Source organism: Vulpes lagopus, chromosome 2 (assembly GCF_018345385.1).
Source record: "Vulpes lagopus strain Blue_001 chromosome 2, ASM1834538v1, whole genome shotgun sequence".
Taxonomy (NCBI): domain Eukaryota; kingdom Metazoa; phylum Chordata; class Mammalia; order Carnivora; family Canidae; genus Vulpes; species Vulpes lagopus.
This window is the reverse complement of record NC_054825.1, coordinates 27424638-27494897: the sequence shown is the minus strand read 5'-3', so window position 1 is coordinate 27494897 and position 70260 is coordinate 27424638. Positions and strand designations below refer to the sequence as shown.

General features: G+C 51.2%; 1 protein-coding gene and 2 long non-coding RNA genes across 5 annotated transcripts; 1 reads left to right on the top strand and 2 right to left on the bottom strand.

The window, feature by feature from the left end:
• Window positions 1–27028: 27028 nt before the first annotated feature.
• LOC121485828 lies at window positions 27029–55770 on the bottom strand. Of its 2 annotated transcripts, XR_005986373.1 has the most exons (4): window positions 55599–55770; window positions 32209–32429; window positions 30012–30185; window positions 27029–27207 (listed from the first exon to the last, which is right to left on the bottom strand). It is a non-coding gene; the product is annotated as an uncharacterized LOC121485828 (long non-coding RNA). The 2 variants fall into 2 exon arrangements; XR_005986374.1 differs by lacking the exon at window positions 30012–30185.
• LBX1 (ladybird homeobox 1) lies at window positions 51618–54268 on the bottom strand. The gene is made up of 2 exons (XM_041746651.1): window positions 53902–54268; window positions 51618–53200 (listed from the first exon to the last, which is right to left on the bottom strand). Exons 1-2 carry the CDS (start codon window positions 54224–54226, stop codon window positions 52677–52679), a joined length of 849 nt encoding a protein of 282 aa, XP_041602585.1. The 5' UTR covers window positions 54227–54268; the 3' UTR covers window positions 51618–52676.
• On the top strand, window positions 54338–69072 carry LOC121485827. Of its 2 annotated transcripts, none has more exons than XR_005986371.1 (4): window positions 54338–55254; window positions 60589–60651; window positions 62660–62754; window positions 63462–69072. It is a non-coding gene; the product is annotated as an uncharacterized LOC121485827 (long non-coding RNA). The 2 variants fall into 2 exon arrangements; XR_005986372.1 differs by lacking the exon at window positions 63462–69072 and adding an exon at window positions 63017–63071.
• Window positions 69073–70260: the final 1188 nt, after the last annotated feature.

The window sequence follows — 70260 nt, the reverse complement described above, 5'->3', positions numbered from 1 at the left end:
CATTCCCAGACCCCATTTCCTGGGAAAGTTGAGTGAAGCCCTCCTCACCAGGAAGGAGGTTTCCTTCCTCAGTGCTTAGAAGGGGGGCTACTGTGCATTAAGTGCTCTGCCTGCCTCTCCTCCAATCAAGGAGCAGACAAGTGAGTGCCCACTTTCACAGACGCCCAACTGTCCATGGGGCAGGCAGATGGATGGGGAAAGAGCTGGTACTGACCCTGCTGGGCTGGGTGGAGACCTGAGGGAGGGAACTCTCAGTGAAGACTCACCTAGCCCTAGAGCCCTCCCTGTCCTCCAGGTGCCAGGCAGGGGTGAGGTCGTTGCAGAGCAGGCCTCACCTCTCCCCCCACACCCCTGTGCACGTGTGCACAAGCACAGGGTATCACTCTGTCACTCTCAGGCTGGGTCTCAGGCTGAGACCCTGGGTCCACACAGTCAACAGTAGTGTTGCGTGTCTAGACATTTACTCCCACGAGAGGTCTTGGTTACAAACCGGCTGCTGTCCCAGATCTCACCCTCATATTTGCCTTCAGTCCAGGCAAACACAGGATGGCAAGCATTCACCCACCTGTTCCCAGGTGGCCACATGGCCACCTGCTGATGGCACACAAACTGCTGGCAGATGCCACAGGTTCATAGGAAAATGTTTAAGGGGTACTGGTGAGTTCTTTCCCAGTTCACCTGCCATCAAGGGAAAGGCAGCTCCAGCATGCTGGCACATTCTGTTCAGAAGCCCAGGCCTGCGACTTCACAGACACCCAGGTATATACTCTTGAACATATCCATGGATTTTGACTTCTTTCCCTTTTGTATCTCAGGCTAGAAACTGGGCTCTTTCTGGTCAGCACCAGAGCGGCATGGTTACTGAATTGGGGTGGATTTTGTTGAAGGGTGGACAGGAGGAGCGGGGTGAAGACAGTATATGAACCCCTCAGAAGTCCTAAGTCAATTCTGCATTTTTAACTACTGTCCTAGGGTGGAGTGAGGTGCTGTCCTTCCGTGGCCGCAGGGCCTTGGCCATCCAAGGCTCCTACAACCGCTTTACGGGGCTGGTGACACCAGTCAGTCTAGACCCAGTGGGAGAAGCTCCTCGGGTAGGGAAGCCGGAGAGGCGGTCGTGTGTGGGACATGCGATGTGTCTCCATAGGCGTTGAAGCAGTGGATCTTTGGAAAGCCTGGGGGCCTTTGGTTGCACAGAGTAGAACTCCCACGTCAGAACCCCCCCCCCCCCAATTCCTGAGCAGTTCTGCTCTGGGATGGGTTCCACTGTCCCTTCCACGCAGCAGTCTCGCTTCCTCACTTGTTACGGGGCGTCACTCCCAGTTCACAGGAGCCCAGGGAGCGGCCACTTGCAGGGAGCGGCCCCGCGGTGAGCCAGGGACAGCCCAGGGCGTGGGGAAGCCCTGCTTCTGGCGGCCACGACCTCTCGCTAAGGCCAGACGGAACGCTCTGTAGGGAAGGGGAGGAAACGCTTCAGAAGCATCCGACTGGCGGGGCCCCGGGCTCAAAGGACACTGGGCAGGGGGATGCCGGATTGGAATCTACCCGAAATGCGAAAAGGACGCGAGAAACGGACTCTCATTTTGCAGCCTGGCGGGCCATCTGGGAGGAAAACGCAGCGTGCGCCCAAGTGCGCGGCGGCGACGGATCCGCAACAGCCGCCACCCTGCTCCGGCCGGGTCTCCGCTGCCCGCGGGCCTCACTGCCCGGGCGCCACGGCGGCGGGAAGCCCGCAAGCCCGGCTGGGAGGGAATCCCGCCACCTCGGGGGCGTCCCGGGAGGCGGCGGCCTGGGCCTCGGCAGGGAAGGGCTTGCTTTTATTCCTGCGCGCCAGGGCCCCGAATCCCGGCCGCACGGCCCTGGCCCTCTCGACTCCAGCCCTGGGTTCTACTGTGGTTCATCCCTAGCTGGGACCGAAGACCTGGCCTGGGCAGGAAAGTGCGCGGCTCCCTCGCTTTTTCTGCAGGCTCCCGACCCCCAACCCCAACCCCCCTCCAGTATTGATGGGAAAAGGGCACTGGGCTCCGCCCCCCACCCAGGGACCGCCCAGGCCGCAGATCTCCCGAGAGTCTGGGGCAGAGACTCCCGCGCTGCACCAGCCCTGACCCGGCACCGCGCCTCCGCTCCCGGGATCCTGACCCGCCCGGCGGCAAAGGTAAGCGCTCAGAAACCCACGGGAGGAGTACGGGCCTTTGAGTCAGGATTCTTCCAGTGGCCAGGAGGACGAGGGCGCGGGGCTCCAGGGCTCCAACTTGCAAGGAGAAAGGCACACTTTCCCCGTGGCTCTCCCACGCAGATAAGCACCACCAGAGTTTCCTTGTCTCCAGTTCTACCTGTGTCCTGCTCCTCTCAGGGCAAGGCTGAGACAGAAGTTCAGATGCTGGGATCCCTGGGTGGCTCAGTGGTTTAGCACCTGCCTTTGGCCCCGGGTGTGATCTTGGAGTCCCGGGATCAAGTCCCACATCAGGCTCTCTGCATGGAGCCTGCTTCTCCCTCTGCCTGTGTTTCTGCCACCACCCCCCTCCTGTCTCTCATAAATAAATGAAATTTCTTAAAAAAAAAAAAAAAAGAAGTTCAGGTACTGAACTTTTTTAGATGAGGAGAAAGCCCACCTGCACCTGTGTGGCTGGGAAGCTGCTGTGCGATGAGATTCCTTACAATGAGTGCAGCTGCCTCCTCTTCACATTTCCCTGGAAGGGCAGGAATCCTGGGAGGATAGCGAGGGGAGGAAGAACCAATGCAGCCCTGACTGCTCCTCTCCAGAGAGCTGGATCTTCCCTACATCTCTGCCTTTATGGCCCTTGGATGTAGGAGTACCAGGTAGGAATGCTGAGTCCTTTGGATCTCTGGGCTGCGGGCCTGGCAACTGTCAATAGCCACATCAGTTGTCCTGATATTTGAGTCTTCTTAGTGACTAGAGTCCGCAAAAGAAACCTGTAGTGAACATCATCCCTCTCCAACCAGTATAGGGTAGAAGCCCATCTCACCTACATATGGTTCAGGGAATACTTTGCAATCCTAGCCTGCAGAGAATACTCCCCTTCCTTGAACCCTGGATTTTCTCCATGCCCCTCAATGTGTAAATCTGGGTTCAGCTAACTCAAGAGAAAAGTTAACTTATTACAGGGATACTAGGATAGACAGGAAGACCAAAGAATTAAGGAAAATCCATTTTAGGAAACACCACGAAGTCAAATGGCAGGAAAGCCTGATTAGGGCATTGCTGCTGGCACCCCATCACTAGACTCTTGGCATGGGCACCACTGTGTATAATTTCTCAAGTCTCCTTCCATTATTACTACCTTTACTTCCTCAAGATTAAAAGTTTCCTGTGGGATCACTTGATTGGCTAAATCTAAGACACTTGTCTAGGCACCAGCTGTCAGAGATAGGGAGAGAGTAAACATGGTCTCTAGGTTTCTTTTTTTTTTTTAAGATTTTATTTATTTATTCATCACACACACACACACAGAGGCACAGACACAGGCAGAAGCAGGCTCCATGCAGGGAGCCTGACATGGGGGTGTCTCCAGGACAACACACTGTGCTGAAGGTGGGGCTAAACCTCTGAGCCACCTGGGCTGCCCTGTCCCTAGGTTTCTTTTTTTTAATTTTTTTTCTTTTATTTATTTATTTATGATAGTCACAGAGAGAGAAAGAGAGAGGGGCAGAGACATAGGCAGAGGGAGAAGCAGGCTCCATGCACCGGGAGCCCGATGTGGGATTCGATCCCGGTCTCCAGGATCGCGCCCTGGGCCAAAGGCAGGCGCCAAACCGCTGCACCACCCAGGGATCCCTGTCCCTAGGTTTCTATATGAAAAGCAAAAACTCCTCCACGAATACTTGTCTCATTTGGGGAATATCTCCCAAATCAGGAACAGTGTTCAGATGCTAGGTTTAAAAAGTCAAAATGATAATGTCACTACAGTCCACCCCTTTGGCAGCTCCACATCACATGTGCCTTTCTTTCTGAATTTACAGTCCTTTCCCTCAAAAAATGCTTACATCCAACCTATGCTGCTATCACTCATACAGACTGTACTCAACTTGCCGCCACAGAGATAATACAAACCTCATAGCTCTAGGTTCAGGATCTTTGTTCTCTTCCCCTTGTAGTTCCCTTGGAATCCTGTCTCAGTATTCTGCAGCCTGTGGACTAGACCAGATTATAAGGTTAATCATCATCATACATAACAATACAATAGCAAGAGAATAAAAACTGAAAAAATGCAAATGTTAAAATATACAAGCATCTACCATGACAAAGTTGAGGAGGTGAAAGCCACTATCTTTCTTTCTGCAATGTGAGATTCTATTTTGTATTTATGACATCCTTCCTCCCTTTTCCATGCTATGTTTCTTTTGCCTTCAGCCAGCAACTGAGCAGGTTTGTGTTCTCTACTCAGGGAAGAATCAAACCTTTGCTCCTGAGGATCTGAACTCTCGATGGTCCTGCCTATGAAGGCTGTGATGGCCTTCCATCAGCTTTTACCCCTGGACATAATAGCACTAGGAAGCACCCCAAGGGAGCCCCCTTGGTTCCATGAATACTTCCTGTTGCCTATTGTGTAGAGTGAAAATCCTACTTGACCTTGATATTCAGAATTAATCACATTGGCCAATCCTGCTATCCCCCTTTAACCTGTGCATCCACCGGCAAGAGCAACCAGAAATGACCAGGCAGCAATTTCTGCTTCTAATTCAGTAAAAAAATATTGCTGTTTCTCTGGTTGCAACTTCCCTCCGGGACTCTCTAATCTTAATCCAGCAGAAACAAGAGCCACAGGAAGTGAGGGGGTCACTCGGTACTTGTAAGAAATGCCACTCCTCTTTCTGGACCCATAAGATTGTGCGTGGAAGAAATAGCATCCTGATATATTTTTTAAAAAAATTATTTATTTATTCATGAGAGACACACACACAGAGAGAGACAGAGACATAGGCAGGCAGAGGGAGAAGCAGGCTCCCTGTGGGGAGCCTGATGTGGGACTCAGTCTCAGGTCCTCGGAATCATGCCCTGAGCTGAAGGTAGATGCTCAACCACTGAGCCACCCAGGTGCCCCACATCCTGATATTAGTCACTAGTTCAAAGCATATACCTCCTCCTTGAAGTACTGTACCCCACCACCACAAAATTCTTAAGTTCTTCTAACAAAGAGTCCAAAAAAATAATGGCTCAAACAAGATAAAAGTGTATTTTTATATTACGAGTAAGGAAGAAAGATAGTTCTGCTCTGTGAACACATCTAGAGACCCAAGCTAATGAGGCACCTCAACAGGTACCTTCCAAAGTTGTCAGTCCTGGCCAGCAGGAAGGAAAGGGCGTAACGACTCCAAGCCAAGCTCTTTAAGAAGATGACTTTCAAGCTGTACCTGTCAATTCCACCCACATTCCATGGGGGAGAACTAGCTACAAGGGAGGCTGGGACAGGTTGTCCCTGGGTGGACAACCATATGCTCAGGAGAAAGGGAGAATGGGCTTGAGGGGACAAGCTGTAGTCTTTACTATACCATTCCATGGATCTATAAAGTCAGCTGCTTCTGGATAATGTGATATATAAGTAAGGTCAGTGAATCTCATGGACATTAGCCTGTTTTTTTTTTTTAACTGCAAAATGAATTCTTGTTAAGAAGCAATGCTGTGTGGGCAATCAGATAGTTAGAAGGCATAAAGTCCATGGATGATAATATTAGCACAAGCTTGATGCTTGGTGAAGGCATAGCCAAACTTTCCACTAGATACCTGTGGTATCTCCCTGGGGCTATAGAACAGTTTGGGGGACTTGGAGTTGATTGCCGCTGCCGGCAAATTGGGCATTTTGCAGTGATGGTAACCAGGTTAGCTTTGATGAGATGTTGAGCTCATACAGAACTTTCATCTCAGTCTCGGGGCCATGTGTTCCAAAGCAGACCCTGGGATTCCCTATGAAAGGAGACTGAGATCCAGAGTGCAAGGCATTTTGTCCATCTGATGATTTAGGAACCATTTCTGTAGTGGGAGGCACTTAGTGACCATTTCCATAAAACACAAGTATTTTCACACTCTGTATCCATCCCTAATGAACCTTTTTTATGCTTTTTCTTCCTTTTCCTTGTCCCAAATTTTTTTAAAGATTTTATTTATTTATTCATGAGACACACACACAGAGAGAGAGAGAGAGAGAGAGGCAGAGACACAGGCAGAGGGAGAAGCAGGCTCCATGCAGGGAGCCCAACATGGGACTCGATCCTGGGACTCCAGGGTCAGGCCCTGGACCGAAGGTGGTGCTAAACTGCTGAGCCACCTGGGCTGCCCATCCTTGCCCCAAATTTTTTATCTTATTCCTTTCACGTCCTTGCCACCTGTCAAAACCATTTGCTACTGCCCATACACTCAGTACAAATCCTTACATCGGGCCACCTTTCCCTACAGACTGAATGAACTGCAAAATATACTATTTAGCATTCTACCCACAGGGAAAGCTTCTCGTTTTTCAGAGCCGCCTCTGATTGGGACTGTACAGCCTATTGGCCATTTTTGGCCAGGGTTGCACTATAAACTAGACTTGACATTTTTCTTTCTCTGTCATCTGGTGTTAGGGTATTCCCCATGGGCTCATAGATGTGGAGTGAAGGGTAGCACATCACAGTACTTGTGAGGGTGGGGCAAGTTGGTTGCCTATAGTAAAAAGTGTAAGGAGGCCCTCATTGCCAGGGTCATGCAAATTCTGGGTTAGCACCTAAGTGAGTACCTCCATAAATATATACCTTAGGCCTCTTGTCTACCTCACTCTGGTCCAGGCCTTGGTGAGTGGCCTGCACAGGATGCTTACTTATGCCTTCAGGACCTACTTGGACCTGATCCCACAGATTCCATTTCTACTTGATGGACTAACTCTAAAGGACACAGCCTGCACATGGCTAGGTACAACAGATAGCAGTCAGCTCAGTACATCTTGGTGTCTCATGTACACCCAGGCTAGTAACTATGTTGTTGTTGTTTTTTAAAAAAAATTTTTAGTCTCCATGCTCAACATGAAACTTGAACTCATGACCCTGAGAAGATCAGCAGTCACATACTCTACTGACCGGGCCAGCCAGGCACTCTGTAGCTATTTTCTTTTGAGAGAAAAAAAGGCCCTTGGTTCTTTACTGGGCCATGAGAGGTGCCTCCACTGTAACATGCCATAGGCTCCATATAGCAACCTGATGTGCCATAGAAAATACAAACTTTTGGGACGCCTCAGTGGCTCAGCGGTTGAGCGTCAGCCTTTGGCTCAAGGCATGATCCCAGGGTCCCAGGATTGAGTCCTTCATTGGGCTTCCTGCATGGAGCCTGCTTCTCCCTCTGCCTGTGTCTCTACCATTCTCTCTCTCTCTCTCTGTCTCTCATAAATAAATAAATAAATAAATAAATAAATAAATAAATAAATAAATAAATAAGTTTTAAAAAAAGAAAATACAAACTTTCTCCAAGCCTCATCCATGTTCTACTATCTCATGATAATTAAATGGAGATGTGGTAGGAATCATCACCCTTCACTTTTAACATATTTTATGGTGTAATTTTTGTGATTCCTCCAGGACATAGCTTTTTATTTAAAATATTTATTTTTTTAAGATTTTATTTATTTATTCATGAGAGACACAGAGAGAGAGAGGCAGAAACACAGGCAGAGGGAGAAGCAGGCTCCATGCAGAGAGCTTGATGTGGGACTCGATCCCGGGTCTCCAGGATCAGGCCCAGGGCTGAAGGCAGTGCTAAACCGCTAAGCTTCCGGGCTGCCCAAATATTTATTTATTTATTTGAGAGACAGAGAGAGTGTGGGCAAAGGGGCAGAGGGAGGGGGAGAGAGAGAATCTCAAGCAGACTCCCTACTGAGCACGGAGCCTGACATGGGGCTCAATCTCACCACCCTGAGATCATGACCTGAGCCAAAATCAAGGGTCAGACACTCAACGAATTAAGTCACCAGCGCCCAATGTAGCTTTGGATCTACTATTTTGGTAGGAAGTAGAATTTCAGGGGCAGGGTGCCTGGATGGCTCAGCGGTTGAACATCTGCCTTTGGCTCAGGTCCTGATCCCGGAATCCGGGATTCAGTCCCCTATCGGGCTCTTAGGAGGATCTTTCTTCTCCCTCTGCCTATGTCTCTGTCTCTCTCTCTCTCTGTTTCTCATGAATAAATAAATAAAACCTTAAAAAAAAAGAATTCTAGAGCCTCCTATTTTGCCTTCCCAACTACTGGATTCCCAAAGTGTATTTTTTGCTAGTTTCTGAGGATAGAAAGGAAGATAGCCATGGAATGGGTTTGCAATCCTACCCAGCCCATTGTAAGGCAGGTTGAGTCCAAAAAATTATCTCATGACCTCCATAAGCCTGTACTCTGACTGAAGGGTCACAGGGGCATTTGTGTTAGCTGAAAGCCAGTGATGAATAACCTCTCAGAAGGGTGGATTTTTCTTTCTTTAGGGCTTAATTTCCTTGGGAATAGTCGAGGATTCCTTGAAGGAAGGTCAATAGGAGAATTCAATATAGTTCTGTGGTCAAGAGCATAGATCTGGAGCTGGCCTGGGTTTGAAATCTTTCTTTTTTTTTATTTTTATCTTTTTTTTTTTAATTTTTATTTATTTATGATAGTCACAGAGGGAGAGAGAGAGAGAGGCAGAGACACAGGCAGAGTGCGAAGCAGGCTCCATGCACCGGGAGCCTGATGTGGGACTCGATCCCGGGTCTCCAGGATCGCGCCCTGGGCCAAAGGCAGGCGCCAAACCGCTGCGCCACCCAGGGATCCCCGGTTTGAAATCTTTCTGTCTTCATTTCTTAAACTCTAGAACGTGGTAGTGCCTAAGTAGGTAGTATTGGGTAGTTTCCCCCTTCTACAGAAAAGTTTGCCCTTTTTATGGACAGTTCTGAGTTTTGACAAATGCACCCATTTGTGTAAGCACTGTAGAAACCCACAGATTATAACAATATAGTATAGTGAATGCCACTGTTGGTGAAGCCAGAAGGCGTTCCCAAACTGGCCTGGGAGGGGCAACCTGGGAAGACTACCTACAGGAGGTTATCTTTCAGCTAGGTGCTGAAGGGTGAGGAGGAGGTCTCACAACCAAGATATAGAACATTTTCATCATCCTCCCTCCCTTGCCTCCCTACCAAATTCCCTCATACCCCTTTGTAGGCAATTTCTTCCCCTATCCCCAGCTCCTGATAACATCTGATCTGCCTTCTGTTCCTATTATTTGCCTTTTCCAGAATGTCATGTAAATGGAATCATATTGTATGTAGCTTTTGAGTCTAGCTTTTTTCACTTAACATGATGCAATTAAGGTTCGTCCATGCCGTTACATGTATCAGCAATTCATTGCTTTTCATTGCTGAGTAATATTCCATTGTGTGGATGTATCATAGTTTGTGTATTCACTCATCAGTTAAGGGACATTAGTATTACTTCCAGCTTTTGGCAATTATGAATAAAGTCAATATAAACATTCATGTTTAGGGTTTTGTATGAACATAATTTTTCTCTTTCTTGGTTAAATACTTAGAAGGGGGGATTGCTGGGTCATTTAGTAGGTATGTATGTATAGCTTTATAAGAAACTGCCATGCAGGGATCCCTGGGTGGCGCAGCGGTTTGGCGCCTGCGTTTGGCCCAGGGCGCGATCCTGGGGACCTGGGATCGAATCCCACATCAGGCTCCCGGTGCACGGAGCCTGCTTCTCCCTCTGCCTGTGTCTCTGCCTGTTTCTCTCTCTCTGTATGACTATCATAAATAAATAAAAATTAAAAAAAAAAAAGAAACTGCCATGCTGTTTTCCAAAATGTCTGTGCCATTTTGCAATTCCATGAGCAATGTATGAGATTTCTAGTTACTCCATATCCTGAGCTATACTTCAGTTTTTAAATTTTTAATCATTTTAAAGTAATGATATCTTATTGTGATTTTAATTTTTTTACCCTAATGATTAATGATGTTAATCATCCTTCCATGTGTCTATTTGGTAAAGGATGTCTTCAAATCATTTGCTAATTTAAAACATTAGATTGCTTACTTTATTTTTATTGAGTTTTGAGAGCTCTTTATGTATTCTGGATAGAAATCTTTGATCAGATATCTGTTTTACAAATATTTTCCTCCAATCTGTAGGTGGTCTTTTAATTCTTTTAGAAGTTTTTTTTTTTTTTTAAGATTTTATTTATTTGATAGAGAGCAAGCAAGCAGGGGCAATAACAGGCAGAGGGAGAAGGAGAAGCAGGCTTCCTGCTGAGCAAGGAGCCTGACGCAGGCCTTGATCCCAGGACCCTGGGATTGGCAGACGCTTAACCAACTGAGCCACGCAGGCGCCCCTGAGTTTATTGAAGAGCAGAAGTTTATTATTTTATTTTATTTTATTTTATTTTTTAAAAGATTTTATTTATTTATTCATGAGAGGCACAGAGAGAGAGAGAGAGAGGCAGAGACATAGGCAGATGGAGAAGCAGGCTCCACGCAGGGAGCCCGACATGAGACTCGATCCCGGGTCTCCAGGATCACGCCCTGGGCTGAAGGTGCCCTAAACTGTTGGGCCACCAGGGCTGCCGGAAGAGCAGAAGTTTAAAATTTTTAGGAAGTCTAGCAATTTTTTCTTTTATAGATAATGCTTTTGGAGTTATAACTAAGAAATCTTTGGCTAACCCAATGTCATAAAGATTTTCTTCTGTTTCTTCTAAAAGTTTTATAGTTTAAAATTTTACATTTAGATCTATAATCCATTTTGAGTTCATTTTTGTACCTGCTGCAATGTATTCATCAACTTTTTGGTATATGGATTATAGGAGAGTTTCGAGGATTAAATGAACTAATACGTGTAAAGCACTTGGAACAGTGCTTGGTTCATAATTACATTCAATAAATGGTAGCTATAATTGTGAAAGAACATTATTGTGCTGTTATTACAGAATTCCTCATTACAAATGCTTAATTTCCCTTTTACTTAAGGGGCTTTGGGTCTGTGAAATGACTCAGGTCTGGGAATTGAAAGAGATGCCTACATTCTCTATCATTGGGGGCTTACTATCTATCATCATTACTTAGTTATTCACTTACTCTTTAAGTAACAGAGACCTAAAATAACAGGATTAAATAAGATAGAAGTTTATTTCTCTCTCATGTGACAACCCAAATGTACACTGTCCAGAGGCTGTGGTAGGATGTCTGTATTTCAGAAGGCCATCCCAGAACCTAGGCTCCTAAAAGCTTGTTTTCTCACCATCACTAAAATATTGCCCTGGTCTACATTCCAAAATGTCTCATAACCACTTCTTATTTTTAAAATAAGATTTTATTTATTTCTTTATTTGAGAGAGAGAGAGTGAGAGAACATAAGCAGGGAGGACAGCCGGCAGAGGGAGAAGAAGAAGCAGGCCCCCCACTGAGCAGGGAGCCTGATGCAGGGCTCAATCCCAGGAGCCTAGAATCATGACCTGAGCTGAAGGCAGATGCTTAACCAACTGAACCACCAAGGTGCCCCTCATAACCACTTCCTTTTTTTTTTTAATAGTTTTTTGTTTAAAGATTTTATTTATTTATTCATGAGAGACACAGAGAGAGAGAGAGCCAGAAACACAGGCAGAGGGAGAAGCAGGCTCCATGCAGGGAGCCCGATGCGGGACTTGATCCCGGAACTCCAGGATTACACCCTGAGCCGAAGGCAGACGCTCAACTGCTGAGCCACCCAGGCATCCCTCATAACCACTTCTATATTCTGAGCAGCAAGATGGAGAAAGATGAAGAAGAAGGATGCAACCTGGGGGTGCTTGGATAGCTCAGAGGGCTGATATATAAATTTGAATAGCTTTTCACCTGTCCCTACATCTTTGAGACATCTCCGGTAGGAGCATTAATTGGCCTAGCTTGGGTCATGTGCCCTGGGCAGGCTGAGAGTGGGGTGGAGAGAGAAAGCTCTGGCCCCTTTGCTTCTCTGGGGGCAGATGAGATTATGCCTTCCTCCAAGTTACACACAAAGGGTTCCTCCCAAATTGGAGTGTGTCTAGATGTGGAGTAGCCAAGCACACATATACACACAGTTGTTCACTGTAGTTGGGGACTTTCTGGCTCTCCTCCATATGGCCAAAAACCCCTCTCCAACTGCAGCCTGCCCTTGCATTTAACCTATGTTGCTGACAAACCCCAGCGCTGGAGCCACATCTCCACCGAATGCTTTCTCTTTCACCAGGCCACAGAGCACTGCTGGAGAAACTCACACAGCCAGAGGATAAGTAAATCCATGGGGTCCAGCTTTTGTTGAGTCTCCATAGGGCTTAGAAATCCTTTTATATTAGATATCATGCTATTGACCTCTGAAAAGTAAGATTCTTTTCATATGTGGCTCAAATGAACAATAATTTTTTTGAACAATAATTTTTTTTTTGAACAATAATTTTTTTAACAGCATCTAATATCCATTCCACATTCAAACTGTTCCCCAAATCTCATGAAGGTGATCTTTCTGTAAGGAAAATACAGTTATATCACTTCCTCCATCAAATTATTTTAACATATCAGTATTGTAAAATAATGCAAATGCAAACAGTGCAAAGTGGTATGGGGTAAAAAGGAAGAGTGTCTCTCTTCCTCCTTTCCTTTCTCTTCTCTCCTTTCCAGTCCAACTCCTCAAGTATTGATTTTTTGTCTTCTTTCAGTAAGTTTCCAGACATTGACATGCAAGCAGGTGCATATATAGGTATATCCTCAATACAGAATCCAAAAGGATCACACCATAAACACGCTCATGTGACTTGCTTTATTTATTTGATAACCTATCTTGGACATCTTTCCATATCAGTAAAAAATAGAAAATTTTCAGTGATTCCTGTCTCCCTGTCTCCTTGGAGTGCCAGCTATACCAAATAGTGTGTAGTTCCCTGAGTGCGCCACAGTCTCATGCCGTTGTGACCATGTGCATGTCATTTCCGGTGTCTGGAATATCTTCTCTTTTGTTGGACCCAGTAAACTTTTTTTTTTTATTATTCTATTTATTTATTCATGAGAGAGAGGCAGAGACACAGGCAGAGGCAGAAGGGAGAAGCAGGCTCCATGCAGGAAGCCCGATGTGGGACTCGATCCAGGACTCCAGGATCACACCCTGGGCCGAAGGCAGGCGCTAAACCACTGAGCCACCTAGGGATCCCCTCGGACCCAGTAAACTCTTACCTTCTGCAAAGCCTCACTGCCTTTGGGAAAGAATTAGGCTTTCTTCCCAGGTTCCCAAATGTCCTTGGTATTCTTCTCTAATCACATTCATCATGAGGTTTTGAGTGCTTATTTACCTGTCTTTTTCTCTTATGAGACCATAAGCTCCAGAAGTCATCCTCTGAGTTATAACCAACTCTGTCCCAGTGCCTGTCTCAGAGTAGAGTCAGAGTGGTGCTTAATAATAGTTGTTAGTGGGCTCCTTCTCCCATCCCATCCACAGAGATCAAGAACATCTTCTGGTAAAAGGAATGCAGGGTCACTGCCCTCCCCACATAGTTCAGTCAGCAGGACACTAGGAGACAAGACCTGGAGAGGACTGAAGATTGAGATTCACCAAGGCTCATTGGCATTCAGGGGAATCCTCTAAATTATAATAAGCCAAGATTCCTCTGTTTTGGGGCTCTCATAATTAAGGCCTATTGTGTGAAGGCAGAAACTTTGCTAAGAATAGTTGGGGACTTGCGTAACAATGACCCCAAGCCCACCAGCCTGATCTTGGCATTTCAGGGACAGAGTGAGAATTATTGAACATTGGTTGTATGCAGAGAACAAGGCCATGTTTCACTAAAACAAATAAGACATCTTGGGATGCCTGGGTGGCTCAGCAGTTGAGCATCTGCCTTTGACTCAGGGTGTGATCCTGAAGTCCCTGGATCGAGTCCCACGTCAGGCTCCCAGCATGGAGCCTGCTTCTCCCTCTGCCTGTATCTCTGCCTCTCTGTGTCTCTCATGAATAAATAAAATCTTAAAAAAAAAACACAAATAAGACATCTTTACAGTGGGTGGGATAGGGAAGATCCTTCTTCCCTGCGACAATTAGGCTGGGACTAAGGTAGAGGAGGATTGTGGGTATGGGCTAGCTGGGTTGAGTCCATGGAATTTCTGGGAGAGAGGATGGAGTTCTGCCTTCAATGGAAGGTGTAGTAGGTACTACAAATTGGCCCAGTATACATTCATCCAACCCTCTGCTAGTATGTTTTCCTCTCACAAGGTTATGGTCAAGGTATCATATGGGGCTGCAATTTCATTCGAAGGCTTGACTAGGGAAGGTCTGCTTCCAAGTTCATTTACATGGTTGTTGACAGAATTTAGTTCCTTAAGGGTTTTTGGACTGAGGACTTAAGCCCTCAGTTTCTCACTGGCTATTTACTGGTAGCTTCCCTCAATTCCTTGCCATGTGAGTCTCTCCACGGGGCCGCTCACAACATGGCAGCTGGCTTCATCAGAGCAAGTAAGCAAGAGAGTCTGAGAGAGAAAGCAAGATGGAATACATAGTCTTTTCATAACTTAATCTCAGGAGTGACATTCCCTTATTTTTGCCATACTGCATTCATTAGAAGCAAGTCTCTAGGTACAGCCCACCCTCAAGGGAGGGTGATTCTACAAGGGGAGGGAGATTACACAGGAAACAGGGATCACTGGAAACCATCACAGAGACTGCCTACCACACCCGTCACTTGTAAAAGCTCCCAGTACCAGGACTAACTCCTTCCTCCTCCCATCTGTATCCTGACTCTCTCCCAATGACCATGGCCATACAAGGCAAGCATCCTTACAGCCCTGGCTGCCATTTTTTCCATCTCTGATCCTTCCTTCATTTTTGTCTTTGTTTTGTCAATTCCCTTTTCTCTGATTCCTTCTCTTATCTCGATTTCACATCCTCTATTTTTCACATAAAGCCCAGGACACAGGATACCCCTAAAATTGAACCTCTGCTGTCTAGTAGGGGATGCCAGGATTTAAGAGGACTCTTCCCCCATGCCTTTAGCACCTGAGGCAAATGAGGGGTCTTGAGGGTACCCAACTGAGCACCAGAAGACCAAGAGAGTCAGGCTCTCCTGGATCTCCCCACATGCCTCCACAGAGGTCCACAAGAAGGTGCTCTCCATCCTGCACCTGTTCCTACCATCTCCAACCCACCTCCCTGAACACTACTCAGATAAAGATTGACAACTGAAGCAGAACACTGTCATACACAGGAAGGCTTGGGAAGGGCACAGTGCAGTGTGAAGAAGAGTGTGGTCCACATAAGTCCCAGACTCCTTCCAGGAGCTTGGAGCAGGTCAGTCCTCAGACCTGTGGTCAGCCTCGGGTTTTCAGAAGCAGGATGGCCAATACTTCTTCCATGCCCCGCTCACCATCTCTGCCAAGGTGCACACTCCTCCAGGGGGGAACCAGGGACAAGTCATCTCGGTGTCCTCAAGGCCTGGATGAATGAATGGCCAAACAAACAAATGAGCAAATGCTTGAGACGCTTTGATGGAGCTGTATGTGCACATGTGTGAAATGGCATGTGTACAAACATATTCGTTGGAGCATTATCTGTAATCTCAAAGATTGGAAACAAATTCAATGTCCATCGTAGAGGACCAGGACAATACATTATTTATCAGTGTAATAGTATACAGCCTTGAAAGGAATGGGACAACTCTAAATATACAGATGTGGAACAAACTCTAGTTATAGTGTTAGGTGTAAATAACAGGATGCAGAATAGGGCACATACTAGGCTGCCTGCCACATATGCTATGCTGAATATGTGTAGAAAAGCTCAGGAAAGATACCCAAGGGAAATAGAGCTCTGGCTCTCTGGGGAGAGCAACAGGATACCAGAGCTAGAGGGTGGAAGGAAGGCTGACGTGTCACTGTTAGGAACTGTTTGGATTTTGTATTGTATATTATTTAATCAAAACAAATTTTAAGAGCACACATTTGGAGCCAGACTTGGATCACCATCCTGGTTCTGCCAGTCACCAGCTGTGTGATTGTGAGCGAGTTATATTGGTCGTTGAGTATCAGTTTCTTCATCTGTAAAAATAGACTGTGAGGAGTCTGCCCAGTGCTCTGAGAATTGCCACAGGTGTTTCTGTGGTACATTTGGGTGCCCAAGATTTTGCTGACACCACTGCCATTTCTACCACTACACACAGATGACGAATGAGGACAAACCTCTGACCGGAGAGGCCAAAGTCATGTATTAAAACCTCACAAAAGGCAGTACAGTGAGAGATCGACAGTGGGATCCTTGACCCCATTGACCTGAGACCCAGGATCAGAGACCAGTTTAAATGTCCTCTGAGGGGGCATAGGGGGCGGGGGCGCAGTCAGTTCAGCGTCTGACTCTGTTTCATCTCAGGTGATCTCAAGGTCATGAGATCAAGCCCAGTGTCGGGTTCTGTGCTCAGCATGGAGTCAACTTGGGATTCTCTCTCCCTCTGTCCCTCCCTCCCCCTAAAATAAGTAAATAAATCCTTAAAATAAATAAACAAATGTCCTCTTCGGGTTCACCTGCCAGGGTCATTACCTAAGGATTCTCTTCTCTCACTTCAGCAACCGTGGCCAGGATCAACCTTCTCCAGGACCCTGCTTCAACACCAGACAATTATGTCATAAAATTCCTCCCTTGCTTCCTCTCTCCCTGTGTCTCACCAGTGAAAGAATGGTGCAAATACAAAGGAATATAACATGTAGTCAGCTGGGGTTTTGCAAGGGGAAGTGCTTGAGATTTCAAGGTTAGTGGTCTTTGGAGACACTCTCCCTAGCGTGAGTGCCAGCTTGGGGCACTGCATTATTGCAGGCTGCAGTGTCACCCTGGCATCCAAGCTATACATATCGGGGATACTCTTCCATTCACCATTTATTCATCTGACAAAAATTAATTCAGTTCCTTCTCTGGGCCACAATTGTAAAGGAGGGTAAGCTGCCTGAGGAAGTTATGGCCCATTGGTGAAGGTACACATTAGATACACGAATAATAGGAAAGTGCATCAAGTGTCAGAGAGACAGCCAGGCTTTCCAGAAGTACCAACTAGAGGTACAGGACCTGGGGCAGGGGTCAGAGGACTCTTCTGGGAGGAAGCGAGGCTTCAGCTCACACCTGAGGATGGAGGGAGGACAAGCGCTAATGAAGAGAAGTGGTTTTGTGTCAGCTGCTGTGAAGGTGGGCCGGTGGATATAAATGCCTCGTGCAAGACCCAACACACTTGTAAGCACTCCATCAGTTCCAGACAGGACAAGGAAGGAATTTCCCCCATGCCCAGGCCTGAGCTCAGGGCTGCCATCACCCTAACATGCCACAAGGCGGAGCTCATCACCTGTTACAGTGTGTCCCGGCCCCGGCCCTCCGCCTCCAAGTGGCTGGTCTCCCGGCAGAAGCTGGCTATTTCCACCTTACAGAACTGTCACAAAGCGCCCCCCAAACACCCCCAGCCCCTGCTAAGTGTAGTGTGTCCCAGAGCCTCAATGGCTCCTGACAGCCCTGTCCTTGTGTTTCCTCCAAGAGCCCAAGATTTGTTCCTTTGGACTCTTACCACCTCACAATAGCTCTGATTCCTCAAAATAGCCACCACTTATGCTATGCTCTTTTCAGCTTTCCCGGTTCTTCCCACCTGCACAAAAAACCCACTGAGCCCACCTCTCGAGCAGCATGGGTGAGAGTGAGGCTCTGCCCCTGGCACTTCTGGGCCATCTAGACCAGCAGAGCTTCATTTCTCTGCACAGACCCCATTCTCTTTCCAGAGAAAAGGTAACTTCCCACAAGTCTCCCCCCAGAGTTAGAAAGGTACTTGGTTTTGAACAGTCCCCCACCCCACACCCCGATGGCTTCTGGAGAGGGTTGGGTAGCTACATGATCTAGAAACAGATCTATTGTCCAGTCTTCGTTCTGCTGGTAACCTTGGGCAAGTTGTGTCACCTCCATGGTTATCTTCCATGAAATAAGATTTTATTTATTTATTTATTTTAGATTTTATTTATTCATGAGAGACACAGAGAGATGGGGAAGAGACATAGGAGAGGGGGAAGGAGGATTCCTGTGGGGAGCCTGATGCAGGACTCGATCCCAGAACCCCAGGATCACGACCTGAGCCAAAGGCAGGTGCTCAACTACTGGGGCTGCCACGCCACCCAAGCACTCTGAAATAGAAATTTTTTTTTTAAGATTTTATTGATTCATGATAGACATGGGGAGGGGGTGGGCGGGGGCAGAGACACAGGCAGAGGGAGAAGCAGGCTCCATACAGGGAGCCTGATACGGGGCTCGATCCTGGGACTCCAGGATCACGCCCTGGGCCAAAGGCAGGCGCTAAACCGCTAAGCCACCCAGGGATCCCTGAAGTAGAAATTAAAAGAAGAACTAACATTCTACTTTTTGGGATGTTAAGGTTGTTTCAGGGAAAGGGAACAAGCCACTTTAATCCTTTTCTCCCCTCACCCACTGAACATCTTTAAACATACGCTGAAACTGACATACAGGTCATTTCCAAAAAGGAGAGGTGGCCGCTTCCTGACAGATGGCTTCAAGCCAAAGAGGTGAACCTGGGTTCAGGTGGGGGCGGGCAGGAAATCGGCATCTCCCTAACTCTCTCCCAAGAGGGCTCTGGCTGAGGTTAAGCACTGACAAGCAGAGAACCTGACAAGGTCAAGAAAAGGACAGCAGGATTTCCAGGCAGAGGAAGTCCATGGATGGGACTTCACGGGTCAGTTACTGGGGACTGTCTGGCCTCTCTGACGGGCAGGAAGAAAACTTCTACCATCTGTGCCCAGCTCAGTGCCCGGCACTTAGAGAGCCTTCTGGGGTCAAGAGTGACCAGAGCCTTCATCCCTTGGTATTGGTTTGGTCACGGCTCATTACGGCCAGCAGATGATTTAGCTCCTTTTGGAAGATGACAGAGGCCATCCCAAAGGTGCCCCACACAGACTGCAGTTTGCTTCTCAGTGAAACAAGAGTTGGACCACATTGAAGGTTTTGAAACTGTATTTTTCAGTACCCCTCAGAGACAAGGAGGCAGGAGGGGCATGTGGCAAGGTAGACAACAAATGTGCAAAGCCCCCTGTCCTCATTTCACTACAGAAGCTCCAAAAGAACTTGTGTTTTGTTTTGTTTTTGAGAGAGAGAGAGAATGAGAAAATGCACGCATCAGCAGAAAGGGGAAGGGCAGAGGGAGAGTGAGAGAATCCTAAGCAGGCTTCATGCTCAGTGCAGAGTCTGAGATGGGGCTTGATTTCATAACCCTGAGATCAAGACCTGAGCCAAAATCAAGAGCCAGATGCTTAATCGACTGAGCCCCCCAGGCACCGCAATAGATTATGTTTATAAATAAGATGCAAAGAACAATAAAGAAAAATCCATACAACTTGTTTAACAATTAGTTATAAAATGAATACCCCATCATGCAGTCAAGAAATAGAACATTGCCTGTGCCCCAGGATCCACCTGAATGTCCTTCTACTTCCCACCTTAGAGGCACCTGACTTGATTTTAAGGGAGCTGACATGTAGCTTTTACATGTATGTGGCAGGGGGAGGGGAGCGTGTTTTGGCTGGGGTGGGCCTCAGATGCAGAGTCCAATTCACCATATTCCCTGGATCATGCATCAGGATCAGGGGCTCATACAGGGCCTTCTCTTATATTCTTTGATATGCTTATTTTTTTTCCTTCATCTCCATCACTGCTCATATTTGCCCTTTCCCCCAAAGACACTTAACATATTGTATTTGGCTTATGTCCTTGGGTATATATGTATCTTTGAAAAATATATTGTGCTTTATGTATGTATGCATTTGAGATCACTTTCTAGTCCTTACTTTTGTCACGTTATTCATAGAATATCTCAAACCCATTGCTTCTAACTGCTACCTATTTACTCCACAGAATGCATCTATCTATCACATTTACTTGTCCTAGTGATGGATACCTAGGATGCCGCTGATTCCTCTGCTGTAGCCAACAACACTCATATGTCCCCTCATGGAGCCCAGATTGAGTAGCTCTGAGGCATGTGGCCAGGAGGCAATGATGTAAGGCAAGGCAAGCAGGCTTAGGCTTGGCTGGTTTAAATAATTTCAACAGGCTCTTGGGTGTAGGAACTGTCCTTAAATTGCCTGGTCCTGGCCCTGGGTGTGATGGGAGCAAAGAAATAGTAGCTGCTTGGGGCAGGAAGAGCTGGCTAGAAGAGGCATAGGGGTGTGGGCTCTGGACCTGTTAGTTTATATGTGAAAGGTGTTCTCACGGCTGAATCCTCTGCTGTCTCTAGGAATTGGCTGGGCCGCAGAGGCCAGTCTCCCCAGGGTTAGTAAGGCCCCCAGAAACAAAGAATCAGAATAAAAAGACATGCAATGTAACACAATAGGTTTGGTAGAATTTTGCTCTTAAGCCAACAGAGCTGAAAAAATTTTTTAAAAGATGACCTTGTCATTTCAGTTATTTTCCTGATTGTTGGCTCATTTTCTATTTCTTCTTGCTCAAAGTTTGACATTTTACATGTCAATAAATATTCATTTCTTATGGACCTAGTGCTTCTGGAAAGCTAGGTCATGGCTTTTCTGGCACCCTCCAGTCCTCTTTGTGACCTTTACTTCTCTAGCTCCCTTGACAATTGTGTAAAGTCTAATTCCTGTAATAAATCATTGATTCTATGACTTAGTGGTTCTGCTTCCCCAACTGAACTCTAGTAGATAACTTTCCTACAAATTTAATGGAGAAGAATTTTTGTACCAACTCTGGCCTCTCCAGCTCTGGACCTTTCCCTGAGAGAGAAGGACATTTCTCTCTTGTTTAACCACTGTTACTTTGTCATTGTTGTTGTTTTTTTTAAATATTTTATTGTTAAGTAACCTCTACACCCAATGTAGGGCTTGAAATCACAACCCTGAGATCAAAAGTCACACACTCTTCCAACTGAGCCAGCCAGGTGCCCCTAAACCACTGTTACTTTTATCTGACTTCACATTGCTGAGACATCTACTCACTTTGGACCCTACCTATTGTTAGAACTTTTTTTTTTTTTCTATTGTTAGAACTTTACAGGAGAGAAAGCACTTGTATCTTATTTGCCCCTTTTCATTTTTTCAATTTCTTTCTAACAGGAGCTTAACCCATAGCTTATACAAATCCTCCCTCACCTACACTATCCTACTTTTCACCTGGTTGAATCCTACTCATCCTCTCCTTTTTCCTGACTTCTAAGTCTGATTCCCTTATTGTAAGGGCATTCTCCTAATACTCTGGGCTTCCTCTTTGCTAGCACATGCATAATCTAATAAATATTTGTTGCCTGTCTCTTGCATTAGACTAGACCTTGCCTCTTTTATTCCTGCTGTACCCCCAGCACATAATGCAGAGCTGACACATAGCCAATGACTGAACAAATTAGCACTCTCCAGGGGGACTACAGAGAGGAAAAATCTTTTGGTGCATTTTGCTAGGAATGTGCAGCAGCCCTTGGGTGGAACCTGGCTCATCAGACTTTGCTGCCCACTCTCCCTGTCATCCTTTCCAAGACAATCTATTCCAAAGCCTTGAACTACTTTTTAAATGTTAGCTGTTTCACAACCAGTTATTGCCCACAAAGAGGGTATGATATGTGTGTGCCAGACATCAAGACTACTGGACCCCCCCGCCAGCTATGTGTGATATGTAGAACCACTGGTGGGGTGTACCTGGCCCTGGTTATCTTCTCTAAGAGCTGCTAACCAAACCCCCCTGCTGAGGAATGGGCCCAACTGGGTTGCCACTAGTCCATGGGACACTTTACTAAGAATTAGAAAAAGTGCCCCTTTCATAATACATTTTATTGCCATCTGCCAAAATAGAATATGCATATTTACAATGTCTGTAGTGTGAATGGTACCCATTGGAGTTATGCATTACACAGTCAGCATAACCATATGTGGATCTATGTCCTGCCAGCCTCCCTGTCAGCCTTGTCAGCATCATGTTCCTCTGCCTTCATCTGGAGCCAACCTAACTTAAGTTGGCCAATCAGATTGGTTCTCTCAGAAATTTAAAGTTGTGATACAGAGCTCTAGTTTGTCATTATTGAACTGGGGAGAAAATGCAGAATCATGGCTGGGATAGCCATTTCCTGCCATGTGTCAGTTAGAATCCCTGACTGCAAGCAACAGAAACCAACCAAAATAGCTAACTTAGCTTAAACAAGATGGGATGTGTTGGAAAGAGTCTGGGAAAGCCAGAGAACCCAAATGCCAGGCAGGAGGAACAACAGGAATAGTCTCTCACCAGAGCAATCTGGCCAGTGCCCCACTGCCTAGAGGATGAAGGGACAGGGATGGTGGGACATGGATGGTGGTGGGCACTGACATGGATAAGGGACTTCTGTCCATTTCCTCCTTCCTGTCTCTCCATTAGGAGAGTCTTCAGTCCTTCAGTCTCCATCAGTCTTCAGGTGAGAGCATCTGATCAGCCATGCAGTGATAGTGAGAGTTGGGGTGCTCTGATAGGGAGGGGACACCCAAATGGAGGCATCCCAATTGAGTCAGGGCCAGCAGTGTAGGCAGTGAAAGAATTCACTTAAGGCAGAACAAAGGAGCTAGAAGTTTATTGAATGTACTGCAAGGAAGAGAGGGCAGGACAACAAAGGAGAGACTTTGCCAGGAGGCAGTGGTGGTGGGGCCATAGTTATAGGGCAGAATGGGGAAGTATGGGAACTTATGCAATTTTCCCTTTTTAGCAATCCAGGGAAATGTGTCTGATTATAACTGGTCAGTTAGAACCTGTGGTTATTTCGAGGTGGGTCTTTTATTTATTATTTTTAAAAGATTTCATTTATTTATTTGACAGAGAGGCAGGGGATGGGCATAAGCAGGGGGAACAGCAAGCAGAAGGAGAAGCAGGCTCCCTGCTCTCTGGGACCATAACCTGAGCCGAAGGCTGACACCCAACCAACTGAGCCACCCAGGTGCCCCCGAGGTGGGTCCTTTAATGAGCCAGTCTGCATTTGGTTTGGTGGTTGCTGTGGACCCTTTTGCCTTAATTAAGTTTCCATTGCTCAAGCCTCTTACCTAAAAGTGGCCTCTCCAGGCTCCATCCCTCTCTTGTTGTTCTCTTTTGTTATTTATTTAAAGATTGTATTTATTCATGAGAGACACAGAGAGAGAGGCAGAGACATAGGCAAAGGGAGAAGCAGGCTACCCGTGGGGAACCTAATGAGGGACTGGATCCCAGGACCCTGGGATCATGCCCTGAGCCAAAGGCAGATGCTCAACCACTGAGCCACTCAGCCATCCCAATAAAGTTATTTAGACCACATTAAACAAGGCCACATTTCTTTCTTTCTCATCTTCCCATATAGGATCCTGTGGTGGCTCCTCTTGTGTTGCACTGTTGCTCTGCAAGTCAAGCATCACTCTCACTAGTTCCACCACTCCTGCTCACTCTCAGGACCAGACGTGCCTTCTTCACCATTCTCCTGGCTTTCTGTCATTTCTTCAAAGCATCTCCTCTATCTCTGGTGGAATGCTTTTTCATATTACCTTTCTTCAGTTTTGTTACCTGCTCGCTCTTCCTCAGGAGCAATGCTGCTCTCTGATCCAGTTCAACTTGCTCTGCTGCCTCTTTCTCCTTCTCCCTGCCTTTTGCAAGTCGGTTCCTCTGCCCATGCAATTTCAACTGCAATTTTCTCTTGATCCACTTCTACCTTTGAACCACACAACCTTTCAAGTTCATTGTTAAATGAGTCTGTGCTTTCCAGGAACTTCTTTTCCCAATGTTGCTCCTCTATTTGAAGAAGTTCAGTTTCTAGTTTTCACTGATAAATAAGAATTGAACTTGTTGCTTGAGGTCCTGCATTCTAGCTGTTATGACAACTGACCAAACATCTGGTACCACACTTTCACTAGGTATCACAGTGATGGTTTCTCTTGAAAGAAGTGGCTGTATGCTTCACTGAAGAGCCACCATTGAAAGATAATTTAGGGGCAGCCCCCCCGAGTGGCTCAGCAGTTTAATGCCACCTTCAGCCCAGGGCGTGATCCTCAAGTCCTGGGATCAAGTCCCACATTAGGCTCCCTGCATGGAGCCTGATTCTCCCTCTGCCTGTGTCTCTGCCTCTCTCTCTCTCTCTGTGTCTTACATGAATAAATAAATAAAATCCTTAAAAAAAAAGATAATTTAGGAGAAAACCAAGTTGACCTAGGGTATGGTTTTATATATAATGCCAAAGGCACTATCCATGAAAAAAATAATTGATAAGCTAGACTTCATTATAGCTAAAAACTTCTGTGCTGGAGCACCTGGTGATTCAGTTGGTTAAGTGTCTGACTCTTTGTTTTGGCTCAGATCATGATCTTATGCATTGTGGGATTGAGACCCAAGTCCGGCTCTATACTCAGCAGAGTCTGCTTGGGATCCTGTCTCTCCCTCTGCCCACCCTGCCCCCCACCCTCTTGTGCTCTTTGTCTCAAATGGATACATAAATCTTAAAACAAACAAAAAAACATTCTACTGTACAAGACACTGCCAAGTGAATGAGAAGACAAGCCACAGACTAGGAGAAAATATGTACAAAAAACAGGGGATCCCTGGGTGGCGCAGCGGTTTGGCGCCTGCCTTTGGCCCAGGGTGTGATCCTGAAGACCTGGGATCGAATCCCACGTCGGGCTCCCAGTGCATGGAGCCTGCTTCTCCCTCTGCCTATGTCTCTGCCTCTCTCTCTCTGTGTGACAATCATAAATAAATAAAAATTAAAACAAAAACAAAAAATAGATCTGATAAAGTCCTGCTATCTAAAATATACAAAAAACTCTTCAAACTCAGCAATAAGAAAATGAACAATCCAATTTAAAAACTGGGCAAAAGACCTGAAAAGACTTCACCAAAAAGATATGCAGAGGGCAGCGCAGGTGGCTCAGTGGTTTAGCACCGCCTTCAGCCCAGGGCGTGATCTTGAAGATCCAGAATGGAGTCCCACATCAGTCTCCCTGCATGGAGCTTCTCCCTCTGCCTATGTCCTCTCTCTCTCTCTCTCTCTCATGAATAAATAAAATCTTTTTTAAAAAAGGATATGCAGATGGAAAATAAACACGTGAAAAGATGCTCCACACCCTATGTCATTAGGGAATTGCAAATTAAAACAATGAGATACCTCTGCACAGAATAGCCAAAATCCAGACCACTGACAAGACCAAATGCTGACTGACAAGGATGTGGAGCAACAGCAACTCTCTTCCACTACCGGTGGGAATGCAAAGTGGTATGACCACTTGAAGATAATTGGGCACTTTCTCCCAAAATTAAACATACTCTTACCATATGATCCAGCAATTGCGGTCCTTGGTATTTACCCAAATGTGTTGAAAATCTATGTCCACATAAAAACCTGTGCAGACTGTCTATAGAAGACTTCAAAAAAAATTTTTATTATCAATGCATAGCTGACCCACAATATTATACCAGTTTCAGGTGTATAGTAGTGATTCAACATTTATATACATTACGAAATGCTCACCACAATGTATCTAGCTGCCCGCCTGTCCTCTGGTCTTCAAGATATGAGGCCAATGCAGTTCTAGCCCTAATGCTCCCTCTTCTACTCACTGGGCTCCCCCTCAACTGGTTTTCCTTCTCCCCCTAGTGTGATCTGGGTGGGGTGCGAGTTTCTGCAGAGCAGGGGTAGAGGTGGGGACCCTTTGAGCAGAGTGGCCACTTGGGCAGCCCCACAACCCAGGCTGGCACCGGCTGGTGCACTAACTTCTGATTCTCTCCCCACTCCACCCAGTCTTGCTGTCTTACTTTTCAGCCTAAATTCCACCCCCTACCTTTAGGAACTGTCATCATGTTTAATCCCGCCTGGGTGAGCCCCCCTCCACTTCCTGAAATGGAAGGTATTCCATTACCCGGTCAAGTGTGCTTTAAGTAGCTGAAGGGAAATGTGACAGAAAGTCTTGTCAGTTGGACTAGACTTGCCAAAACTTGGTGTAATGTAGGGACGCAGCCACTGTGCCTCCTAAGGAAACCTGAGCAGAGCTGAGGCCGGGCGAGTCAGGATGTTCAAGGTAAGAGGCCGGAAATGGCGTGGGGGAGGGGCAGACAAAGCTCAGGCCGCTCGGAAAGGAGGATGGGGCAGGAACTTCCTGACAGCATTGGGGGTGGGTGGGTGGGGCCCGCCTGTTGCTGGGAGGGGTTGAGGGAGGGAGGGTGGGGAGAATGGGGTCAGGGGGTGGGGGGAAGACAGGATTTCCCCTAACAGGTATTTCAACCCGAGGCCAGAGGCACCTGAAACCCCGAGCAAAGGCCTGCTCTCCAGAGAAGGGAAGTTGGTGCTTCTTGGTGGAGGGGGCCTTAGCCTTGGGGCAGCCGGAGGGCCCAGGGCTGGCCAACAGGAATATCCTAAAGGATGGGCTAAGTCCAAAGACTGCAGTTTAGCACACACCAGAAATGGGCCCAGCCAGACTCCGAGGCTTTGTGAAGTCCTCTTTCAGGGCTCCTCCTTCCTGATTCCTTTGTTCAATCTGGACACTCCCAACCTCCATTCCCTCTGCCTTTCTGCACCAGGTGGTCAAGGCTTGCCAGGCTTCCTTCCCCGGTGTCTTCCTCCGCGTCTCCTCCCTGCCATCCCCCACCCCTCACACGGTGGAAGTCGGCCTTCCTCCAGCCCTCTCCGGGAGCCCAGGACTCGCCCACAGTGCCAGCCTCGCCCAGACCAGCTCCAGCTGGAACATGGTCTTTCCCGTCCCAGCAGGCTAAGGCACCTGAGGCTTTAATTATGAGCCACTTCAAAGTCTTTCTGGAAGCAGGTGAGAGATAAAGTGTAAACAAGTGAGTGAGTGAGTCATCCTGGCCCTCCCAGCCTCACAGGACAGGAATATCCTTCCTGCTCCTCTTACCCACCAGCTTCTCAAGTAACCAATCACACTGGTTCTGGCCTCAGGCAGACACTACCCTGAGGCTGCGGCCCTTTAAAGCTCTGCTGCTCACCACACCAACACCATCTTTCTCTTCAGCACCCTCCACCACCACCATCGACTGAGCACTAACCCACCTGGGCAAAGCACTTTCCGTGTATTAGTCCATTTTATTCTCACAACAGCGTCATGAGGCAGATACTATTCTGTGCCTCTCACAGGTGACAAAAACCAGGCCTACCTAGAGAGCTTCAGTGATTTACCCAAAGTTACACAGGTAAATAGTGGATTCAGGTTCCAATTTCAGCAGTCCTACTCGAGTCAGTGCTTAACCATTGACACACAGAGGAGGACCTGGCAAAGAAACGGAATCAAATCATAAGAAACCTGTCAGACATCCCAGCTCTTCCAAAAGGTCAATATTATGAAAGGTGAAAGAAATTGAGAAGAACTTCCAGATGAAAAACCACAATACATAATTCTGGATTGGAACCGGATCTGAGAAAAAAAATTCCTACAGAAGACAGCATGGGACAAAGGGCAAAATTAGAACAAGGACCACATATTAGATGATAGTGTGAACCAATGACATTTCCTTAATTTGGTAGTTGTCCTAAGGATAGGTAAGAAGATGTACTTAAGAGGGATGCCTGGGTGGCTCAGCGGTTGAGCCTCTGCCTTCAGCTCAGGGCTCCTGTCGTGATCCCGGGAGTTTCAGGATCAAGTGGAGTTTCCGGATCAAGTGCCACGTGGAGCTCTCCACAGGGAGCCTGCTTTTCCCTCTGCCTATGTCTCTGACTTCTCTCTGTGTCTCTCATGAGTAACTAAATAAAATCTTTTAAAAAAAAGTTCTTAAGAGATATGTGCTGAAGTATTTAGGGGCAAAGTGTTATGACATCTGAAACTTACCGTCAAATAGTTCAGAAAAAAAAGAATACTAAAATGATTTACATTTGTGTGTGTGTAAGAGAGAGAGACATTACAGCACATGTAGTACAATATTAGTGAATCTTGGTAAAGGGCATTTGGGAGTTTATTATATACTATTCTTTGAACTTCTCTGTAGGTTTAATATTTTCAAAATAAAACCATTGCTAAAAGGAAGTTACTGAATTAACACAGCCTGGCACTAATTTAGATTCTGAGAGATGCAATTCCATGCTTTTGTAGGACAGTGCAAAGGCAGCACAACTCCAGGCTGCCAGTGAGACCCAGTGTCAAAGTCCTTACCCATCATCTGGCTTCACTGAGGTCCCCAATCTTCTGCTTTTTCATCCACTCTCAGAATCTTCCTGGCCAGAGACAAGAGGTGGGGAATAGGAAATCATGGCCAAGGTGTGGGGAAGACTCTCCGTCCCTCACCCCCACGGATTGTATCTTTTGTAAGTCTGGACAGATTTGTCCACATGTATTAAGTGGTTTGTGTTGAGGGATTTGCAAAGAGAAAAGGTACTGATTGAGAAGCAGGAATGCTCTTCTGGCTCCCTCTGGGCCTCCGAGCATCAGGAAAGTGCTCCGGAGACCCGCTGAGGCTTCACTCAGCCCTGGGGAAGCCAGCCTGAGTGTCAACACTCTGGCAGAGAGAAGTGCTAAAGTGCATATTTGAAGATGTCTGAGCAGACTTGTTTGAGAGACAACTGGAGTTGTGAAGTAATCCTGATGTCTCCCCATGTCTCAGTTTTAAAGTTTGCCTGCAGGCCTCTGACCTCTAATGTCTTTCTATATTGTTAGCATTTGACAGAACTTTGCTTAAGACTTGGGGATGACAGAAGTCAACACAGGAGGGTTTTTAATTTTTTTTTAAGATTTTATTTATTTATTCATGAGAGACACAGAGAGAGAAGCAGGCTCCCACAGGGAGCCTAATGTGGGACTTGATCCTAGGACCCTGGGATCACACCCTGAGCCAAAGGCAGATGCTCAACCACTGAGCCACCCAGGTGCCCCTGGATCCAGTTGTTTCTGAAGCCCTTTCCATTCTGATCATAACAGTTATGTGAACTAATCAATTCTTGCTTTTCCTCTGAGACCACTTTGAGTTGGACTTCTGCCCTTAAAAAAAAGCAGGGGTGATCAATATACTGTGTAAGACTCCTTGTCTCCCTAAGCCAAGCAGAATCAATCCCTCTCATTCTGTCACTCTCCTCCCCCTTTCTGCCTGTCTCTCATATTTAAACTAGATGCAGAGATTACAGTCCAGTAGCTAGAACCGAAAGGTTGGGGGATCCAGGACTAGGGTAACCATTGGTTGGTATTTCTTCATGGAAACAAAAAAAGAAAACTGGTCTGTTGAGATAAATAGGGGCAAAGAAAGAATTAGATGGGCAGATTGAGAGAGACATGATTTTTTTTTCTCATTCCTAAGCTCCAGTGTGTTTTCCCACACTTCCTTTCCGTGATATTCTCTAAAACCCTACAATATCCCCTGTCTTAGAGTTTTTTGGGGTATAAGTGACAGAAACCCACCCAGGATAACTTAGACAAAAAGGCAATTATTCTAAAAATAAGTGTCCCTTGGTATTCCCAGGTGGCTCAGTGGTTAAGTGCCTGCCTTTGGCCCGGGGCGTGATCCTGGAGTTTCAGGATCAAGTCCCACATCAGGCTCCCTGCATGGAGCCTGCCTCTCTCTCTGCCTGTGTCTCTGCCTCTCTCTCTTTCTCTCTCTGTCTCTCATAAATAAATAAAAATCTTTAAAAAAATAAAATAAATAAAAATAAAAATAGGTGTCCCCTGGAACCTTAGGGCAAGTGGCACACCTGGGCCCCAGGAGGGCCTAGAAGCCAGTCAGCCCTTCTCTCTGAGCACCATGGTCTCAAGCATCTTACTTGAAACCAACTTCCTTCAGTTCATGTACGTGAGGCTGAATCTGGCTGCTCTCTGTAGCCCCAGAGTGTCTATGTTCCAGTGGCCATAGCAATGTTCTACTCACTGTCTAGCTCTGTCCAAATCAGAATAGCTCTGGGCCCAGTCTGGGTCAGTATTCACCCCTGGTCCAATCAGCCATGTCTGATTGTACTCCAGCTTCTGCAGCCCACCTCTGGGGAAGGGTCAAAGAGGAGTCCTCTATGACCATATTCTATCAGGCTGCTTTGGGTAGGTTTCCATTCATTGCCATTAAATAGGACTGACTAACACAATTGCCAATAGCCTTAGGGTACCTGTTTGCCCCTTACTTCTCCTTATTGGAAGGTGTATGACTCAAGGGTATGTCCAGCTGGATCAAAAGGTAAGTTCTTCCCAAATGAGAGCAGGGAACATTCTTCCATAGTGGTTCTCCCATGAATTCTTGCTGGTGACAGCCGACTGCCCCTCCCTTTCCACACCAGTGAGACCTGAGGGAGAAGGGGTGACATATTACCCTGCCATTCTGTGCAGGGTGGCAAAGAATCCTACGTGATATTCCATAGGCAGACTCCTACTTGGCATGTACACCATAAGTTGCCCTTTCAGTAAGGACAAATACCAATATTTCACTATCTCTGGACAATCCCAGAACCATACAGAGTTAGCTCTGAATGGAAAATTCTGGAAGTTGAAGATGATTCTCAATTTCACAAGGGGAAGTAGGTAGTGGGGCTGCAGGGGCTAAGGCAGGTCAGCAGGAGTCTTGGGCACCTCTTCCCACTCCTGTACTTAGGACTCTAATCAATTCCACCCAGAGGCCAGAGTTTCCTTTACCGCATACTCAGTCTGCTGGGAGGAGCCCCTGTAGTATGTCTTTTTTTTTTTTAAGATTTATTTATTATTTATTTATGATAGACATAGGGAGGGAGAGAGAGAGAGAGAGAGAGAGAGAGGCAGAGACACGGGAGGAGGGAGAAGCAGGCTCCATGCCGGAGCCCGACGTGGGACTCGATCCCGGGACTCCAGGATCTCGCCCTGGGCCAAAGGCAGGCACTAAACCGCTGAGCCACCCAGGGATCCCCTGTAGTATGTCTTTAGCTTCTCTTTTTTTCGTGATCACTTGGCAGCATCTGGGGGAGCGGGGGATGGAGGCTGCTTCACAGAGCACAGGCACATCGAAGGCCCACCGTGGGGAGGACAGCAGAACGTTTCCTATTCAGTGTTACTATTCCGCACTGAAAATATCACTGGCTTGTGTTAAAGCAGAAGCATTAGAACTACTGCCTAAAATGACTGAGAGGGATGATTCAGAATTTAGAGTAAGATATAAAGAAATGCAAACACTCAGGCATGTCTGGATACCTCCCTGACCATTTTCTACCTACCTTCCTGACCATTTTTTTTTCCCTGACCACTTTCTAATCTAATTTTCTCCTTCCACCTGAGTCGAATACACTTTCCAAAATCATCCGGAGCGTATCTTGGCTTGTTCAAGGCCCAACCTCCTGTTTGCCTCCAGGCCCTGGTGGGCAGCTTCCATTTAGCTTTCAGGCTTCTTGCTGGCAGGAGACACATGACTACATCAGTGCTTCTTTTGGCAGAAGATGTGTTACAACAACACACCTTGCCTGTAACAAAAGCATGGAGCAACAACCTAAATGGCATAGGGAGGAAGCACCGGAGAGCTGGGCGGGGGCGATGTTGTGGCCCAAACATATTATTAACTACTAAAACAATGGCAAGCCACCAGCAGGGGAACTATAGAGACCTGGGGAAAGGAGAAAGGGAAGTTTAGGTGGGGCAGGCCCTTGGCCAGGTGACCAAGTTTAACATCATCAGTGAGTAGTCCCTGTTGATTACGTGTCCCCCTGTGTGATGTGATGAAAAGGGCACTTCACCTCTGTGGTCTTCTTCCCCAAACCCACGACCCCAGTCTAGCCATGAGAAAACTGCCAGACAAGCCAAATTGAGAGAAGTTCTACAAAATACCTCACCAGTATTCCTCCAAACTGTTATGGGCATAAGACAAACAAAGTCTGAGAAATTGTCACAGATCATCAGACAGTAAGACATGATGACTAAATGCAGTGTGGGGTCCGGGATGGAATCCTGGAACAGAAAAAGGAGGCTGGGTAGTGGAAACTCCGGTGAAATTGAATGAAACTGGGTGGAACACACTCCCCTAATGTGAGAGATTAACAAGAGGGGTCACTGGATGAGGCCTCTGTAGGAACTCTCTGCCCTACCTCTGCCACTGTTCTGTAAATTTAAAACTATTCTTAAGTTAAAATCTTATTTAAAAAAAAAAAAAAAAGGTAATGCAGGGATGGAGGGGTGGGTAGGAGGTGACTTTCCAGTCAAAGGGGAGGGGAGTTTTGGAAGAGAGAAGTCCTGGGTAATCTGAAGTAGAAGCAAAGAGGCTGCAGCTCTCAACGGAGACAGGCATCCCTGCCCCAGCATCCCTGGGGAAGTAGCTTCCTATAAACAAGGTTAGCCAGTGTTTTTCCTTACCTGTAGCTGGCAGAGAGAGATCCAAAGCTGAACTGCCCCAATTCCAATATGCACGTTAATCACTTTGTGAAATCTTGTTACAATGCAGATTCTGATTCAGCAAGTCTGGGTGGGGCCTGAGTTTCTGCCTTTTAACTGGCTCCCAGGTGATGCCGAGGCTGTGGGTCCCAGGACCACACTCACGGAGTTGTAAGGAGTTGAAGAGTCCAACGCCACCTCACCTGGGAGGAGGGGAAGAGATGCTGAAAGGGAAGCTGTGACTCTCCAGACACAATCTGCAACCTGGCCACCTTGAGGAGGAGGGCAAGCTGGCCGCGGTGGCCCATGGCCCAGTGAGAAGAGCAGAGTGTGGGCTCTGCAGCCTCGGGAAGCAGGTTCCATTCCTGCACACGGCCAGATAGGGCAAGTGTGTCAGCCCCCCAGCTTCATGTCATCATTGGCACCATGGGCATCCTAACCAATGCCTATGCCTTGAGGTTGTTCTGAGGACTGAATGAGGTGGTCATGTGTGAGGCTCCTAGCACATGAGGTACAACCACTTGTGGAAGTAACTGCCAAATGAGCCTCAAATGACTAACATGCATGACATCTCTCTGGTTTTTATTAACATGGCCAACCCTTGTGAAGCCATTTTGCTTTACTTATTCAATCATTCAGTAAACAGATACACATTGAAAACCCATCATGGGCTTCCCAAGAATCAGTTGTCTGAAGTCTCTTGCCTCATAGAATCAAGATTTGCAAACAGCTGGAGTGGAAAAGAAGCACAAAGCCAGCCTAGCTCTTACTCCCCACTTGCCAAGGCCCAGCCCTGCTGAGTCTTTCTTGGTCCTCTGTGCTTCTCACATTCTGGCCTCCTTCTCTGGCTGGGGTCCACAGAACAGAGAAAACTGGGCCAGTGGGCAGCCCATCTTCCTCCAGAACCTCCTAGGGGTAAAGGCGTGGCTCCCCCAGCACCCCTTCTCCCTGGATTGTTCTCCCCTTTCTCTGGTTTTAGGGCTCTGGCCCCAGGCTCAGCTACATCCTGGCAGCTGTCTTCCAAGGGGCAGGGGCTACAGAATTCCTGCTCATCTTCAAACTTACACAAACATTTATATGGTCACAGGAGCTTCTGAATCAAATCAAGGTGGTTTCCCTATAGCAGACACAAGGAAAAAGAGAAGGAAACTCTTTTTTTTTTCTTAAAGATTTTATTTATGTATTCATGACAGACACACAGAGAGAAGCAGAGACATAGGCAGAGGGAGAAGAGGCTCCCTGTGGGGAGGCTGATGTAGGACTTGAACCCAGGACCCCGGGATCATGCTCTGAGCTGAAGGCAGATGCTCAACCACTGAGCAACCCAGGCATCCCAAGAAGAGAATTGATTCTATGAACTTCTGTTGGGTCACAGACCCTTTAGGAATCTGATAAAAGCACCCAATGTCATCACCCACTCAGAAAAATACATAAGCACACACCCACACAGTTGTGTCACCACTTGCTAGGGATATTGGGCATTGGGTTAGAACTCTCAGGTCAGAGGCTCCTATAAGCTTAGGCATACCAGCAGAACATAGCCAGACAACAGGTGAGATGGTGGGGATGATGGAGGTCCCTAATTTTCAGTGTCATCACATTGTCCCTCTGCCTTCAAGTTCCCAACTGCATCAGTAGCCACCTACAGCTGCCCTTGGCACTCTCCCCCAGGTCAGAGTGCAGACTCATCCAGCTGGAGCATCCCTGTCAGCTGCTTCTCCTGGGATCTTCAGAAATCTCAATGCATCGGGCCTGGTGACATAAAAACCCAGGACACATCTCTCTGGTCTGTGGCTGATTCCCCTCTCACTGCCCAGGACTCTCCCAGCACCACCCGCAGCATACCCTCAGTCTTCTTCTTGGGCTCAGGCTAGCACACAAAATAAGGTACCCTTTCTCCCAGCACAGAAGGACCACTGACCTTTACTCAGAACCCAGAGGGAATGACAGGAAATAAACAAGATCCAAGGGCATAAAAATGGTCCACGTATCCACAGCATCTCCCTGGCCCCGGATCTTGGCCACAACCTGGCAGCCCCAGTCCTGGTTTCTCCCCTCCCATCAACTTGTCACTATTTCAGTGACCTCCCTTCTTAAGTGATCCCTCTTTGCTTTTTTCTTCCTCCTCAGGCTCACCCTCCCTCCTCCCTCTGTCTCTGTCTTCCTTACTGTATGTGAGTAAGATGTGGCTGCCCCTAGAAAGAGACAAGGAACTGCTAGTTTTCTACCAGGGTCTGCTGTCTCTTTCTTTAGCCTGCCTGTGTTTTAGCTGGCACATGAACACACAGCTGAAGATTTTACTTCTCAGCTTCCTTTGCAGCCTAGGTGAGGCTATGCTACTAAATCATGATTGATGGCCATGAAGAGATCAGAGGTATGCCACTTCTAGGCCGTGACCTTAAAAGGAATGTATAAATGCTCCTCTTGCCCTTTCTTTCCTTTTTTTTTTTTTTCTTAAAGATTTTATGTATTTAATTTGAGAGAGAGCACAAGCCGGGGTATGGGGTGGGGAGGAAAGGCAGAGGGAGAGGGAGAAGCAGTTTCCCTGCTAAGCACAGAGCCTTGTGTGGGGCTTGATCCCAGGACCGGGAGATCATAACCTGAGCAGAAGGCAGACATTTAATCCACTGAGCCACCCAGATGCCCCATTGCCCTTTCCTTATTCCCACTGACTGGGAAGCAGATATGATGGAAGGAGCCAGAGGAGCCAGTTTGACCCCACTGATGGGAGCCACCATGGGCTCAAACAGCAGGCACTCAACAAACACATTTTTGGAGGGACTTAACTCATTTAATCTTCATGACAATCCTGAGGTAGGGTTACCTTGCCATGTCTATTGTCATTCGGACTTTACAGATGAGGAATCTGAGATACAGAGAGGTTGAGTAACTTCTGTAAGGTCACGAAGGGCAGGATTTGAGCTCAGGAAACCTGGGTTGAGTCTGCTCTTCAGTATCACAGCATACAGAAGACAGGTTGGTACACTATACTGCTGTGTAATGAACAATAGACATCTATTCCATTTAGCCTCTGTATTTGGGGGCCCCTTTGTTACAGCAGCTTAGATATCCCTTAATATACCCTCTGTGCCACCCCAGAAGTGACCATAGATCTCCACCTTGCCTAAGTCCCAAATATGAGCCCCTCGAAGGGCAGTAGCCAAGGAGGCAGACTCTGGGAGTAGCTCTCTAAGGGCCAAAGGCTCCTAATTGAATCCCTCCTATTCACTGCAGGCTGTGCATAATGAAAAGTCCCCATCCCTAGCTCCTAGGCATCCATGCATGCTCACCAACCCTCCCTTTCCTCCAACATGTACACACACACCATACCCCGAGGACACAGCCCCTCAACCTTCTCCAAAGGGTAGTGTCATGTCTGTTTTTATTATTTATTTATTTATTTATTTATTTATTTATTTTTATTTATTTATTTAAGATTTTTAAAATTTGAGGGCAGCCCCCGTGGCACAGCGGTTTAGCACTGCCTGCAGCCTGTGGTGTGATCCTGGAGACCCAGGATCCAGTCCCGCATCAGGCTCCCTGCATGGAGCCTGCTTCTCCCTCTGCCCGTGTCTCTGCCTCTCTCTCTCTCTCTCTCTCTCTCTCTCTCTCTCTCTGCCTCTATGAGTAAATAAATAAAAAAATCTTATAAAAAATGATTTTTAAAATTTGAGACAGAGACAGAGATAGCAAGAAAGAACATGAGCAAGGAGGAGAGGGAGAAACAGGCTCTCTGTGAACAGGGAGCCCAATGCGGGACTTGATCCCAGGACTGTGGGATCATGACCTGAAGGCAGATGCTTAATGGACCGAGCCACCCAGGTGCCCCTGTGCCTGTTATTTAAATCAAGTAACATTTAGGGGGCACCTGGGTTGTTCATCCGGTTGAGTATCTGACTCTTGGTTTCTGCTCAGGTCATGATGTTGGGGTCCTGGGATGGAGCCCTCCTTCAGGCTCTGTGCTCAGTGCCGAGAGCCTGCTTGTCTCTCTCCCTCTCTTGCCCTTCCTTGTGTGCAAGTGCTCTCTCTCTCAAATAAATAAAATCTTTAAACTAAAATCACGTAACATTGTAACAGTTTTGCAGTTTACAGTTTACAGGATAGCACCGCAGAACATTGGCATAGAAAGATATCCAAGATCTCTCATTAAATGAAAAAAAAAAGTAAATTTCAGAACAGGATGCATGTTCTGCGCTTATTCCCACACACACGTGCACATACCTGTGAAGACACAAGCTCCTCTCTGGATGTAGTGGCTATTCAGGACTGCTCTGGAGCAAAGCAGTTCTCAGTGTCACCCTATTTTACAGATGAAGAAACTGGGGCTTCAAAAGTCCAGGATGGGGATGCCTGGATGCTCAGCAGTTGAGCATCTGCCTTCGGCCCGGGGCATAATCCTGGAGTCCCGGGATCGAGTCCCATGTCGGGTTCCTTGCATGGAGCCTGCTTCTCCCTCTGCCTGTGTCTCTGCCTGCCTCTCTCTGTGTCTCTCATGAATAAATAAATAAAATCTTAAAAAAAAAAAGTCCAGGATGTTGGCCCAGACTATGAGGCTAGCATGAGTGAGACCCCTCACTCTCCAGCCTCAGACCTCAAAGCCCTGCTCTTCCCATTCGACCTGCCTCCTGTCATACTAAGTCAATGACATTCTAGGTTACTGTCACCCTAGTCTGCCTAGCTCACTACTCCCTACCCCAACCTCAACCTTGGCCTTAGGAGACACCAGAGACAGGAAGTCTCTGGAGGAGCTTTTCTGGTATGGCCTCACTGCCTGCTTATCATTAATAATACTGGATATTCTAGGGCAGTGGGTCTCAGGGATAAAGGAATCCTCATTACCTGGAAACCATGATGGAAATGTGCCAGTCAGGTCCTTTCCTTTTAAAACTCCTGAATCTGGCTCAGTCTGTGTTTTCTTTAAATAAGAATCCCCCAGGGGGGTGAATATGATAGCCAGTTTGTGTTAATATTGAAACCAGTAGATAAACCCAATCCTTTATGGGAAGGGTACGGGAGTGGCTGCCCAGAGAGATCAGTTCTATTTCTTTGGTGGGAGAGGTGGGCTGGGGAGAAACAGTGGGAGCAGTTTCAGAGAAATCCCAAAGGAGGGGCTTGTCTCCCCTGGCCTGGGAGACTTTTCCTGGACTAATTAACACCTTACACCTGGCACTGAAGTTCTTGAATAATAACCATCATGTGTGCTGAAATGTGCCTTTTACAAAGCTCCTTTAGGGGACATTAGGCTCATATGGTCCTCAGTGCAAACTCTGAAGCAGAGATTACTGTTCCCAACTCACAGATGAGGAAACTCAGTGGGATGAAGTGACCTGCCCAAGTCCCATAGTTAGGGAGCTACAGGCTTGAACCTGGGGTGGCTGCTTCCTACTGACATGCTTGATTTCTCACCTGGCAGCCCTTCTAGGGCGAGTGAATGGATAGGAAGGGAAGAGGTTTTGCACTGCTCACAGATTAGTGCCCTTAAGAATCTGGGAAAGAGGGGCAACTGGGTTGCTTGGGTGGTTAAGCATCCCACTCTTGATTTCAGCTCAGGTCATGATCTCAGGGTTGCTCAGCAGAGTTGGGTTGAGACTCCCTCTCCACCCAGCTTGTGCACATGCTTGCTCTCCCTCTCTCTCAAATAAATAAATCTTAAAACAGCAACAACAACAAAAAAACTCCACCAAGAATCTGGAAAAGAGATAAAGAGGGAGCATACTCCTACATCAAAGAGAAGATTTGCAGGCCCTACTTCCAGGGATTCCAGTGGCTCTGGAGTAGGGTCCTGAAATACATTTTCTCAAGCTTGGATTAGTGTAGAGCCAGGCATATCGGCCTCTCCTCCCCTGCTACCTCCTCTTCCTAGACCTGTGTGGAGGAGAAGGGGACACAGAGTACCGTGGCTGTGAGTGCAGTGACTCCAAAGATGTCCACACTTGAAAGAGGTAGAAGCACTACCCCCTCATGGGAAACTACTGAAGGCCTCGAGAGAGAGAAAAAGGAAAAGAATGGAAAAGATCAGAATCCCTTTCACGCCTTTCCCCATCTAAGGCTTGGATTTAAGGATTCTCATTTTCTTGGGCTAGAGTAAGTGGAAATTCCCAGTACTGTAGCTTCCTTTGATCAGAGTCTAGATGGGAGTCCTGTTTTTTAGACAATTTTTGGACATGGCTGGTGGACAGGAGGGAGCCTGGATTAGAACTCTGGGAGGCCTAGACACATTTCAGAGCATCACCTCAAAGGAAAGTTTGTCACCAGGGCAGCCTGGGTGGCTCAGAGGTTTAGCGCCACCTTTGGCCCAGGGTGTGATCCTGGGGACCAGGGATCGAGTCCTGCTTTGGGCTCCCTGCATGGAGCCTGCTTCTCCCTCTGTCTGTGTCTCTGCCTCTGTGTGTGTGTGTGTGTCTCATGAATAAATACATAAAATCTTAAAAAAAAAAAAAAGGTTGTCACCAGATCTCAGGGGAATCTTCAAAGCCCTGTATCTGTCCTGTCACATACGCAGGCACACATTGCCCTCCCTTTCTCTTCTCTATGGACAATCACAAAAATCAAGGTTAAAGACGCAGAGTGACCTTCAGAGACCACCTGGTCCCACACCTGCCTGGGTTCCTGCCCACTCTGATCCTTGCTTCTCCTTGTTGTCTAGGGCTGGAAAATGCTCTGCATGGGAGATCTCAGGAGAGGGTCTCTGTGCCATAGTGTGGCTGTGGTCAGGAGGCTCAGTGTCAACAGCCTGGGTCAGTGTGAGGGAATATTTGGTGTGTGGGGGAATCAGGCTGTGGCAGGCATTGTGAGTGCCCTTATGGGGGTTCTGTGCCAGGGAGTAGCTGGCTATCACCCAGACATGGTTGGCATTCTCCTCACCTGACCTTTCCATCTGTAGAGCGCTAACAAGGTAATACAGGTCCTCCTGTCAAGCTTAAAAATCATAACATAGAGGAAGAAACTTATAACTTTCCAGGCACCGTATCAGCTGAGGGACAGCTGACCCAGCAGAAGAATGGGAAGAGGTCAGATAAGCATAGAATGGTAGGGGTGAAACTCAGCAGGACTGAGTCCTTTCTTCCTTGTGTAGACCCATGAGGACCAGAGAAACCTCTTCTGCCCATCTTGGAAAGGGATATCCTTCCTGAAGGTAGAGGGATGGCTAAGATGACCGCTAGCAGATCAGACTGGGATCAGAGAAGCAGACCCTGCTTCTGGTCTGACTTCTGCAGCCCTCTGGCACGGCAGCCTGCAGCAGTACCCAACTATGGACACCAGAGGGAGCTCTTGTCTAACCTTTCCCGCGCAGAGGCGCTTGCAAGAACGTCAACTTGTGCGACCCGGGAGCGTTCTGATCATTTGTTTCTAATGTGCAGGTGGCTGCAGAGAGGAGGGCCGGGCTTGGGTAGGAATAGGAATGACTAAGGGCTCATAATTTTCCCTTTAGGCGCTCACCCAAAAGAGGGAGTGTCCTCTTGCAGTGCCCCAAGGAGGACCCTTTCTCCCCACCCCCAGCAGAGACATGAGGCGGCCCCTTTCTCAGCCCTACCGCATACCCAATTCCTTGAGAGAGCGTGGTCCCGAGCATCTGCGGGTTTCCAGGGAAGACACCCAGCCATCGTGGTGTCGCCTGCTCTTCCTTGCCCTGGCCTTCTCCGAATGGCTAAGTACCAGGAAGTGGAAGTGAAGCGTGCTCACGGAAGGGCTTGTGGTGTGAGAGTGGGACTGCGTCGGTAAAGGCGTTGGGGTTCCAGGATGGGTAGGAGGGGAAGAGGGGGCTGGAGGGCGCATGCTGCTGTTGCGCATCTCCACAAATGCCGCTAGGTGGCGCTCGAAGCCTGCATCAGAGAAACGCAGGCTTTTGGAAAAGTGGCTCAGGTGGAGGGGGCTGGCTCAGGTGGAGGCCCCTTGAGGGCTGCAGGAAGGAGCAAGCTGCCGTCCAAGGACCCTCCTCACTGGAACTGAGGGACAGCTCGGGTACTTGGAGGCCTATGGAGCAGCCACGGTTCCCAGGAGTCCTGGAAGGGGTGAGGAGAAGACGGGGCATAAGGCGCTGCTCGGGTTGGCTGAGACAGAGGAAGGATCCCCTAGACCTTCCCCAGGACCTGGAAAAGGGTGGAAGATACTCGATCTTTTCGTCTATTGTAGGTCCACCTGCCTCTCTGGATTTGGGTTCTGTTTTGAGGTCACTGGGAGAAGAACCTCAATTTGACCCAGGAATAAAAAATCCAAGAGCATGCTCATGACTGTCCATCTGTTTGTGTTTTCCACCAGGATCTGTGGATCTGTGTATTACCTCCTGCTCTGGGCTTTCCAGACTCCACCCTGGGAAGCAGGTGGAGTGGGCTGTAATCTCTGAACCTTTGCTCTTTCTTCCATACTCTCTGCTGACAGTGGGGAGTTGGCCCAAAGCTTTGAGAAATGGCCCCCAGAGCCCAGAAGGGAAGGGTGCTCTAAAGGCATCTGACCCAGACCCATTCCCCAGTCAGAATTTGCCTCTCAGGGACACCCCCGGGGCCATGGGGTCATTCATCCTTCTCTGCGTGATGCCTTCCCTGAACTGATCCATCGTGTCCCGGTTTGGCTTCTTCCCACCAGCTGCAAGTTATTGAGACTCTGATGCTGGGATCTTGGGGTCCTCTCTCCAGACCATCCCGGTCTCCCGAGGCTTGGCCCAGAGATCCCATCTCTCCCCAAATCCTCACTTTCCGAGTTCAGATGGGAGCCAGTGTGGAAGGAAGGGAAGCCTTGGAGAGCCCCCAAGGCCCGTGCTGCCGGCAGCGCTGGCAAGCATTAATCCCACCCGGCTAGTCTAGGAAATCTAGGTCCTATGAGGGGCGCTAGAATCTGCTGGTGGTGGGAAGCACCAAGCAGGGCCTGGGTGGCAGACTGGAGCTCTTCAGTGAGACCCAGACCGCCGGCTTCCCCCTTCTAAAGTAGAGGGTGGTGGGGAGAGGTTTTGTTCTTGTTGAAAGGGAGATAGAAATCAGGAATCAGACTTAAAGGGGAGAGGACTGGGATAGAGAGGTGTTGCTTTTCCCTCCCTGTCCAGGCCTCCCTGCCCAGCACTATAGGCCTTAGCAGCATCCTCGGAGGTGGCCAAGCTCCTGGGAGGGGGGTAGGTGGTCTTGAAAGGACCCTAGTTCTCCCTTTGGGGGCTGAAATGCCCCTCAACTCCCAGGTCCTCGCCCTCCTGCCCCTAATAGGGCCAGCGTGGCAGGAGCTCCAGGCTCTGCTGGCTGGGATGCTGGAGAGCCTGGGCCTATGGAGTGGGTGCCCTGGGACAGAATAAATTCAGGAAAATTTGGAAAAATCCGGGAAAACTGGAAGAAATTGGGAGAAGTGGGGGACTGGATGTCTGCCGCCCCGAAATGCCCCACCCTTTTCTAATTTAGGCGCCACCGGCAGCCGGGCCTCTGGGGGATTGGAGCCCGCCTCTAAGAGTCCCCGCCCCCTCCCCAGGCCCGAGATATTAGTGCTGCTTGATCAGACCTCATTTCCTGCGAAAATGGAAACATATCCAGGGTCCTTAATAAAGTGAATGACGAGGCATCGGGTGTAATTGGGCTTCCGGTTGGTGGCTATTTTCTTAAACTGACAGTGGGAAAAATATAAGTCCACAGCGCCCAGATGTAATTATATGATTATCAGAAAGAGGTGCAGGAAGGATTCGCTGAGACCCAGAGGCAACCTGAGAAATGGGCACAAATGCTTACCCAGACCAAGAGACCCAGGAACCCCGGACCTCCACACTGACCCTGTATCCAAGCGCGTGCCTCTGCAAGCTTGGGCCTCTCCTGCCATCCTGAGACCGGCCCTGCCAGTGCCATCCGAAAACGGGGGATCTTTATTTATACGTTGGGGCGCAGGAGTGGGTCTTTTTCTTCCTTTGAGAAGAGGAGTGTCCTCCAGGGCAGGGGGCTGGCCTGGCTGAGAGTCCCCCAGACCCATCCTCCGGACCACTCGCGCTGGCTGCATATTTCTATGCATAATCCAATTTTCTCCATGACTATCTAGTTAAACTCTTTAACAACAGCTACATAATTAGAATTTGGATTCCCATTAATTTTCCCTGGGCCTCGAACCATTTGCAGCTCACACTGGTAATTAATGCGATACATCACTAACTTTACCCAGCGTCGGCCAGCCCAGCTCAGGTCGCTGGGCCCGCGCGCCCGGCGCCCTTGCGCCGGGCCGGACTCTGGACCCCGCTTCCGGAGTGGGGGCCGTTTCCCTCCCTTCAAAGCCAAATGCCTGGGCCCGCGCACCCAAAGCGTTCTTTCCAGGAAATCTCACAATTAAAAATATTTATCGGGAGCAGATTTACGTTTCTGGGTTTCCAGTCTCGGGGCGTCTGGGTAGGCTATTAAGAGTAATTAGCATCTTTTGCGCATGCAGATTTACTTCGCTCATTGCCACATAACTCATCCCTAAAAGCCAGCTCAGGCGAACACAGGCGCCTCCGCCAAAGCCGCTGCCAGAGCTATCGCCCCCGCCTGGGTCTGACTAGGGCTCCCCGGGCCCCGGGCCCCCATTACGCTGCTCGCTCCTAGTTTCTCTGGCCGGGCTGTCCGCTCCAGGCCCGGGAGGCTGCGTGCCAATCGAAGATTCCCACCCTGGAGACGAATGAAGCAAGGGCGACCTCACGCGGTGGGGGGAAGGCCCAAGCCAGGTGCTCCCGGCTGCCCGGACCGCGCCGTCTGGATCCGAGGCTTCGCCACCCGGCACCTGGGTGCACAAGCGAGAGGGCTTGTCCGTGTACACACGCTCTCGTGCACGCGAGTGCACATGCCTGCAATTGCTAGTGCGCGTTCCTGAGAGTGAGCAGGGGCGCGCGTGGAAAATGAAGTGATCTCCATCCCCACCCCCTACTCCTCACCGCCGATCCTCCCTCCCAGCCCCCGCCCTCGCGGGGCAGCTCAAACGCCAGTCCTAAGCCAATCCGCTAGGGCACTGAAGTTCAGAGGGAGACTCGGGCCCCTACCTTGCCTCAATTTCCCTTGGACAGAGCCGTCCTACCCAGCCAAAGAGCCTGGAGCGCGCAGCGCCCAGCGGGAGGGAAGCTGGGTGGCCCGACGCCGCGCAGCATCTGAGCGCAGGTTGCCTAGTGCTGGAGAGCCCACCAGAGAGAGGCCAGAGCAGGGAGTCGCCGAACAGCGGCTTTTGGGACTGCTGGAGGGCCGCCAGAGACGGTGGGACCAGGCTGCGATGGAGAATGGAGGGTGGGAGTGGGGGCAGGGAGGGGTGCAAAGTGGTGGTGGGAGGACCAGAGCCAGGGCGCGCGGCTCTTGCTCCCGCGCTCCCGGCCGAGGCACCCACTCCGGATTCGTTATTAACGCGCTGGGAAGTCCGCGAGCCGCCCAACTTTCTGCTCTTTAATGAGCCTAGAAGAAGAGGCTGCCCTGAAGGGGTTTGTTCATTAAAGATGTAGCTGGAGGAATATTGTCTCATTAATTATCTGGTTTTAATTACACTCCTACCCTTTGAATCCAGAGATGGGAAAAGTTGATTCAGTGGTGCTGCCCCCTTTAGCTTAAAGATTCGGGCCAGGCAAGCGGACCTGGAGGGGGCTGTGGGACTGTGTGTGCCAGGGAGGGTGTGAATCAACATTTGATGTGTGTCCAGCTGCGAATCCCAATGCGAGATTGCCCCCCTGCCTGGGTGTGTGGACGAGGTCTGCGTGTGGATCTGAAAACGTAACGTGCGTGTGTCTGAGTGTGCATGACCACGTGTGCCTGAAAGGCCTTGTGGACGTGACTTGGGTGCCTATGTGTGCTCCCTGTCTGTGTGCGGTTCTGTGTGTCTGAGTGTACATGTGGGTAGCTGACTGTGTCTACAGACAGACCCAAGAGCAGGGGTCTAAGTGAACAGATGTGTGACTGGGTAGCTGTGTTTGCACGTGTCTAAGAGGGTGGCTTCCTGCCTGTCAGCTCAAGTGACAATGTCTGACCATGTCTCTAGGTCTCTGCTGTGCCTGCATGCGCCCCCCACCCTGGCCACATATAGTATATGAATGTTGGTGGGGGGCACTGCATGGCTGGAACATCAGGAGAACTGGGACCTCTCCAAGGACATGGCTTGGCTTAGGGTCCCCAGAGCTGGGGTGCATTCGGAAACCATGGTCCTTCTGGAAGGGGATTTATTTAAGGGGGTGCTGTCCCTGCCTTGCCCCTTGTCAGGCCGGTGCAATGCTAAAGCGGGGGCCGTTTTCCCTTTAAATCGCGGACACTTTGACAGGGGACATTAAGGACCCGGCTGCTCAGGCTGAGCAGATCATAAAACCGGACAGGCAATTTCTGCTCCCGCCAAATAGCCGGGCAAACTCGTTCTGCATCTTTGGTTTTAATGCACTAAACTGGCAGCTAAGCAGGGAGCGAGCAAAGGAGGGGGGGCAGGGAGCCCCCCCACATACACAGGCGCACACACCCGCGGCAAGCAAACACCCCTTCACACCCTTACGCCCCACGCCCCGCCTCCGACCCCCCCACCAGCGGAATTATCAACTAGAATTTGATTAATATGCAAATCGCAGGCAAACAGCTCCATATAATTCTTTCAGTGGAGAGTAATTAATCACCAGTTAAAGCAAATTAATACATATATCAATTTTGTCAGAAACATGCTTAGTTCAATCGCCCGTAAAATTGAAGTTTGAAGTATTAAGAGGCTCTGCAGAAACGCCAGGACTAAAACTTTCAAATTGATCCTATTTAGTAATCAATCAGGCTCTCCCCTCAGGTTAATCTGCCTAATTTTTCATCTCAAATCATACACTTTACTGACACGCCATCTAGCAAACAGTCGATAAAAAGTTAACAAAAATGATAACGACTCCAGCCAGAGCCATTGTGCAGGGCGGGTAGGTGGCAGGCAGCTTTGATTGCATTTCTGAGGTGGTTGGGGACTTGGTTTTTTCCTGGGCCGAGGGCTGGGAGCTCCCCCAGACAGCCAGAGCTGCCCAGCCCCACCACCCTGATCTGCTATCTGCTGCCCTCCACTGATGTTGGACTCCTCTCAGAACATCAGAACATTCACAACATCTCCCCCAAAGTCGCCTAAACCAGCTAACTCTCTATCCATGCCTGTGATTGCAAAGAATGTCTCAAAGCCTGTACGTTGTGTGCTTGCGGTAACTGTGGGCTGTTCCTCTGTCACTCTGTATTGTGTGTATAATAGTGGGTGGGGGTGGTGTATCTGTTTAACAGCAAAGGTTTATCCGTTTAACCGTTGTGTATGCCACTGGCTGCCTCTTTCAGTGGGTGTGCTGTGTCATATGTAACCATACTGCCTGTATGTCTGTGTCACTGGGGTGTATACTGGGTCTCTGCATGGTGGGTCTGGGTAACTCGGTGCCTGACTTGTGTGTGCTTGCATTGTTCCTGAGATGTCTGTGTGACACCGTGTGCCTGTTGTGTGTGCTCTGGATTGGCCATGTGTCATGTACGTCATGTAAGTGAGCCTACCTGTGCCTGCCCTTTATCTATACGTGGGCACGTGGTCCCAGCGGGGCTTCAGGCATCCAGATCATAGGCCCCATCACAGACATCAGGGGAGGGGAGACAGTCCCTATGGAGGTGAGCACTTCACCTTGAGCCATCTGGGAGGGGTCACCTCTTCCCCACCCTAGCCCCCATTCCAGCCTCCATGTGGGGCGGAGGTGGGAGGGTAGGGGTAAGGAAGGGCAAATGAAGTCTCCATTTCCTGGTGGAGGGGACTCTCAGACCTGGATCCCTTTCCACAGAGCCCCGGAACCACTGCTTCTGACTTAGGCCCCTGAATTTGGTAGGGGTGGGGTGCAGACACCCAGTTAGGAACTACTCTGTCCCATATCATCAGATGCCACTTCCACATGTGATGACAACTTATCTCAAACCTCTGTATACACATGCTGCTAACTAAAGCCACACAGGTCTCATGGCAGTCACAGGTAGCTAATCTTCCTTCCCCACTGAGTCCACCCCTACTCACAAACAACTAGCTGCATCTAGCTCTCCATGGGGAAGGGTGCACTTGTCCATAGGCACACACCAATGCACAGCAGTCCCTGCACACACTCATACTTAACACAAACCAGATTCCAAAGCGAGCAGAATTCAGTCACCCCCAACCCCGCTGGTGGCACTGTTGATCCACCAGGCATACACGTACATATCACCATTTGTACCCTCCCCATTTAAGGCAGAGTTGAGTCCCCACGGAGAGGAGTAACTTCCTTTGAGTGAGCTGGGGGAAACGGGCCTTCAAGGGAGTCCTGGAAGCAGTAGAGGCAAAGGTGGGTCTGCAGATTACTCTAGAGACAAAGGTTCAGCCTGAGGCCCAACAGGAGAAGGAAGGGGCAAGGCAGGACAGCCTGGCCTTTACCCAACAGCACAGCAGGGGACCGGCCCTCACCCTAACCTGGTCTCAAACAAACACAGTCCATGCCTACGTAGCGTTTATTCACTGACCTCGGCTGCCTTCAGAGTAGACTCATGCCCAGGCTAAGGTTCTTCATCCCACCTTCTGCTCACTCCTTTCAGGAGCCCCCTCCAGGCCATGTGCTCATCTCCCCACCCTCTATTGTAAGTGAAAAATTGAGTAGCCAGCCTAATCAAAGCTGTATCGGAGCTAAGATTCTGGTCCTCTGTAGCTTCAGTTCCACATCAACGTGCATTCTCCTGGTTATCTGCTCACACCAGCTCCCTGTACACATCATGCTCCCAGGGGAATCACTCGCCTGCTGGTCACACCCACCCCAGTGACAGCTTTACTTCTCTCTATTGCACAAACTTAGTCACACCTAGTTGCACACACTAGCTTGCAACAACTGGTTACACGAACACAGCAGCACACCCCCAGTCACCCCCAGCTGCACATGCTCTGTTTCGTCAATCAGCTGCACAGGCCCAGTCTTTCAGTTGCACACACTGACACACTCATCCACACACCCTGTTGATGTCTGTGAAGCTCAATTCATGCAACCCCTCCTCCCCACCCAGCCTCAGGTTTCTCCTAGGACAGGCAACCCTTAGGAGGAGAAAAGGTGACCTGCTGGTAGCAGATATGGATTATGAGTGCAGAGGTGGGGCCCCAGGGAACCTCAGGGGGTCGATTCTTCCTCCAGCATAATTGCACCCCACTCAGGAGTCTGCACCAGGCCTGGGAGCCCTCACCTTCCTTCACTCCAATCCCAGGAGCCACTTCTCTGGGAACTGTGGCCTGTGGACCCATTCCGGGTCAGGCTGATCTCCCCCAGGCCTGCTGACCTCTGTCCAAGAGGCCTAGTGCTGCACTTGCAGCTTAGGGATGCACCCATTGCCCACCCAACCTATGCACACACAGTTCTACATTCCAACTACCAGCACCCAGCACACCAACAGTTCCACCGCCAGGCGCATCACCTCACTGCCAGCCAAATGTACTTCTTACTTCTCCGCCTGACAACAGGAGCCTTCTACCTGCTGGCCCGCAGGACCCCACTCCTCTCAGGTTCCAAGTGCCCTGAAGCACCTCATCATCTCCACTCTGGGCCCCTTATCCAGTGACTCCTTCACCTCCTAGGCCCCCTTATACCCTTTCCCTGTGCATGTTTGGAGGGGGGGGGAACTATCCGTAGTCTCAGCACAAATCACTTTCTGGGACCCAAGAAAGAGGGGTCGGTGGTGGGGGTAGGTATCGAAGCCAAGGTGCCCCTGGGTTCACGTGGCTGAGGACATGCAGGACCGGGTGAGTCCCTGGATCTGGAGGCTGAGAAGGGTGGGGAGGAGGGGGTCCCCGCAGCGACCGGCAGGGGCGGAGGGGAGGCGCGCGGCCCCAGCCCGTCCCTTTCAGGGGGGACTCATGCATCAAACTTCAATTTTCCGGACGATTGAATTAGTGATTTTTTTTCTCCTGAACTAAAATACACTTAAGTCTTTGGGATTAATTACCACGTTCTGGTCCCTCAGACTGGAGTATTACTTATCGGAGCTGCGTCTGACACCGGCCCGACACCTCGTAAAATAAGGAACTGCGCCTCCCGGCCTCACCCGGCGCCACCCGCCGGGCCGGCCCGGGAAGGAGGAGCGGGGAAAGCCGAGGCAGCTGGCTCGCGCCGTGGGGCCCGGCCCGGCAGCGCGCCGCGGGGTCCCAGGCCCGGAGAGCTGAGACCGCCCGCGTTCCGGAGCTTGGCAAGCCGGGCCCAGGCCCCGGACCAAACAGGGAAGGAAGAGGCCAAGCCAGGCAGCTTCCCCTGCGCGGCCGGGAACCGAAAGTGGGTCTGCACAGAGGCCAGCGTCCTCGGGGAACCTGCCTGCCACAGCCCCGGGGGTGAAGGAACTCTGGCCACAGGGCGGGTGGCCCCGAGGGTCCCAAGCCTTAAGGAGCCTCGCCCCGTGAATGGGCGCAGGGCCCGCAGCCCCTCACGCCATCCACGCCACACTCACTCGTACACTCACGCGCGGGGAGGGCCACGGAATGCGTGCGGCCCGCGCCCTCGGAGCGCACGCAGGCGGTGCACAGGACTCAGCGGGCGTCCCCGAGGCCGGCCGAGCCGGCGGCCGCTAAGAGGCCCAGGGCCGCGCTAAGATTCGAGGCCGTCCCACATCCCAGGTCCCCATGGTAGCGCCCGGAGCGCGGCCAAGCCCCCCCCCCCCCCACTCCCCAGCGCTCCAGTCAGAGCCAGGAGAGCGGAAGAGAGAGTGGGTCGGAGCCCAGGCCTCCCTGACTCCCCGACCCTCGCTCCCGCCTGCAGACGGCCGCTCAGCCCCTGCCCACCGCCGCCTTCTCCCTGCGCCAGGGCGCCGGGAAACTACCCCACGCCGCGGCGCTGCGTCGGACCGAGACTGGCCGAAACGGCCACGCACGCTGGCAGCCGGGCTCCGGAAGCCCACTGGCAGCCTGGCAGAGGCTTCGCATCCAGCAGAGCCGGGGAGGCTGATGGGGGGGGGGGCTGTGTGTGCTCGAATGCGCTCCCCAAACTATGCGGGACCCGATGCGCGGCGCGCTCCCCCCAGGCCTCCTCGGCTCGCTCAGCCTAGGGCTCTGGCTTACACCTCTCTCCGCTTCCCACCGACGACCGTCTGGCCCTTCCTTCGCCCGCCCTTCTTTCTGACCTATAGAAACAACGAATTCCTTCTCATCTTTCAAGGCCTGGGTCCAATGCCACCCCCGCCGGGAAGCCCCTACGACCCCAAGCCCAGAGCCAGCTCTCCCGGCTCTGTGAATGGCATTTCCCTGCCGCAGAGCCCTGGCCTCCTGATAGCGCCAGGGGGTGCAACGGTGGTCGTCCGCTAGACTGGGAGCTCCTTGAGGGCAGGAACTGCATCTGATTTGTTTCCATTTCCCCAGCCCCCCGGCGCGGCCCGGAGCAGAAAAGACGCACAATAAACATTTGCTGAATGGAATGGATTTTTCCCTTTATTTTATGAATCCTTCCCCTTCCGTCTTTCCTTCTTTCTTTTCCTCTTTCCTTCCTCCCTCGTTATTTTTTATTTCTTGGTTATATTCAATTGTCATGTTTTTCAGGCTCATTAAATCCATTTAGAGACAAAAGAATAAAAGGCAGAAGGGGAAGGAGGGGGAGGAGGGAAGGGGGAGGGGAGGGGAGGGGAGGCCGGAGAAGCAAACAAATAACCCGCTTTAACTAGACGGGCGGATAAATGGCCCCGTTTCTCCTCAGCCCCGATGCGCCTGCTTAGCTGCGCGCCCCGCGGGCGCCGCAGCTCGGGTGGGCTCAGCCCGGGGGCCGCCGCCCCCAGCCCGGAGGGACCCAGCAGGGCCCGGCCCGGGGCAGCGAAGCAGCAAGCGGCCGGAGGTGCCAGGGCCGCTTCATTGGGATTCATGGGCGTGTTGGGCGGGCGGCCCCGGGCTCCCGGCGAGGGGCGGGGGCCGGGCGGGGGCCGGGCGGGGGCGGGGGTGCGCACGGCGGGCGCAGATGCCCGGGTGACCGCCGCGCCGCGGTCCCCGCGCTGCCTTTGTGCCGGGGAGGCGCGCGCGGGGACCTAATCCATCAAATTGTCTACAAATTGTGAAGAAAATTCAAAAACCATATGGTCGCCAGCGCCGGCGCGCTCTGGGCTGCGGAGGGCCGCGGCCGCGCCCGCACCCGGAGCCGCGGGGGGCTGGGCCCGGCTATTGTCGCCTGTCAGCGGCCGCCCGGGTCCATTCGTCCCGGCCTTCATGGTCCGCGCTCCGAATTACAGACCCATCCATCCTGAGAGAGGGCGATTTATGTCGCCCGGGAGGATCCGGCCGCACGCCCGCCTGGCTGCCCCGCTGCCTCTCGTCCTTACGTTCTCTCCTCTCTTCTCCCCCTTTCCCATTCCCTTTCCATTCCCTTCTTCTCCGTTTCTGTCTCTCTGTCTCCGTCTCTCCTTGTGAAGCTTTTCCTCTCTTTCTCCACCCCCTGCCCGCCCCCGCGAGCCCTATGGCTCTCGCTTTCTGGCTCTGCTTTTGGAGTGTCTTTCTGTGCTTGTTCTGTTTCTCTCTGTCTCTTAGTTTCCTCCTGGACACGCACGCTCCCGACTCAGGCCCCGGGGCCCCATCGCCTGCCCGAGACCAGATGCGCATTTCTCACATCAATTTTGCGGAGAAAGAGAGCCGAGCGGCCCGGAGGCGGGACCCTCCTTTGGTGACAGCGGCCACTCGCCAGCCCAACGAAAACAAAAGCCCAGAGAGAAACCCGCTCTGTCCGGAAAAGTAAAAGCTGCCTGCGTCCCTGCCCTGGCCGCCCTCGGGGCGCAGGGACTCCAGAGAGTCCTGGGGAGATTAATGTCTCTGCCCGCAGCCGAGTAGGGGGGGGGGATAGAATCTGTGAATGTTACCAGAAATTCACCCCAACTCTCAAACGCTTCCGGCTCACACCTCCCCGTGCTCGTGTGCGCAATTCAGCTTGCCCTTCGTGCCTCGTTTTTTTCCTCCTGTCCCCAAAGGCAAGGCCCTCCGGCAGAACCAAAACTTGGGAGCCCTCGGGCTGCACCCTGCTGCGGACCGAGAGATACCTGCGTCCACCTGACGCTTAGCCCGAATCCCGCAGAGTGGGGAAGAAATGCCCTGGGGTGCAGGTGGGATGCCAGCCGCGGGGCAAGTCCCCCCACCCACCCAACCTTTACCCTTCTCGAAATTAATTTTCCAGTCGTGGCGCCCCTAATGTACGCACTCTTTCTCCCAGCAATGCACGCCTCACTTTTTACCCGGACCTGACGAAGCCCGCTTCTCTCGCCCCCACCTCCAATTTGGTAGCTGCCGCGTGTTTCTGGGCGAGAGGCGCCTTCACCTCCTGCTTTCCCCTCATCCCTTATTCTCGAGCCTGCCCTGAAACTCCTCCATATCTCCAAGGCCTGGGCAGCCGGCAGCGAGCAGGGGCGAGACACGGAGTCGGCGGCGGCTTCCCTGAATAGGGCCCACTCATTCAGACACGGTCACCGCCGGTTCTAGTAAAATGGCAAAGACTTTATTTATCGGAGAAAGAGGCCTTGGGTACAGTCCGGGGCAGAGAGGGCAGGGCAGGAGCAGAGAAGGGGCACGCGGGACCCAACCTCATCGAGTCGCCCTTGTCTGGCCAAGTAGAGCTAGGAGCAGGGCGTTGGAGAATGCAATCAGACCCAGAGCTGCGGAGGAGGTGGGGTGAGGGCTTCGGGTGGCCTCCTCTCAGTCTCTGTCACATGCAAAAAAAGTCTAAAAAGAGTAAAAAATAATTCTAGGGCTTTGGGTTCCATTTTAGTTGGCTGATTGGCTGGATTTCCCCCTGCTTTGTCCCTAAGACCCGGACCCCAGCAGTCAATCCAAGGAAACCGAGAGAGGGAGGAGGAATCTTAAAAATAGCGTTAGTGGGCATCAGGAGGCAGAAATGGCATCGAAAACAGACTGTTGGGGACGGGGATGGGGGAGAGAAAAGATCGATTTGAAACTTGCAAGTCAGGACCCCGCCTGTCCCCCTCAGCCCCTTCCCAAGAGGGGAAAAAGGTTAGAAGGAAATAAAAGAAGTCAACTGCAATAGGCCTAGGGAGGCGAGGAGGAAGAGGGCCAGTGCATTCGCCACATGCAGAGAAAAATCAAAACAGTTGGGGCGGGCCCCCTCCTCCAGACCGCGGGGTTAAGTGTTCGTTACCCTCCATACTGCCTCGCCCTCAGCAAACCCGGCAGCCTGAGAGCTTTGAAAACGTGGAAATCTCCGAGATTTTAAAAAAAATAAAAGAAAGAAAAAAAAGTCAGGCTGAGGTGGGAAGAACCCGCTATATAAGTTTAAATATTTATACAGAAGCCATACAGAATTGCACGGCGAGGGCTCCCGGGGCTGCCGAGGCCGCTCGTAGCGGCCGGCCCGGCCGGCCAGCCCGGGTTTATTGCTTCGAGAGGGAGGAGGCGGCTGCCGGGAGCTGAGTCCGGGCCAGGGACGGGAGAGAAGGCGGGAGTTGCAGAGGAGGTCCCAGCTCCCCTCGGCGGTCCGGGAGGCGGCGGGCATACCGGCGCTCGGGCCCGGCGCGGCGGAAGATCCCGGGCGCGGCTCAATCGTCCACGTCGATCTCTTCGTCTTCCTCGTCCTCTGAGCAGTCCTGGCTGCTAGCCGGCTGGTCCGTGAGCGGGGAGGCGGGAGAGAGCTGCAGGGGCCCGGCGCCCGGGGCCTGCTGGGCGCCTGGAGGGAGCGCGGGAGAGCCAGGCCTCGACTTGGCCCTGCCGCAGCCGCCGCCGCCCCCGCCGCCCGCGGCCTCCGAGTTCTGCTCGAGTTCGGCCAGTGCCACGATGTCCATCTGCCCGCTGGGGCCCAGTTTCTTGGCGGACTCCACATCGGCCTTCATCTCCTCCAGGTCCCGTTTGAGCTTGGCGCGCCGATTCTGGAACCAGGTGATGACCTGAGCGTTGGTGAGGCCCAGCTGCTGCGCGATTTGGTCGCGATCGGCGGGGGACAGGTACTTCTGGTAGAGGAAGCGCTTCTCCAACTCGTAGATCTGGTGGTTGGTGAAGGCTGTTCGCGACTTTCGCCGCTTCTTAGGGGTCTGCCGCTGCCCAAAGATGGTCATCCCGTCGCGGCCTGCGAGGAAACCATAGTATAGACTTGCGCCAGGGGAGAGGAGACCACACCCCAGCTCTCGCTCACCCCACCCAGGCCCCTCCGGCCTGAGGTCTGCTGCAGTTACCTTTTTGGACTAGATTCGGCCTGCCAGACTAGGGCAAGCCTCGCCTAAGGCAAACCTTCTAACCCCCAACTCTTGCCTACCGGAAGTCTCTAGGAAAAATTGTTTTAGTCTCTGCTCCCCACCGAAGAGTTGATTTGAAAGACCCAAGGTCGCTAGAGCACAACGAAGCCAGACAGGGACGCCCGGAGTGCCGGGTGAATGTTGGTTCTATACCTCTTCCCAATCACCTCTACTCTATCCTTATCCAAAAGATCCAAGCTGAAAGGATCTCCGTTCCCCAACCCAGGAACAGGGCAAGGAGCGCCCAGGCCACTGGGAACAGGAGGGAGCCAAGCAGAGCAGGCAAACTGCAGAGAGATCTTGGGTTTCTGCCACCCCTCCTGGGTCACTGAACTCTGGCCTATCCAGAGGTCCCTAGGAAATAGGGTTTGGGTCCTGTCCCACTCATTTCCACTCCCAGCGGCAGCAGCTTGGGCTGGAGGGCCCTGACGGCAGGCGCGGGAGGAGGTGGGCAGAGGCACAGGGCACAAAGAGTAGGGCACGGGGAGCGGGTCGTGGGGTACTGGGAGCAGGGGAACCCAGCAGCGGCGCCTACCTTCGGCTGCCTGCAGGACGCTGACCTCCAGCCCCTTAAAGGTCTTGCTGGCGAGCTCCTCCAGCGCGCACAGCGGCGAGGTCTGCGAGAGCAGCGCGCGGCCCGCCAGGGGCAAGCCGCCCGGCGCGTGCTTGTCCGCGGCCGCCAGCAGGTGCGCCGCCCCGCACAGCGAGTAACTTCTCCGCACAGACGGCTTGTTGAGGATGTCCTCGATGCTGAACGGAGTCAGCGGCTTGTTGGAGTTGGCGGGTGGCGGCAGGTGATCCAGCGGGCTGCGCCGCCGCTCTTCCCCCGGCGCCGCCTTGCCATCCTCCTTGGAAGTCATCTCGGCCTCGTTTGGGGGCCCGGCCGGGGCGGCTCGGGACGCGGGGACCCAGCCCGCGGGCAGCTCGGGCGCCGGGCGGCGCGGGTGGGTGGCAGCGGCGGGCGGGAAGGAGGCCGCGCCGGCCGGGCGCGGGCCGGGCGCGGGCCGGGCGCGGGGCCGGGCGCGGGGCCGATTAGCGCAGCGGCAGAGGCGAGCAGAGCCGCACGGGGCCCCGGGAGGAGGGTGCTGACGCGGGCGCCGCCGCCGCCGGGGCTTCCAGCAATCCGGGGCCCGAGCCGGGGCGCGCCGCGCGGGGCTCCAGTTTCGCCAGCCCCGGTGCTATTTAAAGGTGTCAGGTGGCTCCGCGGCGGCTCCTGGCCCCGGGTCCTGGCGGCGGCAGTTGGAAAAGCCGAGGCGAGGGCGCCGATCCCGTACTGCGAGGGGAGGCGGAGAGATGGGGCAATTGACTATTGCTAACAAGTTAGCCTTGATCGAGGAGTAATCAATTATCTGCAGCGGCACTTCTCTATTTCTCTCTCCTTTCTCCCTTTCTCCTCTCTTCTTTCTCTCTGTTCTCTTCCTGTTCTCTCTCCCTCCCTCCCTCTCTCTCTTCTCTCTTCTCTCTTCTCTGCTCCCCCCGTCTCTCTCCTTCTCTTCCTCTCCCTCGCCCTCTCTTTCACTCTCTGTCTGTCCAATGCAGGCGGCTCTAAGTTGGGAAGCTCATTAATTAGCGGGCCGGGGGTAGGAGGAGCCGGCTGGAATTAGCCTGCCTAATGCGCCTGTCAGTCCGGGCGCTGCGCCGCGCTCGGCCCGAGCTGTTTGTAAATTACATTAGCGGCGCCTTTATTGCACCCGAACCTCGGGCGACTCAAAAGCCGCCGCCCCCACCCCAAACTGCGAGCCTCGCTCCCGGCGCACCCGCCTCCCGCCCGCCTGGCTGCGATGGTAGCGCTGGCCCGGAGGTCTCAGGCTCTCCGACCCGGGATTTGGCGCCCGACAAGGGCGGTGTGAGCCCAGCCGGAGAGGGACTCGGCCGCCGCGCGGGCCAGGTAAGACCGGGAGCCTGGGTGGGCCCCGCCGCCGCCCAGTGCGGACTTTGCCCAGCTATCAAGGACCAAGCCTCCCTACCCCCTCGACCCTCCTTTCGGTCACCCCTGGCCTCAGTCCGAACGCGTGGGGAAAGGGAATCCGCAGCCTCCAGGCTGGCCCGCGGGAGGTCCGTGCGGGTACTGCAGCCCTGGGTGAAGCGACACGGGACAGGGGTGGAGGACCCCAGGGGTTGGGGGAGGGGGTCAGAGGGCTTAGTCTTCCCCAGCGGGTAGGCTGAGGGGGTTAGTTATTGGTGGCTGCAGGCACCTTTCCCCTCGGCCTGAGCCCGAAGCTACAACCTTACCTCTTCCGGCAGTCTTGCACACTCCTCGGGCCACGGCTCTCCCGGCCCACTGGGGCCACGGCCCTCCTGGTGACCGGCGCCCGACCGGGCAGCCCGGCCGGTTGCCTGGGCTAACGGGCCCGGCTCGGGGCCTCCCCGCTGAGCTCTGCCCAGGCCGCGGCCGGGGCCCCGCTGCCGGCCCCGCCCAGCCCAGCGCCGGGCTCCAGTACACCGCCCGACTCCAGCTGTTCCGGATGCGGGGCGGGGGCCCGAAGGGGGCCGGGCCAGGGCTGGGGCTGCGCTCCCAGGAACCCGCAGGGAAGCCGGGTTCGAGTCAGACTGGGGGCTGGGAACCCTCCGGGGCCGACTCTGTGTACATCAGGCGAGCATTTGTGCGCATCGGTATTTGAATGTGTTTACGTTTTTGAATATGTACATTTGTGTGGAGTTCGCAATGTGTATATTTGTGTAAACATATGTAACCTGCGGGCATTTAGGTGTATTTGAACCCTACTTGTATCTTTCATTCCCCAGAGACACCCAAAGGGGCTGTATCCCAGGCTCTTTTTACTCTTGCTTCCCTCCCCTGGTTTGTATGGGACCCTTGGCCCCACCACCCTATTCTTCCCTGTCTGCGCCTGAAGAAAGGGGGGGAGCAAGAAAGGGCTGGAGCCAAGGGAGCTGTTTCTCTCCCCACATACAGCCTCAGCCCTTTTCCTGGCTTTGTTTGTAAACTCCTGGGCAAGCAGTGTGGTTTGGCAGCCCTGCTTAGTCAAGAGAAGGGCCCAGAGAGGCCCCTGCAGAGCACTGTGGCCCAGCCTAGAGGTTAGGATGGGGAGAATAGGACGTTTTGGGCTTCCTGGACCCCCTTAGTACTGTCCCAGAGAGGGAGGGAGCCGAGCTGGGCTGCAGGGCAGGGGACAGGTTCTCTCCCTGGATGCCTCCAGCATAGGGGCCTCTGCACAGCCGAGATGGGTTTCTTTATCTCCTGTTTAGTTGTTTGTTTGAAACATGCTTGCAGCTCCCCAGAGTAAAAGGGACAGTGTAGGGAGAAAAGATTCCTGTATTGGGACCCCAGTGCCTGCCCTCACCTTGTTTGGGAGTATTGGGAAGCGTTATTTACCCTTGTTCCCGTCTTTTTCCTGTTTTTGCGGGGAGGACAGGTGCTCAGAGGCAGGAATAGGGAGAATGGGATTCTCAGTTCCCCCAGAGCCACAAAACTGTCCTTAAAGTAGGCTTGTCTCTAGAGCATCAGCGCTTCTCTGGAGTCAGGAGGTGACTCTGGGCCCTGCAACAGTGGAGTCAGAGGTGAAAGAGGTGGACAGGGACCTGGGAAAGAAGGTGCCTGAGAGCCTGATGGACTCTGATGGCTTGGAAGCTTGGGGACCCTAAGGGGTCCGCCTTCTCTCACTTTCTGCTGTCAGGGTCCTGCCTCTGCCTCTGGCCTCTAGCCCTTTCCTGCTATAACTCCAAAAGCCCTGACCCAGAGCCCCAGGCAAGCCACATCCTCCATGCTAGAGAGGAGGCCTCTCCAGATCAGGGAAGAGGAACATTTAAGGCCCTATCCTGGAAGAAGCTCCATCTCATAACCCCCCCGGCCATTCTTCCTGGCTGCACCTGCTATTGGTCTGCAGGACAGGATCTTAAGGACAACCTTGCTGTTGTCCCTTTCCCGGTCTCTCAGGAACAGTGGAGTTCAGTGTTACTGTGAAGCTGCCAGGAAGGTGAGGAATGTGAATTTGGGGAGCTCTGGGGCAGGAGCACAGAATTCCTTCAAAGGGGCCCTGTTTCCAGGGATCTTTAGTCTTTGGCCACATCATGTCAAAGTGGACAGGACATTCCACAGTCATCTGCTATATTACCTCTTAAACCACTGTGGACAAACCTCTTTTTCCTGCGGCTCAATCAAAAGGCTTTGTTTTTAGCCTAATTGGTTGGACTCTCAGCAAAACAGCTCCAGCAGGCACAGCTGGGGGTTCAGGGGGCATATGGTGCCACACACCCATTTTGTTGCTTAGGGTCCCCTATTTCTATGGTCTTATCCAGGTTATGTTCAAAAAATAGGTCGACTGTCCCACCGACCTTTCCCCAACCCTGAGGCTTTCCCCTACTCCACACCCAGTGTGTGGGCTAAGATTTTCTGAACTCTCAGAAACCCAAATCTCCTGGCTTTCCCCGACTCCTCCAGCACAGCAGGGGGCTATATCTTGGGTTTGCAGTCAGACTCTCTCCCTCTCAACCTAGAGAGGGAGATCCTTGAGGGCAGGGACCTTGATCTGGGGATTCCATCCATCCCAGACCTGCGCAGGCAGGCGCGTACCTGGTGCCCTCCCTGTACTGGTTGAATGAGTTTTTATTGAGCAAATGGAGTATAAATGATGGTGTATTGTGGAGGGGGAAGGCTTGGGCCTTGACTTTCCTCTCTCAGAGGAGTTCTGGAGATAGTGAAAATTAGGGGAGTAATTCAGGGGCTGTGGGGGGTGTGGGGAGAGATGAGGGGAAGAACTCTGCCACTGCTTTCTAGGCTCTGTCCTGCCCAAGCCACCTTCCTGGGATCCAATGCTGAATTGGGAAGACACTGTGGGGTCTCCCACCCCCAGTCAGCTGAGCTAGTGTCCTCTCCCATGAAGCTGGAAGCATTTGATCCCTGGCGTCTGCTGCACAGGGAATGCCTGTCTTCAGAGCCTAGTTTATACTGTATCCTGACTCCCAAATTCCTGCTTGCTACCTAAATGGCCAGGGTCCAGCCTTATTCTGTCTTCAGTGGAAGGAGAAGGGATTAGTCTGGCAAAAATCTGCTTTCCCCCTAGTTCAGTGACTATTTCAGACAAAGAAGAGGGAAAGAGCATTGCATGAATTGCCAGGAAAAGGGGACCCGGTAGACTCAAACAAAATGAGTTATTCCTTAGCATAAGAGAATAATTCAAGTAAACTCCCAAAGGTTCGGTCAGCTTTAATCCAGATTGTTTTGGTAGCACCATTTGTTTCCAGATTATTTGTGTAAGCACCAGCCAGAGCTCCCCTCAGAGAGAAATGTTCTGACACTGGTTGAAAGGAGTTAACTTGACCACCAATTGGGATCATTTTAGTTCCCCAGGGACCTGCTACTCTGACACTCCTTGTGGAATTCAGAGAGTGTTTCTTCTGATGTAGAAGTAGACTCCAATAGATGGCCTCCTGCCTTCCTGACTGAACCAGGACTGCCCACTTGGTTTTTATTTTCTGCCCTGGGCCACCTTCAGCAGTAACAACAACAATAACCATGACCATAAACACCATAAGCCCTTACTGTGTACCTGGCTTCAGGCTAAGAGTTTTATTCATTTCATTTATTACTCACAGCCCTGTGAGGTAGTAGCTACTTTCCCCCTGGTTTGTATATAAGGAAAATGAGTCCCAGAGAAGTTAAGTAACCCATCCAAAGTCACACAGCCTGTTTTGGAGAAATTAGGATTTGAAGACTGGTTTTTCTGACTCTAATTGTAATCCCAGAACGATGGGGGTTTTTACCCAGAGACATCCCCACCCCCCCACCCCCACCTCGTGCAGGGTTCTTTGAATGGGCTTCCAGGGCTCTACAGGTCCCAGAAATTGTGTGTAAAATTATGTATGTGAGCCCAAGTGGGCACACTTTTCCAGGGGCGATATTACATAACACACTGGACTCTCTAAAGGGGTTGGAGATCGAGAAAAGGATCAGACCAATAGGGGAAGCAGGGGAGAGAAGCTACCTACCTGTAGGTCTGGGGAGCAGGGAGCCAGGTGCTCCAAAATTCAGGCCAAGCTCCAAGCCTGCTTCTGGACCTGTCCTGCTATCTGTGGCCACTGGCTCTCAGGACCTCATCAGGCTAAGAGAGGCGGGGGCAGAGACCATGGCTAGGGCACTGCTTTGGGGAGCATCCCCTCCTGCTCGTTCCCCACCGCTTCTTTTGTGAACTCCAAAGGGTGTTGAAAGGATGGCTACACCACATGGGCCAACTCCTTCCAGGCACTTCAGCCCTACATGGGGGATGCCCTTTGGAAATGTGGGGCGCGGAGGGCATGGACAGACCACTTAGTGATAAAGACAGGTAGGAAAAAAACAGACAGGTAGAAGGATGCTTGGGTGACTCAGTGGTTGAGCATCCACATTCGGCTTAGGACGGGATCCTGGAATCTGGGATTGAGTCCCACAACAGGCTCCTTGCAGGGAACCTGATTCTCCCTCTGCCTGTGTCTCTGCCTCCCTCTGTGTATCTCTCATGAATACATAAATAATTTTTTAAAAAAGAAAAAGACAAGTAGAGACAGTAAGAGACAGTTCCCAGGAGGTGCTCATGACCCACAAGACCATACTCTGCAGTCTCCAGGACATCCCTCTTTTTTGGCTCCAAGCCTTTGCTCCCCTCAACTGGAGTCAGAAGAGTATCACTCCCCTTCCTTGTACCTTCTGCTTGGTTTTTAGTGCTCAGCTGTCTTGGGGAAACTGCCCTGGTCTGTTCAGTTCCCCCGTGCTCCTGAGCACAACTGCCCCTGGAATCTATCAGATTGTCAGGAACTTGCTGGTTTATCTGTCTGTCCTTCCACCCCTCTCTCCACCTGGCTATGGGAGGAAAGGTGCCTGCACCTTCTCTCCATGCCCTGTGCCAGCCTGGCATATACCACAGGCTCTTTATGCATGTGTCGAGTGAATAAACTATACGAATGAATAATAAGAGACAAAAGAGAGAGCCAGGCAGGGACTTCATTCAGCCTGGGCTCCAGAAAGAGGACCAGAGCTGTGAGTGAAGGGTACGTGCATTGTTTAGCCAGCTGTGTGCAGATGTGTGAGGCGCCCCTGCTGCTTATACCTCTAACATGCACAGAGGGGCACAGAGAAGTCATTCTTTAATGCTTTTTGGCTATGGAGGGTGGAGGGTGGAGGGAGGTCCTGGGCTCTGGGGCCAGCTGTGGTGTGGCCTGATTCAGGAATGGAGTTTGTTCTCTCTCTCTCTCTCTCTCTCTCTCTCTCTCTCTCTCTCATTTTCTACAGGATTGAGCCCCCATCATGTTTTGGGCCCAGAAGCAGAGAGGAAGAACAGACAGAAGAAGGAGGGTAATGGGCAGGGAGGAGTGGCAGGAGACACACACCCCCATTCCAGTAGCCCAGGGGACTATGAAGAGAGTAAAGGATGAGGTGGGGAGGGGGAGTCTGTTGCTGTCCCAGTGGAGGTGGCATTTGTATTGAGTTTTAAAAACCCAGGAGCTTTTTGAGTAGGTGCAGAAGCCAGGACCATTTTCCAGGGAAGAGTAACAGCCAGACCAGAAGCCAGGAGTGGCTGCCCAGCAGGGGGGGGGGGGAGCCAGAGTGTCCCCCTTTGTTTCCTTCCTCTGCTGCAGAGCAGCAAGTTGCTAGCATGGGGTTGAAATCTTTGGTCCCTTGTGCACCCCCGTTAGGTGCACAGCCTGCGGCTGGTGGGCTCCTGGGATGGCTGTTACCCACTGCAGGGGGTTAGCAGAGTTAGAGAGGCTGCATCCCCAGCCCTTGCTGTTCCTGGACCTACCATGGGGCTCCATTCTCCTTGCTATCTACAGAAGTTCCAACAGTTGACCCTCTCTCTCACTAACCTAGCTGGCCCAGGAACTCTTGGGTCTGAGCAAAGCCACTAATGCTGGTCAGTGCTACCCATTCCACAGACGTGTCATTCTCTGTGGCTCCCCAGGCTGCAGACCCCTGTGGGGCCTGGGTGAGGGCAAGGGGGCTAGGAGAAACAGAAGCCGGGAAAGGCAAGGAGGCCCAGGAACGGGCGGTGGCTGCTCAGCGGCTCAGGAAAGGCCTGAGTCAGGCTTCTCATAATAAACTGCGCGAGAATAATTCAGCAGCCAGTGCAGGGGGCGGGGGCGGGGGGCTCATTGCAATGCCGCCGCCAGCTCAGCCCCTCGCCTTCCCGCTGAGGGGAGGGGGTCACTAACGAAAGGGACAGGGAGAGCCAGGTAGAAGACCCCCTGCCTGCCAATCCCGGATTCGGCAGGGGTCCCAGAAGTCCCAGACAACTCCGGTTCGATCTCCTCCACTCCCCAAAGGTCAGGGGGCTGCCTACAGGGCAGCGTTGCTCCAGCTAAACTGCTCTCCAGACCCTGGTCAAGAGAACTCAGGCGGCAGAACCAGAATAGGGGATTGGGGGGGCAACCTTCGGAGAGCCGAGCTGCTGCAGTGCCCAACCGTGCGGAAGATGCGGGCGGCTTGGCTCTGAACAAGGTGAAGAAGGCTGGCTGGGGCCCCTTCTCTGAGCTCGGATGCCCTGAGGCTACTTCAGCAGGCCGAGATGTCCCTTTTTATCGGAGCGAAACTCCCGGGAAGCTGCAGGATCCTCCATTCGCGGTGAACCCCAGGTTACCCCGCCTCTCTCCAGAGCCACCTTTCTCAGGACCCCTGGATCCAATTCCTGTTGGTCAGCGGTCGCGTGGTCGTGGCCCCAGCTCTCCGGAAACGTGGGGGGGGGGGGTGGAGGAAGCCTCAGGCTGCCTGGCCCGAGAGAGAGGCTAATTGCAAAGTACCTGCAGCCTTATTTCGTTTCTGTGAAACCACTTTCCCTTGGCTATTCCACTTCCCACCGGTCCCTGGGTTTCTGATCTCGAGGGATCACATCCCATCAAACATCCACAGGAGCTTAATTCCTCCAGCTCTTTCCTATGCTCCTTCACTTCCTTTAGCTCGACCCCATCCTCTGTGCAGCAGGCTCCATACCCCTAGGTGCTGAACCTCCCGCCCAGACCCTCACATTGGCCCTGCCGGCCTGCCAGGAGCCCAGGGCAGCTCCAGCAAGGCCCTCAGTCTGGTCTTCACTGGTGTTCCAGGCAGCCATACCAGAATTCGCAGGGGTGGTGGTGGAAGGCAACTCATTTCCTCCCTGGCCCACTCCACACTCCCACCAGTCTACTGCCCAGGCTTCCTCCTCTTCCTCATCCCTCTGCCCCCAGGCATTTTTCTCACTGGCTTTTTCCTTAAGTGAGGTGTAGTCAACCCCAGCCTCTGGCCCCTGGGGAGGCTTGGGCTGACTCTGCCTCTCCAGTCCTCAGCTGAAACGCTGGGTTAATGGCCAAATTTCCAATGCCTTCTGCAGCAGGACTACCTGAGTGTCTTTGCAGAGGCAGGTGAGAAGGCTGATGGCACCATGACCTCAGACAACTCCACTCCAGGCCAGCTGTGTGATCTTGGGTAAGTCTCCTAACGACTCTGAGCTTTGATGGGGCAAAAATCAGGAGGTTTAGGGAAAGAGATGGGAGACTAAGCCTTTTAATTCGTTTAAGAATAAGGGTTGCCTTCTTTGGGGTCTGAGGAGGAAGTGAAGTTTGGGAGAATTGTAGGTCTGGAATGGCCGTTTATTTTAACGAATATTTCGGCTGGTAGCTGCTTTTTATTTTTCTTTTATGGCTGATAGGTGCCAGGCATTAGAAACTTTCTCTCCCATCCTCACCAGGTCTTGGTTTTACCAGAGAGGAAACTGAGATTAAGATCACCTCCTGGGATCCCTGGGTGGCGCAGCGGTTTGGCGCCTGCCTTTGGCCCAGGGCGCGATCCTGGAGACCGGGATCGAATCCCACATCAGGCTCCCGGTGCATGGAGCCTGCTTCTCCCTCTGCCTGTGTCTCTGCCTCTCTCTCTCTCTCTCTCTGTGACTATCATAAATAAATAAAAATAAAAAAAAAAGTTAAAAAAAAAATCACCTCCTGCCGGTCAGTGGCGAAGGTGAGGTTCCAACCCATATCCAGTTGGAGGCAGTCTTTTTATGCCACAGTTTGCCTTAGATTGGTGAATTGAGCCCTCCCAGGGCTGGCTAAGACTGAAGCTTTGAGGGGTTGGGCTGAATCTTCAAGTGTTCCCTTCTTTCCACCCTGGGTGAGCTTTGAAATTCTTGTTTTTAGGTAAACGAGTTTGGCGGCTCCCAGAGAAGTATGGAAATAAGGCCCAGTGAGAGACTTCTGGCAGGTTATGGGAACAGCCTCTGGGACAGGACAGGGAGGACAGTGTTTCTCCAAAGCCCAGCCCAGGGAGGTGGTGGTAGCAGGGCCAAGGTGGAAGCCATCGCTCCCTGAGTCTTTCCTCCAAGCACTCTACCCATCCGCTCCTGAGTGTCTGTCCCCTGGGGCCTATGTCCCCAGAAGTCTTGGTCAGAGGGAGACAAGGAGCTCCAGGGAGAGGTCACCTGGCTCAGGGCAGAGGAATGGCCCGACCAACCCCACACTCTTTCAGCCTCTCCAGGGGCCCCTCTCTGGGGTAGGGTCTTCCTAGCTGCAGGAAGTGGGACTGGCTGTGGGGGAGCAGAGGTGCGCAGGCTGGAAGCCCCGGCCTGGGGTCCCCTGGCTGGGCAGGGAAGAGCTGGACTCTGGCTCCCCGGCGACCCGTCCTGAGCTCCCGCTGCAAGGTCGCCCCGTCGCAGCCCGGATAGGCCATGCGTCCCTTGGCACAAGTCCCATTATATTGTATTTATGTTTCACTTTATTGGTTTTTTTTCTCTCTTATTATTGTCTCACTCTGGGGGAGGCAAAGGATATAATATATTCATCTTTATTATACCAAATCTGTGTGAAGCATTTAATAAAACGCTGTTTCCCCACAGCCAGGGATATTAGTGTGAGCTATTCTTAAGTTAACGCTCGGGTACGGGGGCGCCTCCGCCACAGCGCCTGCTGCTGGCCGCCCGGGGAGCGCGCAGCCCCCGCCTGGTTCGCCCCGTGCCCACCCTGAGCGCGCCGCGCCCTTCCCGCCTGCGCGCCCGTCGGGGCTGGGCTGTGGCTCCTGCCCGACCCCTCGGCCCCCGCCTGGGAGGAGGGCCTCGGAAGAGCCGAGGCCAAGCCCCCACCCCGCGCTTCTAACAGACCGTGGGCCTCCGTCTGTGCCTGCGGGGGGCGGGGGGGCGGGAAACAAGGATTACTATCCCCTTTCCTCTCCGGACTGTGGGGGTGGACAGGGCTTTATAAACAGGAAGGAAAAAAAGCAAGTATTTGTTGAGAGGGGCCCAACGAGGGCCATAGAAAAACAGGGGGGGCTACAACAAAAGTGTTTCTTTGTAGGCAACATAGAACCTCAAGTAGGGCCCCAGCCCAGGCTGGGGAGCAGAGCCCAGGTTTCTGTGTTTCCCCGGCTTCACCAGTTGCGGCTGGTGAAGGCAACTCGATGCAGGAGAGCTCTTGGACTGTCACAGTGGGCTCTCCCTCGGTTCTCCCTGTAGGCAGGCAGGCAGGCAGGCAGGCAGGCAGGCAGGCAGGCAGGCAGTCTTTGTGATCCAATTCACAGCTCACGCCTTGAGACTCAGAAAGGTCGAGTGGCTTGCTTGAGGTGACCCAGCTGGAATGTAGCGCAGCGGGTCATAGTCTTCAGACTCTGCTTCCTTCCTACCCCAGCCCTTCCACTCCCTACCTTCCTCCTCTCTCCCTTCCCCACCTCCATCCTCCAGGGTTTTCCATGGCCTGTAAGCTTTATAGTTTGGCTTTCTATGGATGCACATAAGAAGGAGGAACAGTCACATGAATTTCCATATCCAGGCTCACTGCCCACTGCCCCTCAGAGTCCACTGCCCCTCAGAGCCCACTGCCTGGGTTTTTTCAGGGCTCAGATTGGGAACACCAGCCTTACTCTTAGGCCCTTGTAGCACTGCTGTGGGGAAGGGTTAGGGACAACCAGGACAGACAGAAGGAGATGTTGTGCAGGAAAGGACTGGAGTGGGCAGGTAAGGATTAATATCTTAGGATTAATATCTTCCCATCATTCTCAGTCCTCTTGTGCCCCCATCACCTCATCTCTGGGGCTGTCCTAGGTCTCCCCACATACCATAGGCTGTTGGTGGAAGCTTATGAAGCTTATGTTCCCACCCAGAGCTGGCTAGTGGAGGAAGGTACAGACTCACTGTGTGGCAGGCCTGGGACTAGGGGAAGAGGAATGAAGTGCCTAGGGCACAGGATTGAAGGGGTACTCGTTCTCAGTGTTGTGTACTTAAATTCTGTGCTTAGGCAGCTCATTTGCCTCACCCTAGTCCCAGCTCTGCTGTGTGGTCCCTGGGGTAGAATTGCTACCATGAATTGCTGAGTGGAGATGGGATGACTTCAGTTTATCCTTGCGAATGGCTTTCTGAAGAGTAGAAGTGAAAACAATGGATGAGCTGCCTTGTGTGGGAGTGAGCTTCCCCCAACAGGTAGGGTATACAAGTAGGGCTTAGAACCTGCCAAGAAGGCTAATAGTCACAATTTTATTGTCATCATCATCATCGTCATCATTCTACTGCCGCTCCCATTGTGCTACGTAAGAGCTTTACCTTGTTATCACATGTAATGCACATAGATGTGTTTTGGCCAAGGGGTATCAGAGTTTCTGATATTCTGGGTCCTTTTCAGCTCTAAGAGTCTAGTGTTGCAGAAGACAAAAGGCACTTCTGTTAATTTGGGTTGGTTTACTGCATTATAGTTATTATTTGGACTTGTTTTGTGGCCTTTACTTATGGGTAAACTCCTTAAGGATGAGGACTATGTCTAATCTCTCTCTCTCTCTCTCTTTTTTTTTTTTTTACCATTCCCTCACCTCTTCCATGCCCCATTCAGAATAAGGCACATAGCATTTGTTTAATAAATATATACTGAACAAACACACATGAGTAAATGAGCATCTGAAGCTGTGTATGCCTGACCATATGCTTCCTGGGCTATGACCAGCCAGGCCACTAGGGTGGGTATTGGGAGAGCCAGTATCACCTCTACAGTCATTGTCCCCCTTTCCCCACAGCTGAGCCGAGTTCAGGCACACTTATAGACCTTCCTGCCACATCGTGTGCCCAGCCCTGTTCTAGTCTGTGGGTGAGACAAGGGCCAGCCCTGTTCTACCGGTTCAGGAAGAGCTCTATGCTCACACTGGATGAGCCTCAGGAGAAATCACTTGGGTTGGGGAGGAGGCCTCCAGGGGGTGGTCAAAGCAGGGAGAAGCTGTGTGGCAGAGTTGGGACTAGAGCTAGGCCTTGAAAGGTAGGAAGAATTGAGAGGTTGGTGGGAAGAAATAGAGTATTCCAAGTCGGAGTGAGAGGGCAGCCAGAGCAGGACTGTTCACAACAGTTTTGGAGTCGGGAAGGCTGGCCTACCAAGATAAAGCACCAGAGTGAAATTAAGTGGGAAAAGACATTTGTGGAATGCCTTGAATGTCCAAGCCCAAAGCCAGACACCAGAAACTGGGATTCAGAAATCAAGGTGTAGAAGTCAGAACTGAAGATCAAAGTCCAGAACCCAGCCTCATCCAAAGCTGTCCTCTCAGTGAGTGTAAGACACCACCATAGCACTCCATACTCCAGGCACATGAGCTTCCTGGGTAACAAGATAGACTCTTCCGATCAGGTTGGGCAGGGAAACCCAAGACCTGGCATGAGCCCAAAACTGGCCTGGGCCACCTGAAGCCTGCCTCTTAGGACTGGCATGAGCAGCTGTCCTGAGTCCTCCCAAATCAGAACTTGAAGTCTGGCATCCTCTGCTGCCCTCTGAACTGCAGCAGAAGTCACCCACCAATATACACCCTTCCCCCACTGCCTGTCCTTCCCTCCGCCCTCTGATACAGGTGGGATCCCAACCTCTAGGCTGAACCCAGCTGGGCCAGGCCGCTGGAGGATGGAGCCATGGTGCCTGCGGTGGTGCCAGCCCAGCCAGCATGTAGGCGTTGCTCTTCCGGCCTGTCGCGGAGTGCGAGCCTGCCAAGGAGCCGGAGCGCTGTGCCGCGTGGAGGGTGTCAGGGGTGGTATTGTCGGCGCACAAATGCTCAACTTTATGTACTTTTAACTAGAGGTGTAACAGATGGCCCCGTTTCTGTCCAAGCCAGGGAGACTGGTGCCCATTCCGGCTGCAGCCAATCAATCCCGCCACTCTGGGGGGAGCTACAAGCTGGGCTGGGAGGCCTGGAGCCAGCAATCGCGTAAGGCTGTCTGCTCGGGCTGGCCCAGTGCTGCCTCCGCCAGCCGCTCAGCCATGGGCCCAGGGAGATAGGAGGGCAGGCAAGTGGCAGCCATGCCCAGCAGCCCAGTCAGAGGCCTGCCTGGGAGGGAGAGCCTGGACCCACCCGCCAGGACCCAAATGGCAATGAAGTCATTCAAGTCCCCAACCTGCCCCACTTTGTCCTCATTCTCTTCTGGTCCCTGCTCAATCCCTAAACCCCAAATTTCTCACCTAGAAGTGCTCCAGGTCCATAATCCTGCAGTGTCCTACATGGTGGACACCAGATGTTGCTCAGGACTGGGGGTGGGTAGTGGTGCCTTTGACAGAAATCATCATGGGATTGCAGAAGTCTTCAAGAAATGCCCAAGACAGCTAGAGAAGGGGAGAAAACAGCAGGATCTAGGGCTCCCAGAGCTGGGAGAAACTGAATTAATTGATTCATATGTTTATAAGTCAGTCAATGAACACTCAGTTAAAGCCTACTATGTGCCAAGTTCTTTGCTGCATTTGCACACTGGGGGCATGATGATGAATAGGACGGAATTCCTGTCACTGAGACCGTCTCAGGGAAAGGCAGACAAATACACGGGTAATTGGTAAAAGTGCTCGTAAGTATTTCCACAAGGACTGGAAGCACAGAACAGGAGCATTTAACCCTGCCTGGGGGATCCATGGAAGATTCCAACAGGGGCTGGCCCTGAGCTGGGTATTAAAATACTGGTGAGAGTTTTCATTAGAGGTGAAGGCAGGGAAGCGCATGTAAGGAAGAAGGAATAGCATGTACAAAGGCATAATAAAGTGCATGGTGAAGGTAAGGGTGTTGAAAGATGTGATGTCACCAGGGTTTGAGATACAGGTGAAGTGGAGTGGATGGGGCTGGACAGGGGAGTGGGCCAGGCCTGGTCTGTGATGCCCAGCTCTGTTTCAGCCGGCTGACAACTGACCTGGCAGATCTCTTCCCTCAGTTTTTCCCTCCCGTGACCCTACTGCCCCTCATCCTGGGCTTGAAGGGGGTGAGGAAAGGAGGAGGCAAGGCCTGGCAGCATGTAGGTAAGGCCAGTCTCCAGAGTGACCCTCATCCTGGCTTTCCTCCTTTCTTGCTTTGAAGGATGAAGCCACAAACCAGGGGGCTGACTCTTCCCCACCACTACCCCATGGATTTCTGAATCTTCTAAAAGTAGCCTTTCTATAGGTTCCCTAGAGAGGACTTAGACTCTCATTTATTCATTCATTCATTCAAGAAATAAGCAGCAGCTGTGTTCAAGGTCCAGGCAGGATATTGAAATAGAGCATTCATTATACTGCACTGTGAGAAGCTCTAGTCCAGATGCAGCAGGAAGACAGGAATCTGGGCAGGGGTCCTTCCATTTGCAAAAAACAGAGGTACACTTGAGTAATCCCAAGAAAAAGGAGGGCTTTTCTTTTCTTTTCTTTTTTCTTTTCTTTCTTTTAAGGAGGGCCTTTCTATTGAAGCACATGGCTTGGCATTGGAACTGGGCCCAGAGGGAATCCCTGGGTGTCTCAGTGGTTTAGTGCCTGCCTTCAGCCCAGGGCATGATCCTGGAGTCCCAGGATTGAGTCCCCCATCAGGCTCCCTGCATGGAGCCTGCTTCTCCCTCTGTCCGTGTCTCTGCCTCTCTCTCTCTCTCTCTCTCTCTCTCTCTCTGTCTCTCGTGAATAAATATATTAAATATTTTTTTAAAAAAGGAACTGGGCCCAGAAAACATGTAGGGACCCTGGCAGCTCTGGAGACCAACTTCTCTCTCATGGTAAGGTGGAGAAGCACTTCAAAGTGTCTCTCTTTTCTTTGTGTGTCTCTCTCCTCATTAATATTAATGCAATAATAATTATTATTAGGGGGAAGGAGGAATGATAGCTAACAGGTTCTGAACACATACCAAATGCCTACCACATCAGTTTCCATGCTTACCTAGAAACTTACCTTAAGGTAAATTCTCTTAAGAACACTGAGTTAGAGCACCTGGGTGGCTTAGTGGTTGAGCATCTGCCTTTGGCTCAGGTTGTGCTCCTGGGATCAGGTCCCACATCAGGCTCCCTGCAGGGGAGGGAGCCTTCCTCTGCCTATGTCTCTGCCTCTCTCTGTGTGTCTCTCATGAATAAATAAACTCTGTTTTAAAAAAAAGAACACTGTGAGTTAGTGAATATCGTTACCCCATTTTGCATATGAGAACACTGAGGCTCAAGGAGCTTAGTATCCTGCCCCAGGTTCAAGCCAGGAAGTGGAGGAGTCAGGATCCTCACTCAGGGCAGGCCCTGGGCACCCCAGCTCATAACTGCCTCTGACCTCTGTGCAGCATGGAGAGCTTCCTGGATTCCCTCATAATTTCTCATAACCGTGACTTGCACTTGACCAGCCGGCCTCCCTGCGTCTCTCTCTGCATCACCTCGGCTAACTGCTCTAGTCTCTCCATATTTCATGGTTCGAATTCCCAGGAGAAGAAATCAGATTGGCCCAGCTCATCTTTTAATGCCAGGCCACATCATAAGCAGCTGCCCAGCCAAAGAGCTGGCGGGGAGTGGGGCTGTATGCAGCCACAGATCAGCATCATTGATACATCCAAGATTAGAAATAAGATCATACGAAGGGCAAAGTGCTACAAGAGAGGTGTGAAAAAGGGTGAGGGGAGATTTCATGGAGGCCAGTTTGTGGTTTGTGTCTTGAAATAAGATGGGATTTTGGGAGCAGAGTTAGTAATGAAGATTTCCTGGAGAAAGGAAGACCATGAACACAGGTGTAGGA

Excerpts from the sequence above, each read along its gene's own strand:
- LBX1 (XM_041746651.1), bottom strand. The coding sequence starts at position 54,226 with ATGACTTCCAAGGAGGATGGCAAGGCGGCGCCGGGGGAAGAGCGGCGG. Across the intron at positions 53,201-53,901 it reads CGTCCTGCAGGCAGCCGAAG|GCCGCGACGGGATGACCATC; the intron begins GTAGGCGCCGCT and ends GTTTCCTCGCAG.